The sequence below is a fragment of the Poecilia latipinna genome, unplaced genomic scaffold (assembly GCF_001443285.1).
Source record: "Poecilia latipinna isolate Pla-1442-1.1 unplaced genomic scaffold, P_latipinna-1.0 Scaffold580, whole genome shotgun sequence".
NCBI lineage: Eukaryota > Metazoa > Chordata > Actinopteri > Cyprinodontiformes > Poeciliidae > Poecilia > Poecilia latipinna.
In genome coordinates this window covers 122,324-191,443 of record NW_015113196.1, presented here as the reverse complement: position 1 = coordinate 191,443, position 69,120 = coordinate 122,324, and the positions used below count along the sequence as shown (strand labels likewise).

The 69,120-nt window shown below is 38.8% G+C and overlaps 7 protein-coding genes across 10 annotated transcripts in view; 4 read left to right on the top strand and 3 right to left on the bottom strand.

Annotated features, from left to right (window-relative positions):
- Positions 1-3,594, top strand: part of ssbp2a (single stranded DNA binding protein 2a) — a 63,479-nt gene extending 59,885 nt beyond the window's left edge. For 2 of the 3 annotated variants that reach the window (XM_015042187.1, XM_015042185.1), the window contains exons 12-17: positions 83-137; positions 216-286; positions 401-479; positions 587-615; positions 697-795; positions 1,707-3,594. In XM_015042187.1, the coding sequence (XP_014897673.1) occupies positions 83-137; positions 216-286; positions 401-479; positions 587-615; positions 697-795; positions 1,707-1,739 (366 nt within the window). In that variant the 3' untranslated portion in view covers positions 1,740-3,594. The remainder of the gene's footprint in view (positions 1-82; positions 138-215; positions 287-400; positions 480-586; positions 616-696; positions 796-1,706) is intronic. The other variant, XM_015042186.1, reaches the window with a different exon arrangement.
- Positions 3,595-4,555: 961 nt separating this feature from the next.
- On the top strand, positions 4,556-8,936 carry LOC106953429 (uncharacterized). The gene is made up of 6 exons (XM_015042191.1): positions 4,556-4,720; positions 7,878-8,020; positions 8,120-8,184; positions 8,276-8,410; positions 8,536-8,634; positions 8,716-8,936. The coding sequence occupies exons 1-6, from the start codon at positions 4,616-4,618 to the stop codon at positions 8,778-8,780; spliced, it is 612 nt and encodes a 203-aa protein (XP_014897677.1). The 5' UTR covers positions 4,556-4,615; the 3' UTR covers positions 8,781-8,936.
- A 1,779-nt stretch (positions 8,937-10,715) lies between these two features.
- Positions 10,716-13,011, top strand: LOC106953428 (uncharacterized). The gene is made up of 6 exons (XM_015042190.1): positions 10,716-10,948; positions 11,882-12,024; positions 12,156-12,223; positions 12,354-12,482; positions 12,578-12,673; positions 12,780-13,011. Exons 1-6 carry the CDS (start codon positions 10,835-10,837, stop codon positions 12,869-12,871), a joined length of 642 nt encoding a protein of 213 aa, XP_014897676.1. The 5' UTR covers positions 10,716-10,834; the 3' UTR covers positions 12,872-13,011.
- Positions 13,012-16,588: 3,577 nt separating this feature from the next.
- f2r (coagulation factor II (thrombin) receptor) lies at positions 16,589-21,101 on the bottom strand. The gene is made up of 2 exons (XM_015042184.1): positions 20,757-21,101; positions 16,589-18,131 (listed from the first exon to the last, which is right to left on the bottom strand). The coding sequence occupies exons 1-2, from the start codon at positions 20,836-20,838 to the stop codon at positions 16,936-16,938; spliced, it is 1,278 nt and encodes a 425-aa protein (XP_014897670.1). The 5' UTR covers positions 20,839-21,101; the 3' UTR covers positions 16,589-16,935.
- Positions 21,102-21,271: 170 nt separating this feature from the next.
- iqgap2 (IQ motif containing GTPase activating protein 2) lies at positions 21,272-56,898 on the bottom strand. The gene is made up of 38 exons (XM_015042183.1): positions 56,522-56,898; positions 52,653-52,752; positions 44,519-44,675; positions 44,171-44,248; positions 43,069-43,145; positions 41,044-41,111; positions 40,038-40,151; positions 39,769-39,947; positions 38,807-38,894; positions 38,453-38,616; positions 37,422-37,509; positions 37,065-37,228; positions 36,779-36,939; positions 36,414-36,538; positions 36,089-36,252; positions 32,711-32,801; positions 32,147-32,314; positions 31,270-31,412; positions 30,961-31,131; positions 29,832-29,915; positions 29,555-29,626; positions 29,399-29,468; positions 28,748-28,956; positions 28,508-28,660; positions 28,240-28,403; positions 27,678-27,902; positions 27,327-27,467; positions 26,590-26,674; positions 26,278-26,510; positions 25,598-25,730; positions 24,979-25,081; positions 24,754-24,895; positions 23,821-23,908; positions 23,482-23,694; positions 23,235-23,395; positions 22,996-23,139; positions 22,031-22,139; positions 21,272-21,772 (listed from the first exon to the last, which is right to left on the bottom strand). Exons 1-38 carry the CDS (start codon positions 56,565-56,567, stop codon positions 21,659-21,661), a joined length of 4,989 nt encoding a protein of 1,662 aa, XP_014897669.1. The 5' UTR covers positions 56,568-56,898; the 3' UTR covers positions 21,272-21,658.
- Positions 32,812-35,954, top strand: f2rl2 (coagulation factor II (thrombin) receptor-like 2). 2 transcript variants are annotated; one of them, XM_015042189.1, is made up of 3 exons: positions 32,812-34,289; positions 34,573-35,288; positions 35,411-35,548. In XM_015042189.1, the coding sequence occupies exons 1-3, from the start codon at positions 34,226-34,228 to the stop codon at positions 35,459-35,461; spliced, it is 831 nt and encodes a 276-aa protein (XP_014897675.1). In that variant the 5' UTR covers positions 32,812-34,225; the 3' UTR covers positions 35,462-35,548. The 2 variants fall into 2 exon arrangements, with proteins under 2 accessions (XP_014897675.1, XP_014897674.1); XM_015042188.1 differs by having other exon boundaries at positions 34,573-35,954.
- A 2,300-nt stretch (positions 56,899-59,198) lies between the features above and the next one.
- The window catches only part of sv2ca (synaptic vesicle glycoprotein 2Ca), a 35,211-nt gene continuing 25,289 nt past the window's right edge, over positions 59,199-69,120 (bottom strand). The window contains exons 5-13 of the mRNA XM_015042182.1: positions 67,994-68,127; positions 67,517-67,606; positions 66,241-66,351; positions 66,053-66,141; positions 65,538-65,702; positions 65,243-65,376; positions 64,590-64,796; positions 63,697-63,856; positions 59,199-63,576 (exon numbers count right to left, since the gene is read on the bottom strand). Coding sequence (XP_014897668.1) covers positions 63,393-63,576; positions 63,697-63,856; positions 64,590-64,796; positions 65,243-65,376; positions 65,538-65,702; positions 66,053-66,141; positions 66,241-66,351; positions 67,517-67,606; positions 67,994-68,127 — 1,274 coding nt within the window. The 3' untranslated portion in view covers positions 59,199-63,392. The remainder of the gene's footprint in view (positions 63,577-63,696; positions 63,857-64,589; positions 64,797-65,242; positions 65,377-65,537; positions 65,703-66,052; positions 66,142-66,240; positions 66,352-67,516; positions 67,607-67,993; positions 68,128-69,120) is intronic.

The window sequence follows — 69,120 nt, the reverse complement described above, 5'->3', positions numbered from 1 at the left end:
ACAGATATAAGACTGTGTTGCACTCTTTGTGTGGCCCGCTGCTTGGTAATTTGCACAATAAAAACCAAACTTTTAATTCCAGGGACCTCCAGGAGGAGGGGGTGCACCTGGAACCCCAATAATGCCGAGTCCAGCAGGTGAGCCTTGCATCCATCTTTTCACGTCTGTATGTTGAAGATCTTTCCCTTTACGATTTTTGTTCTTTGTTGTGTTAGATTCAACCAACTCTGGTGACAACATGTACACCATGATAAACACAGTCCCTCCTGGTGGAAGCCGGCCGAATGTGAGACCTTTTCATCTCTTTGCTCTGCAGTATGTGACCTGTTAAAGGATGAGGTCAGATCTTGATGTGTGTGTGTTTTGTTGCTTCTGTCTCTCCTGCATACATGCGGCTCAGTTCCCAATGGGAGGCGGGAGCGACGGACCACTGGGGGGAATGGCAGGGATGGAGCCGCATCACATGAATGGATCTTTAGGTAAAAGGACGAGCAGTTTGTATATTTTGCACTTTTGTGATCGTGTTTGTTCCTGACGCGTCACATAAAATCCATGCCGGGTTATGATAGACTGCTCTGTGTTTCAGGGTCCAGCGACATGGACAGTCTCTCCAAGGTTAGTAAAGCACATCGAGGTGTTTCCTTCTTCTAGCTCGTGAAATTGCCGTTTTCTTTCAACATGTTTTACTCCTCCCAGAACTCTCCTGGTAACCTAAGTATGAGCAACCAACCAGGGACGCCCAGAGAGGACGGAGAGATGGGGGGAAACTTCCTTAATCCATTTCAGAATGAAAGTGTAAGTTATTTATTGTTCAGGAGGTTTTCTTCGTATGTTTCAGAAAAGTTGGGAGTAACTTTTTTCTTTTCCCAGAAAAAACTCCATCAGTTTTCACAGATGTTGTTTTTACTTGCTCCTCTTCGGCTACAAACAGTGAATTTTTGTACGATCTATTGCTGGCTGCCTAGCAGTCTCACGGCGATGGCAATGATCCACAAAGTAACTTTGAATCACAAACACGATGTGGCACTTTGATTTGCTGACATCAGTATCGATAGAAACAAACCTTCTATTTTTGCCAAGCTCAGCAGCTCCTGACTTTAGCTTTTAGGTTGCCATAGAGAAAGTTTGCTCTGGAAGAGAAACAGTTCAAGCCTCCTGAACGCCTCACATTTTCTGATGCTACTTGAAAAGTTTGAGTTTTATTTATTTCTACATGATAAACCAACACAAGGCTGTGCGTAATTCTAAAGTGGAAGAAATAAATGGTTTAATTTTGGTGTGTGCGTGGCCTTTACATTATGAAAGGTCACATTCTTGCCCTTCCTTAGTCTCCAACGTTCTCCATTAAACCTATGAGGCCTTCAAAGGTGCATGTATATTAATATTTACTTAATGAGGTAGGTTCTATATAGTTATGTATATTTGTTTACACCTGATTTCTTTTTTGATTACCAGAAAAGGGCTCTGGTATTTCTTTTCTTTCTTTTTTGGTTTTAATAAAACCAAGTATTCTTTTATTACGTGCTACTTTGCATTGACCAGTCAGGTACAATTCATACATACCACAAGTTTGCAATTGTAAAATGCTACAATGTGAAAATGGTTATGAATACTTTTTTGCAAGGCAGCTGCAAATCCTGACGGGCTTCTTGTTACCCATAAATGCAACAATCACACTTCTGTTCTCTGTCCTCGTCTCCTTTCAGCAGTATTCTCCGAACATGACGATGAGCGTGTGAAGACTCAGAAAGCAGGTTTTTCTCAGTCGCTCACAAACCTGTCTTTGGGGAAATCCAGATGATGAAGCAGAGAGACACGATTTGACATCCTTAGGCCAGTGACTCATCGTTCTCCCACCTCCCGACCTCCAGGCGCCCCGTTACCCCAAACCCTGTGTGGTTTCTGCCCGTGTCTCTTCTTTTCCGTTTCTTCAAAGTGATGACTCTGCATTCATCAGTTCTTCCTCTTACAACTACGAGGCTGTACAAAGGAAACCAACTGAATGGAGCAAGAGGGAGAACTCTTTGTATATTTACATCCGATGTGTCTGGAGCAGCATATGCACATCCAACAAGTGACTGATAGAATACATTCTACTGAAGATCATTGAAAACAAACCACAGTATCCAGAATGTTGTTTCCATTTTAATTTATCTAACTGTTAAACATTTTTTCAGCTTTTTTTTTTTTTCTATGATAAATTCTGTTTTGTATTACAGCATAAATGCAAACCCACTGCAGTCACAAGCCTCTTAGCCTTATTTCAGTCTTTTTGTGTCTATTTATTTGTGCTTTGAAGAAATGCGTTTGGATATTTTCTGAACTCGACCACAAATATGGCACGCATCCTTCGGTTCGTCTCACCGAAACAGGTCAAATGAGAGAAGATTACAATCAGCAATGATCCAAATTTTCATTTCAACACACTCTCTGAATATAATTTTCTAACGACAACTATCAGTCACTATGGAAACGAAAGACTGCCACCTTTACTTTCTATTCCCTTTTTTTATATATATCCACTTGACCTCTATGTAATGGATCATGTTATGCTTTGATTAATTCATTTGTAAAGGAAAAAATAGTAATTTGGAAGAGCAGCAAAGATAATTGATCATAGTTTTGAGGCAATACTACTGTGCAGTCAGAAAGTTGTCACTTGCTTTCCAAGCGAGGGGATTTGGCCTCTTTCTGTATTTAACTGAAAATCATTGTTGTGATGTAACTCATGAGCTGAATCCTCAAAGTGTCGGGCTGTGGGCTCTGTTCACCTGCAATACAACATTTGAACAAGAGTTGGTAAAAACCTATACTGTCTTTTCTTCAGTGAAAGCAACTAGACCTTGCATATATATATACATATATTTTTGTGGATTCTCTGACCTCTCCTGCTTTGAATATTTTGCTTCACAGTATTCCTGCATCTACATCCTGGAACCACAGAATGCACAGTGGGTCTAATTCTCTGTATTCAGCTAAGACACGGATGAATGGCAAATGTCGATCTCAGAACGCACTGACTACTCCTGAATAATTGTCATCCGGTTAAACTGTGATTTTAATATGATTTTAAAATGTGATTTGGTACAGAAAGCTAAAAGCTTGTTTTGACTCATTTAAAAAAATAAATAAATACTTTCCAGTGCCCATGATTCCCACTATGTACAAAGGTCAATATTTGTGTGAACATGCTCCTTTCCATGCTTCAACATGTACAGGTCACAAATGTAGCTCCTCTCTCTTGTATGTGTATTTGATGTAATTATTATTTGAATGTTACTCTGCAGAGAATCACTGAAGTGGGAGGAATGGACTGATAAGCCACCATCACAGCTGAAAAGAGACATTTTAATCTTTTTTTTTTTTTGCGTGTGTGTGTGTGTATGCGTGCGTGTGTTAGACTGAAGCCATAAAGTGGGAGTACAAGAAGATAAGTTTGTAAATTAAATTGCATTTCTGTTTTGTGACGCTACATGGGACTTCATTTGTGATGTGTTCATTTTTCTCTTTTTTATTCTTGTATTATGTTTTTGTAAATAAGCGGAGAAGTTTCATGGGTTTCGAATTTGCTGGTATAAAGCTTCTCTTCCCTTAGTCATTTGTGTCGTTTTTTTAATCAGTGCATTGATGTGGCTGTAAGTGAATGTTTGCAGTTTGTTAGCAGAAATTATGTTCCTTCCAAATTGTGTCATCAAGCAGCCAATCAATCAAGTTTATTTGTGTAGCACATTCCAGCATCAAGGCAGTTCAAGGTGCTTTACATCATCATCATCATGTCTTATGGTTGCTAAAACCTGAAAACACCTTAAAGGATAATTTGTGTCGTCACAGATTTGCTGCTTGGCCCCTGAGAGCAGTGATGTTTGACACAGCAGTAAGCTGACATGCAGTAGAATATCAGTGAAACCTAACTTTGAAATAATAAACCTGGTCAGGTAAACTGATGATGCTACCACTTTTAAAATACAGGTTGATGGTGACGATTAATTTTGGTTACAAACCTTGTTTCTAAATGACCCCCGAAACAGATCTTGATTTGTAAAACATAACTTAATTTTATGGGTTTAAACACTAATGAAATGTGCAAACAAATACAGATTTCACAGCACAGTGTACAGATGGTTTAATGAGATACAAACTGAGCAGAAAAGAAAACAATTTGAGAAAAAGAAAAAAGCTTTCTGGCTCCTATTATAGAACTTTTAAAACCCTCAGCTGAATCAAACAAAGTAAAACTCAGTTTTAAAACCAGCGTGGTCTATTTTGATTATGGTCTCCACAAATTTTGCAGACTACAAAGGAAAGTCCCATGAATGTCCATCCAACAGGCCAGTTGCAAAGAACTCCTCGTGACTGCCCTGCAAATTGTGAGCAGATATTAAACATTATCCTCTGCACACAAATGTCAGCTAAAAGAAAGAAAAAAAAAAACGACCTAAATAAATGGGCATCTGAGTCACTGATGTGATTATGTAACACAAAGACCTCCTCCCACTGCCAACTCCCATTTCTCTCTCTGTTACATAAGATATTGTCTCCCAGTCTTTGTTCAAACCCTCTTGAAAGAGCTCAGTTGTCCTGTCCGTCCAGCGCCGTCCACTTTCAGCTTCCCACCATGTTTGTTCAGTTTTGCTTCGCTCTGCTGGCTCTCTCCTCTCTGACCGCCGCATCCGATCCAGGCTGCGATGAACTGATAAAGCCTCTGGAGGACCGGAGCAAGGTAAGCGGTGCTTTGCACTGACCGTGTGAAGCAGAATTTAGCTGCATTTTGTCCAACAGGCCCCATTGATCGTTCAGTTCCTGTTCTGTCCAACGACATCGATTTATTTCAGTTCAGTGGGTCTGTGGTTCCATGCATTCACACACAACAAACAACTGATCGGGGTGAAGTGTTGAAATATTCAAAGATAATCTGAGTAAACAGAAGAAATTTCAGAATTTTCTGAACTCACAGACTGACGCATTTCTTGTTAAAATAATCTGGTTTGAAAAGAAAATTATGGTTGTACTGCATTTTTAAACTAGATTATTTTTTTTTTTTATGTGGAAGCTTTCCTGAAAAATCACTTTTCCCTATTTACATGCAGGTTTATGGAAAATGGATTTTCTATGCTGCAACGTCTGACAATGAAGAAGAGCTGAATTCGTACAAAATCACCAGCAGCTCCTGGTCTAAAGTCTCACCCATACCCGATAGTGACGAATTCATTATGCACTACGTGGACAAAATGTAAGCTGTGGTCCTTTGAAAATTACTACAATTATTATAATTAGTTGATTAAACAGTGACTTAACTTTGAAATAATAAACCTGGTTCGGTAAACTCACCCAAAGAGTATCATCTTACATCTTTAATGTTTATCCTATTTCTACTTAACAGTGACGGAAACTGTGTTTATGGTAGTGCTAACTCCAGCACTTCAGGAAACTCCACCAAGGTGGTCTGTAAGTAGACAGTAGCGCTCTTCAGGTCACAACCAGCAAGTACTAGAGCTGCCATGAAGAAAGTTTGACCGTCTGCTCTGTCTTTTACAGTCCACTTTAACTCCACTGCTTTTGTGCATGTTGGGAACTATCTGGAGACGTGCGCCGAATGTGTCCTCTGGTCAGACGAGGCTTCGACGGAGATTAACGGGGCCGTTAGAAAAAGCAGGAACCTCTACTTCTTCAGTGAGTTTCCCGCTTTACTATTATTTTACTGCTTGAAATGATTTATTAAAAAAAAGAAAAGGCCACTTTTTTTTTGTTCTAGATATTGAAATGATGTCCATTTTCTCCTTTCGTAACCTTCAGCAAAGACAGGAAAACTGGATCCGTCCGATCTAGAGACTTTGAAGAAACAGGCCAAGTGTCTCAACCTCCTTCCAGATTTCTATTTTCCAGGAACTACAAGTAAAATTGCTTCTTTGTCTCTTTGTACCAAAACCGTCTGTGTTTTCTAGTATGTAATGAGTCCTGATTTCCTTTCTGTTTCAGATCTGTGTCCTGAAGAAAGTGAGCCCACTGCTGCCTCAGCAAACGCAAACGCTGAAGAACAATAAAGTTATCACCTTCATTCCCTTCACTGTTGCTGTTTCTGAAGCCTGAATTAAATCTGCTCAGATCCACGTTCATAGTTAGACTCCTGATGCATAATTGCTTCTAGTTATGCAGAAATCTCTTGTCAGGTGCAAATCCAATATTACGTTCTCGATGTGTTCTGTTGATTTCCTTATGCTGCAAATGTCTAGAATGACAATATTGTTTTGGCTTTACTGTTAGAAACATCTAGAGGATATTTCAAGCATATGATTTTCGTCTCTTGGAATAAGTCAGGCGATTCTTTCACCCTGCATAATTAATTTTACTTTAAAGCATGGTCTTTAATGTGATTAAAAGTTTATCTCATTTTTTCCTGAAAACAACCTGCGTCCTAGTAATTCGTTTCTGCCTTCTTTCAGTGTACATGTTGAATTTATTTTCACCTTCCAAGTATTTATGAAAGAAAAAAAAAAGGTTATAAAAATGGAAACATTGCAAATGAACATGATTAGCTTTGAATGGAAAACCCTGAAAGGGCCAAATTATGTGAAGCTCTCCATGACATAGCACGTTATTCACAACTTTGTGTTGTTTACATGTAAGCAATGCATTGGTTACATCTTTTTCTTTAAGATCCTCTGAATTGAGGGTCTGATCTGCAGTGAGTGCATTCAGTTCATCTTAATGACTTAATCAGTATTCATTTAAATGTTATGTAAGCTGAAATGTCACTCATGATCATTTATCCCAGACTTAATTCGTCGCATTAGAAACTTTAATATGACTTTCAGGCCAAAAGATGCTTCTGTTTCCACAGCTCAACAAAGGTAGGATGTAATTAAAGCCCATATTAGAGGCGTAGTATTGTTTTATTTTATTATCACTAGTGTTATTTAGCCTCCTTTACACCAACTACAAATGTGTGAATTTTAAATGGGTTTCTTAAAAAGAAATATGAGAACAACAGGTGACATGTCTAGATATCGGTGTCAATTTGGAAATATTAAAGCGGTTGCAGAAGCTCAGATTAAGGATTTGTTGTTTGGATCCATAACTGCGGAAACTGTCAGTAGAAAATACCAGAGCGTCTTCTTTGTTTCAGCGCAGCCAGTTTGAGTTAAAGCGACTCAGACTGACTGAATGCACAGTTCAATAAAGTCGTGGAATTGGTGCTCGGGTTAAAACATCGCTGACTTATTGGTAATGTGTTTATGCAACGTTTAACCACATGAAATCTCATAAAATGCAGCTTTCAAACGGGTAGTGGATCTATACATTTCTGAGATTGGTATAAAAATGTTGTTCCTTTTGCAGAAAGACAAAATTCAACATTTTACTATGTGACGTTTTTCAAGAACAAATGAGAAGAATGCAACATGGACTAAGGCTCCAGAAGCACCTGGCATTAGCTCTGGTCTCTGGCGTAAACTTTAAATGATTATATCACATTGTCCCATTTCTGTACAGCCCGCCCACATCAAACCTCTCCCTCTCTCTCTGTTACGTGATTATTGTCTCCTAGTCTTAATCCAGGCCCTCCCAAAAGAGCTCAGTTGTCCTGTCCTTGCAACCGCATCCACTTGACTTCCATTCAGCTTCCCACCATGTTTGTTCAGTTTTGCTTCGCTCTGCTGGCTCTCTCCTCTCTGACTGCTGCGTCTGATCCAGGCTGTGATGAACTGATTAAACCTCTGGAGGACCGGAGCAAGGTAAGCAGGGCAGCAGCTGCAGCTCAGATTCAACAAATCATTATATCAACAACGAGATGATTTTTTTTTTTTTACCATTGGGGTGGGGGGTTTCTTGTGTGTCTTCCTGAAAAGTAACTTCAACAACTTGTTCCTTCATCTGAACAGATTTATGGAAAATGGGTTTTACATGCTGGAGCATCAGACAGCGAACAGAACCTGAATGCAAAAAAGATTGTGAACAGCTCCTGGGTTAAACTCGCCACCATACCTGACAGCGACGAATTCAGTTTGCACTACATGGACAAAATGTATATGTTCACTTGGAAATTACTATCACGTCATTTTAATAACAATGCTTTACCGGGGTAACATTTTAAAGTGTGAGTTATCTTAATTCCCTTTGGCAGTGAAGGAAAATGTGTTTGTGGGGCCCTTAACTCCAGCACTTCGGGAAACGCGACCAAGGTGATCTGTAAGTAACATCCCTGCTTTAATGCGTTGCACCACCAACTCTCGTAGCAAAAGAACTCAACATGTTAATTGTTCTGTTTCATCTGGTCCAGTTTACTATAACTCCACCACATACGAGCATATCGGGCGCTTTTTGGAGACGTGCGCCGACTGCGTCCTGTGGGTGGACGACGCGGTGGCTGAGGTGAACGGGGAGACGAGAAAAAGCAAAAACCTCTACATCTTCAGTTAGTTCCAGATTTATTTGTTCAACAATTAAAATCCAAGAAAAAACAACAACAAAACCCCCAACAGATTCAGTAGTTATTTTTAAATTGTATTAATGTTCAACTTCTCCTTTCACAAATATCAGCAAAGACGGGGAAACTGGACGGCTCCGACCTCGAGGTTTTCAAGAAACAGGCCAAGTGTCTGAACCTCTTACCTGATTTCTATTTTCTGGAGACCACTGGTAAGATTCGGTCTTTCTGTCTGCACTTGGCTGTCTGCGGTATGTAGCACTTAACACAACTTGCCTTCCTTTGTGTTTCAGACCTTTGTCTTGAGGAAAGGGAACCTACTACTGCACCCACAGAGGGAAACACGGAAGAACAATAGAAGAACACAAGTAACCGTCTGCTTTCCGCCCTCGCGCCTGCTGTTCCTGAACTCTCTGGATCTAGTCACTATTCACATGTGATTTCCTAGCTGACTCTCTGAAGCATAACTTGTTTTAATTGTTTGGAAATAAACTATGTAGTCTGCTGCAAACCATTCGCTGCTGTCTGTTTACTGTACTTCAAGATAAACCTTGGCGATGCATGTAAAGCAGAAATTATTATGCTGATATATTTTCTTTCGTGGTAAAGAAGCTGTGAGTGGTGCCTTATAGGTAGCTTATCTCTCCTATGGGGAAGATTATTTTGTCAGTAGAGCTTCTGCGCAATCTGGAAATGTCTTAAATTTGATTGGACAATTCCGTAGATCTGGTATGGACAAAGAAATTTAGTGAGGAGAGATTTATGTTTCTGGACAGTATCCATCCATCCATCCATCCATCCATCCATCCATCCATCCATCCATCTGCTGATTGCGCAAACCTATGCACAAGTATCGGCTGGAAATAACTTAGGTTTTGCATTTACAGTTTTAAATTGGCTAAAAGTGTTAGATTCGAGTGAGAAAGAGAATGGATTTTTTGACATGAGAAGCGTGAGCCTGTTTGTAACAAACTACGCTTCAAACTCTACGGTTCTGTCTGACTAAGCATGAAAGGAAGTGGCATTGTATGATACTTTGTGACAAAAGCCTTACTTCAAGTTTTGTCTTTTCTGTGAGCGAGGGGTTTCACAACAAGTCTTTTAAGTTCAATAAGCAGATTTAAAGACCTGCATCTTCTGTTGTGAGAAAAGAGATAAAAGAGAAAAAAAACAACATGTAATCTCTCCACTGACTTCCCATTCACCGTGGGGCTTTTCGTAAAAATGTTTTTCAGTATCTTTATCCTTCCAGCTTTTGCCTTCCTTTCACACTCCACTTAGCCAGATATGCCAAGATGTGCACAAATAATCTCCTTTTGATGACAGAACTGCAACTTGTTGGACAATTTATTCATACAAGTTTAGTCAGCAAGACAGAGTTGTGCACTACAAAAAAAAAAAATAAAGTAAGAAAGAACTGTCAAAGCAGCAGTTTGTGCTTTACAAGATATAATGCTCACAAATAGAGCTTTGTAGTAAGGTTAGAGTTTAAATTTCAAAGCAGATTCTCATTGTTGGCACGAACAAGAGTCCTGAGATGCAGAAAACAGCAGAAATATAATATTCTAAGATAACAAAGCCGTCACAAGATCAGAAAACGTCTCCATCTTGGTTCTAATATTAAGGATCGTGGCCTGAATGCAAAGCAGAGTTTGTTGTTCCGTTTTTGCTTTCCCTCTCTCCCCGTGCCAAGCCAGCCGTGTCGACCCTTTCAGAAATGAAAAGCGCTTCGCATCGAGAAAATTCTGCTCATCTGCACTGTGCTTTGTTTTTGCGTCTCATCAGAAACAGAATAATAAAGAATAAATCAGAAAAGTTGGTCAGTTTTTCTTTCATTTTTATAACAGTTTAAAAGATTTTTTTATTTTTTTTGCTAGGAACAGAAGAGATGAAACCAGAGTGGGAGGGCGGAAAATTTCCATGCGCTTGTGTCTCTGTGTATGTGAAAGTGCCTGACACTTTGTGCGACATTCTGTTCACACACTGAGACATGAGGGGGGTCCTGCTATTCACACTTTGCCAGCTGCTTGTTATGTAACAAGATAAATAGGTCTCAAACTCCCGCTGAGTGGAGGCGAAAAATTAAACATTTGTTTCCCACAGAGACCAAAGCACGTGTATTCAGCTGTGCATCTGTGTGACGGGAACAGCATTTGTTTTATTATTATTTTTATTAAGAAGTTAAAACAGACAACAGCTCTTCTCATGGGATCTTGGGGTGAATAAGGACAAGCAAAAAAACAAAAAAGGGGGGGGGAAGGAAAAGAACATCTTTGTGTACAAAGCTCCCATCTTGTGTGTGTGGCCCAGCCCCCTGTTAGAAGGCGTCCCTCGGTTCCTTTGAGGGGTCTGTAGCTGGCAGCAGGATCCCTGACATCAGTGTTGCTCCCCGGCTGCCTGCTGTCTCCAACCATGGCCGCACAGCTGGTTGTAGCTCTGCTGGCTTTCACCTCCCTGAGCGCCGCCGCGTCCGAGTCGGACTGCAAGGAGCTGGTGAAGCCTCTGGTGCTGGACAGCCACAGCCCTGTGAGTATGTCTGACATGGCTTGCTAGGAGATCATGACATGAGAGAAGAGCCTCCAAACAACCGACTGCTGACCGTTCGCTCTGATTAAAGGACTTGGAAATTTATTGGGAGATTTATTGGGGAGGTTACAGCCAGCACACAGAGAGAAAGAGGGTTTTCAATAATTCATTAGAATCGAGAGTGATTTTTATTGAAGATAGTAGCATGCAACATTGTGCTTCACATTCTGCTATAAAAGCAGACATTACAAATAATGTAGCTGCTTCAAGCAAAATGTGGCTTAAAGTTTCTGACTGTTAAATTCTACCACAGATACAGTTTTACATTATCCTGCATCACGGCATCTTGTACTATTTACTTTTCCAAGGAAGGATAATTATGATGTTGAAAAACTTTTAATCTCTTTTTTATATATATATTTTTTTACTTAATCTTTTATTCTGTTATTCTCAATGGAAACTTCAGTTTCAAGGACATATGTAAGACCACTGTTTTAAACTTTCCACTTCTTTTGTTGATTTTTTTTCCCTCTCCTTTTTTCTTTCTTTACTTTTATTGTGATTTCCCAGGTCACAGTGTGTTGTTTGGTGTTTAAAGTAACAGAAATTATTGCTTTTGCACCTGTAAAGCCCAACAGGTATTGCAGACATACCGACTACAGTAGCACTGTGAAACAAAGCCTGGAATATTAGGGGGAAAAAACACTATCAATAGGCAACACAGTCAGGTGGGTGAATAAGATAAGTGAGTTAAGAAAGAAATACAATAAATAAAATTATTATACGAGAGTAATCACACTGTTAGAATTTAGTTAGTCGGTAAAGGAGGCTGCAATCAAACCTCTTCAAAAATCACAGCAATAACTCGCTTTTTAAAGAATAAAGAAAGTGGGTTAGAACTGAGTCAAATGTGCAGTGGCTGTATGTGTGCAGATCTATGGAAAGTGGGTGCTCCACGTCGGCTCCTGGGACAAGCACGACCTGAAGACCGACCTGCTGTCGGTGCACAGCTCCTGGGTGGAGCTGTCCCCCACCTCCGACAGCGGAGTCATCTCCCTGTACTGGGCCGACCGTCTGTAAGAGCTCTGCTGAACGTCGATGGCCTTATCGGATAGTTATACGCGTTACTCATGGTTTATGATCTCCTGTGTGATTTTTATTTTTTTTTTTTATTTATTTATTTTTTTTTTGTCGTTTTTCATCACAGTAGCGAAGAGAAGTGCCTTCAGGGTGCAGCAAATGTCTCCATATCGGGAATAACAAGCCACACCACTTGTATGTATTTTTGAAACGTTGTCTTACTGACTCGCTTGTGTGCGGGTGTGTCGTGCTCACGAATCACATTTAAAAGGTCTAGGTGGACTTTACAAGCTAACGTACGAACAATTTCTCCCGTGTTTCACAGTTATAATCAACGGCCACACTTCCTATCACGATGGGAAGTATTACGAGACGTGCAGCGACTGCCTCCTGTCTGAGGACACCACCCTGCTGCCTGACGGGAAATCAAAAGGCCGATACCTGTTTCTGTTCAGTGAGACACTTTACTTATCCTCTCTGCCAAGCCGTTGAACAGAAACGCAGCGTGTTTTTTGGGGTTACAATGCGACACGTCTCCTTTCTTTAAAGCGCGGACCGGAGCTCTGGAGCCGTCCGAGCTGGAAACCTTCAAAAAGCAAGCAGAATGCCTGGGATTTCTCCCACAGTATCACTTCGTAAGCACAGGTCAGCCATTTCCCCCCACGTGACCTCAAACTAGGATGAGACTCGGAGGAAACAGTTAAATATTTTGTGATTATTTTCTCCTTGTTTTTCTTTCTTTCTTTTTCAGATCTGTGTCCAGACGACAGGGGGGAGAGCACATCACCTGCTGATAGGAAAACAGAGACGGATCAAGCCGAGAATCAGCCAGCTGAGGATTAAAGCCCGGAGTCGTCCCGGCTCTGCGGGGAGCCTCCATGGATCCAGTTTAACATGCACTAAACTGCGTTATCATGTTGCAGTAGATCAACTCGTTGTAGTTTAAACTGAACAATTAAATCCCATTAAAACTGATTTAATTTGTGTTATGATCTTTTTTTTCCTGGTTGATGTATTTGCCGGTGAATAAAAGCAGTTTTTAATCCTCCTGAATTTTGTTCTGGCAAATTATTATTATTTTTTTTCCCCATTCTTCACAGCCTGGTCATTTTGTGCAGAGTTCCCTACTCAATAAAACTAATGCGGCTCCAAAAAGCGACACGGACCGTCGCTGGGGTAACACCCAGCAGGAGAGAGAAAGATGCCCCAGCAAGACAAATGCCTTTTCCTCTGCTGATGGAAAACTCAGTCTGATCCTTTATTTGGACATTTGAAAGGTTGTGGCTCTCTGCCGGAGCTCATTCAGGAGCCGAGGCCTTTGCAACAGAAGACCATTGAGCAGTTCTTTCAGAGCCGTCCAAAAGAAATCTGCATGTTTCTGAGTGGTTCTTGCACAGGGTTTGCAGGAGCGTCTGAGCTTACAAACCCTCCTCCCTCCTCCCTTGTTTTTAGCACTTACACAACTTTTTTTTTTTTTTTTTTTGTCTGAAAGCCTGGAGGGAAAATGAGTCTGCATCAGAAGATTTCTTTTGCAGGATCAGTAACATCTGCTGTCTGACCATGGCTCTGTCTGTCGTCGGCTTTCTGCTGACCCTCGTTTGCCTGAGCGCAGCGTCTGCTCCGGACTGCCGGGAGCTGGTCCAGCCTTACATGCCAGAGGAGCCAGAACAGGTGAGTCCTGCTCATTTTTTTATCTCCTCTCCAAATTATTATTATTATTATTATTATTATTATTATTATTGATTCTTTTTAGACAGTTTCAGAGAATCATTTAGCTCGTGTGTGTTTCTTTCACACTTTTGGTTAAAGTTATTTGGAAAATGGATTTATGTGATGGGAGCGGGCGATCCAGTCACATACCACAAAGCGCTGGAGTACATGAAAAGTTCCTGGATTGAGCTGCAGCCCACCTCTGACAACCTGACTGTGACCCTGCGATGGGGGGACTACTGCTTGTGAGTCTAGTTACTAACTTTTATCAAGTTTCTTGGGATTTTATGTACACCAAATTTACCTTGCAATTGTTAAGTGGAAATAAATAAATATATATATATATTTTTTTTTTGTAGTGTACTTGTGTATTCAACACATCTGATTCAAAGTGGTCATGTAAACATCTTTTACTGCAGATACAGCTGTTGCTCTTCTGGAGTATCTCCCCTCGATTTTTGTTTTTCACTTTTGACGTCTTCCCAAGTATTTTTGCAAATTGTGGTTTAAATTAAAAGCTAGGTGGCTCAAACACATAAATATACTTTATCTAAACCATTCCACTCAAGTTTGAAACAACTTGTCCTGTTTTTTGTTTGTTTTGTTTTTTTTACCTCCATTGTTGACCTGCATTTAGCTTCATCCATTTTCCCGTTATCTCTGACCAGCCTCCCTGTCCCTGTCAAAGAACAGCATTATGCTGCCGCTACCACATTTTAGTGAGGATGGAGAATTCATTGTGATGCGCCAAAAGGTTCAGATTTGATCTCATCAGATGATAAAAGTATCTTCCACATGTTTGCATAACTGCTAATAAGACTTTCAAAGGCTTTCTGACTCTTTTATGCAGAGTCCTAATAGACAGAACTTCACGCCAATCGTTTAAAATATATATATTTTTTGCATTTACATACTACTGTTGGCCAATCGCAAAATATCCTAAAAAAAAATTCTATTCATTTTATGATTGTAACATGACAAAATGTTCTGGCAGCATGAAAATGTTGCAATGTTTGCAGTGTTGTGCATAAGTAAGGTTGATTTAAGCCTCATAAAACTTGTCATATTGTTTTTCAGTCACCGTTGCATCTTTGGGAAAGTAAATGCAACCGTCTCTGGACTCACGGCCACATTTCGCAGTATGTCAACCACAAACATCAGTCCTCCATCTTATCTCCAAAACAAAAAAAAAAAGCATCTGCCTCCAACAGATTACGGCCTTTCATAATAAGTTCGACTTTTTTCTGCACTTTCAGAAAACCTGTCGGACCACAAAGGACACCTCCTGCAGACCTGTTCCGACTGCCTGCTGTGGACGGACACTTTTCGTAATGTGGACGTCACAGGCAGATACATCATGCAGTTTAGTAAGAGCTGCTGTCCTCTGCATATCTCTGTAAAATATTGAAATATACATGCATATTTTATATTTATTCCTTTTTTCGCAGCAAGGACGGGAAAAATACATCCCACAGATGTAGAACATTTTAGGAAGCAAGCAGAGTGTCTGAACTTCCCAGAGAACTATCACAGCTACGACACCACAGCAGGTCAGTGCAGAAACCACCACAAGGTGGAGGCCTTATACCTGGAAGTTAAGAATTCAGACACGAGTGCTGTTGGTTCTTAAATGCATTGTTTATTCGATGAAGCATTGTTCTTCTCTTCTTTTGTCTTACAGAATTGTGTCCCGACAAAGAAACGAAAAGTTGAGCAGCAATAAAAGAAAATGCAGAGTCACAGAGGCGAAACCCAAATATACAGTTTTATCTTTGACTCAGTCGCTGTCTTTCATTAGAGATCTTCAAACTGAGAGGTGGACGTCCACAAGCAAGTTCATTCACAGTTTAGTGAAGCTCTCTCCTAACATTATTTTTCCATTAATTATCTAAAGGTGATAAAGTTACAACATTAAACTATTCGTAGAAACTCTGAAGGTTTGTCAAAATCCAAGAATTTACTAATTCGCCTCTCAGAAGAGAAATTTTTACTCTATTTGAGGTTTGAATATGCTTGTGATATTATCTGACCAAATTATGTCAGTGTCATCTGACATAATCTGAAAAGGAGGAAAAAAAAAAAAAAAAAAAAAAAAAAAAAAAAAAAACAGGCCTGGAGCGTTACTCTTCTGATGCAGAGCCTATAATCTACAACCAAAAAAAATTAAATGACTCAAATGACATTTTTGTTTGTTTTTACTTACATAGTTCCTGTACATAATTACACATTGTCAAAAAAAAAATCACAAAATATTACATTATGTTTGCAACTTGTAATTTGTATGATACTGAAACAGACACTGATGGTTTGATTCCCTGCTAGAGTAGACAAGGAAAGCAAAATCAGTGGTAAGTCAGGAGGGAGTTACTGAGAGCTGCAGATCCACAGCTCAGATGGAAAGAAAATGCTGGTTATTTGTCATGTGCTCTGAAACCTTTGCCTCAAGAAGAAAAAAAAAAAACATTGTAGAACAAAGGCTAAAGAAGTCCTGCTTAAAGTTTGCTACAAGTCATGCAGGGAAACAATGAGCATGCCGTCATATAAAGGAACTTTTTTTTCGTTTACAAAGCGTACAGTGCAAACATCATCCCCAGGGTGTGAACAGGGTGGCAGCATCATTCTGCAGGGAGGCTTTTCATCATAAGGGCCAGAGAAGCTAAACAGTGTTGATGAGAAAGAAGATGGATGAAGTCAAATACAGGTTAACCCTGAAATCCAGCCATAGATATAATAGACAGGTTTGTATGAATGCAGGGAGATAAGACTAAATGGCCCAGTCAAAGTCTAGACCTGAGGATTGGGGAGAGGTAACCTGCACACATTTTCTCCATCCAAGGTTTTTTTTTGTTCTTTTTTTTTTTGAGCTTGAGCTGGTTTGCAAAGAAGAATGGGCAAAAGTTTCAGCCTCTAGATAAACAAAGCCAGTGGACACATACTCTCTTTCAGATTTGATGTGTTTCCAGACTTTTGGCTCTGAGAAGCTGGAAAGAAATGCATGTTTCACTTTACAGCTTCATCAATTTTACTGAAACCACACATCCTTTTCCTTCCAGTTCCAAGTTATGCACCACTTTGCGTTACACGAAACTCCCAGAATGACACATTAAATACTGCTGGAACGTGACGAAATGTTAAAAAGTTAAAAAGGCTATGAAAACGTCTGTGAAAGTTTGCATTATTTCTCAGAAACGGGCTCCTTAAGCCACCAGCTTGTTATACTGGCCACTGTACACGCCCTCCATCTTGCAGGATCTGCTGCTCGACCCACTCGTTTGCGTGCTGCGCGTGTCCATGCTGCTCCCTGCTGGTGCCAGTGGCGAGCACCTGAGCAATGCAGCCACCTGCTTCTGGCACTGAGAGGAGCCGTAGTAGTAGAGGAGAGGATCCAGACAGCAGCTGAGGCTGCCTATGCACACCGAGAGCAGGTACGCCTGGTAGGAACCGTCACTGGACGCATGGCTGATCTGAACATAGTGAATCATCAGGATGATGTTTGTGGGAGCGAAGCAGACCACGAACACCAGCAGCACCACCACAGTCATCACGATTGCCCGCGTCTTCTTGGAGCGGTTCTCCAAGTTGGCTGCTGCCAGAGCCTGAACGATTCGAACATAGCAGACGGTAGTGAAGACGAAAGGCACGAAGAAGAAGACGGAGGAGTATATGGGGAAGAAGTAGAGATAGTAGGATTGCAGGGTTTCCACATCCTGCACGTCATGGCAGGTGGTAATCCCAAGGTCTGATAAATACAGCGTCTGTTCTGAGGTCAGGAGGGGGCACACTCCTCCCAGGGAGAGGAGCCACATGGCTCCACAGACGGCTGCAGCAGTCTGAGGGCTCCGCCACGTCAGGGAGTTCATGGGGTAAACCACGGCCAGGAACCGGTCCACGCTGATGCACATGACGAGCAGCACGGAGCAGTACATGTTGCAGTGGAAAGCCGCCGTCACCGCCCTGCACATGAAGGACCCGTAGATCCAGTTGTTGCCATTGTAATGGTAGGCAATTTTAAAGGGGAGGAGCAGGCCAAACAGAAGGTCGGCACAAGCCAAATTCAGCATGTAGATCACCGCAGGCTTTCTGGGACGGATTCGGTGGACGAACATCACCACGGCCAGGAGGTTGAGAGGCACGCTAATGATGAAGACCAGGACGTAAACGGTGGGGATGAACGCCGTCGCGAGGTGACCCTGGAGGAACTCTTTGGCTTCCTCAGACACGACGAGGCGCCTTTGCAAGCGATCGTGCTGGTCGTGTTTCTTAAACAGTTTCTGGTCCGTCTCAGAACCTGAGCCGTTATCGTCATCATCATCGCTCAAAGCAGACAGGTCAATGGGTTCGTCGGTCACCAGGACAAAGCGGCCCGATAAAGTCCGAGGGAGCAACAAGGAGCCTTTAGAGAGACACAAAGCGACAATGACAAAACCGTCGACCTGTTTCAGGCATTCAAGTATAAATACATCACTGTCACTTGAGTGCAATTTGGCTAGCATAAACAACTTTGAAATACTCTCTGAATTGCATCATATTGAAAGTCTGGTTTGGTTGGGATCGGGTGAAATGGTTACATTATAAATGCTAAAAATAAATTTCATATCTAATGGTTGTTGTAATGGTACCTTACTTCCACTTAAAGTCTTAAAGTCACCTGTATTATGCTACCGTCACTGTACTCAGATGATCTCCCACTCACTGCGAGTCTTCTAGCGCCACCTGGCTGGACCTCTGTTGAATTAGGTCAGTGGTTCTTAACCTTTTTTGAGGTACCGAACCCCCCAGTTTCATACGCGCATTCACCGAACCCTTCTTATTCCTCCCCCCTTTGAGGTATTCTGATTTAGTAATGTAATTATATTAGCTGCGTTACCACCCCCACGCCACTACAGGCAGTAGCAACCCCGAAAAAAAAACTGAGCTTTGCTGAAGCAATTAAAGACACAAATTGAAATCCATGCTGAGAATGGAACGGACTCTTTGCACCTCAGCTTCCGCATTTGGGGAAAAGCGGCTCGATTGTTTCCGATCTATTGAAAATGGCCTTTTACATTAGGTGCTTGCAGTGCTTGGCCAAGGTTTTTACATCGACCCGAAGCCCCAACAAGTCAGCTGGAGAAAGGTTTTAAGATGTTCGCCTCGTTATAGAAGGTGAGTTTTACTTAAACTTTGTGGCTAACATTAACCTAAGCCTATGCTAGTGGGCAATATTCTCGGACATTGTTCTTGTAAAAATGTGCTATTTAAGTATCTAAACATTCTAACGGACAATTTTTTTACCTAATTTTCAAGTATACTGTGTGTTTATTGTCGTTAGTGTCACAGACTAATGGGGTTCGGTTACGGTTCGGACTTTTTACTTCCGAAGCCTGACGGAGCTCAACAAGCCTCATAGCTTGACAGTAGCGCAGCTCTGGTGTCAGAGATCTGGTTCAGCTGTTCAGGTTCAAAGTTGCTGCTTATGTCTCCGTATTATTTCGTTTTATTACCTTTGCATGTTTCTTGTGAAGAGCTCAGATAGGACGGTGTTTACAGCAGGCGGATCAGTTGCTCGGCTGTCTGGCTCTGGTCTGCTCTCTGGTTCCCATAAACTCGCTCTTTCAGGCTGAATACAGAAGTGATTCCATGGAAATAACTCAGGGAGGCTCCTTTATTTACCATCCGTATCCCTGGTATTTTTAGGCTGATCCGGAGTGAAGTGAAGGCTGCAAACTTTGTGTTGTGCAGCGTTAGCTTTAACTGGTAATGACAAATACTTACAAGCCACCATCTTCTTAATTCAGGATCGCTTGGAAATTAATTAAAACTTAAAAGCTCATTATATTAGGAAGACAACAACGTTCATAGTATTGCGTTTTTTTGCATCTGAAATACGACTTAGTCTTTTCTACCAGTCATGATAACTCAAAGCGGAAACAAGTGAGCCGCATTAGCTCTTGGAGATGTGACGTCAACGCCGTAGGTGCAAAGAGCCCACCTTCAGTCACTGCTCCTCCGCAGCGCTGATTGGCTAAGCAATGTAACGTGATCCTCTGCAGCAAGTGATGGCAAAGCGGGGCGTCATCACGACTTTACACGGTGTCTCTTTACCTCTGCGGCAGAGGCTCCGCCGAACCCCTGAGACCGATTCACCGAACCCCTGGGGTTCGATCGAACCCAGGTTAAGAACCACTGAATTAGGTCAATCTCTTTAAAGGAGGTAAACTTTTTTATTTATTTAAACATTATCATTTTCCATAAATCAGTTTTCATTTTGACATTAACGTTTTTGTTTTTGCAAAATTTGTCAAATAACCCAAATGTTGTTGACTTATTTGACAAAGGGGTGAATACTTTCTACTGGTACTGCAGTAGTGGACATCTGATGCTTTTCCACATATAATTTTTAATCTCAATTTGGCAAAAACGGTTCACGATGGTAGAACAGAAACAGATTTGCTCTCGTCACTCCTATTCAACCTGCTTGTGTCATTCATTTAAAAATGAGATTTAAAGAAACAGTAAGACGACTACAAGTGAACACGCCCAAGACTAAATGAAAATGGATCTCCATGTCCCATCACATTTATACCCCACATAAACAGATGGACATGGTTCATACAAAATACAATAAGGGAATTAGTGGACTTTGGCTGAAAGTTTGAATTATGCTATTCAAGTTTTTTTTTTTTTCCCCAACTATACAGAATGATACGGTTCTGTAGAATAATTCAAAATGGATTCTTTCACCAGAAAGTTACTTGCAATCCAGCAGTACATTATATAAAATGTGCTGTTTTTTCTTGAATTCACCTTCATTTTCAGTCCAAATTGACCAATATGGACCACAGTAGTGAATGGAAACTTGCATTTGAGGTACATAGTATTCATTTTATGGCAATGCTATTTTACAAAGATAAATGCCATTTTGGTCAACTTAACTCATTTTAAAGGATCGCTCTATACACAAAGAATGAAAGTTTGAATGTTAAATTTGCACACATTATGCTCTCATCATGTCAGGTGTTTTAAAAGAAGTACTCACCATTTTCTGAGTGTGCCGAGCTTTGACTTAAAGACAAGACCAGCAAAGCGAACGCTAGAGGAAACATGCTGTTGCTGTACATCCTCCAAATAACCAGTGAACTGAAATTATCCGTTTCCCAGATGAGTTTCTAAAGTGCGTTTGTCGGTGAGCATTTAGCAAATTAGTCATGAGGATCCTCCTCCTTCTCAACTCCATAGAGCTCCTCCCCTAACAAAGGAAGCATCAAGCTGAAACCAGAAATATTTTTCTCCTGAAATGGCAAAGTCTTTAAAATGCACCATTTCCTCAATTCTTTATTATTGCAATGCCTTTATAATAAGCCAACCTTGAATTAACTTTGGAAACTTAAATTCCACTTTAGATATTTGGGTCTCTTTAATCTCAACTGGATTCTCCTGGTGAAATAAAGGTTGATAAATAAAAATTCTTCACAAATGTAATTTATTCTGGATATCAGTCAAAGATTGAGAAATAATTATAAAGTAATAGCAATAGATCTTCTGCAGCTTTAATGTTGAATTAAAACATTTTATTTAGACATTTTGAAAGGCACTAATAAATTGTAGAATTACGTATTTTTATGTCTCAACATCACTTTTCACCTGATGGCGCTGCAGCTTTGTCCCATAATGTTCATAAAACCCCGACCGTTTCCTCAAAATGCAAAGGTTTCTGGAAGGCGTGTCTTTTACATATAAAACATGAATATTATTACAATTTCATTTTTAAAAGTACATTACATTTACAATCAAGACATAGAAAAAAAAAACTGGACAGACAATAAATTGACATTTCATTTGGATGTGATGCATTAAATTAAAAGCAGACGAAACGACGAGATGTTTTGTGAAGGCACAAGTAGTTTCCTCCCAACAGTTCTCCTGCTTTCTCTTCCACGTTTATTTTCCATAAAACTTCTTGTTGAGAAGGAAGATGAGTAAATTAACATTTACTTTGGCCTTGTCAAACATCTTCATGACAGCCACGCCCTCGTACTGCAGCTGAAGAAGGTCCTGGACACAAAGTAGAAAACTCATGAATGATTTAAAGAGGTTTGGCTCATAAACTAAATTAAAGCAGTTCTTTTTCTTTACCCATTTTTACTGCTTCATGAGGAGAGTAAAAAAAGAAAGCTATGCCTTCATTTCCACGCACTTCCTGCCATCATGCCCCGACAGAAACAGGAAACTGGTCCGATTGTCATTCTGCTCTAGCTATGTCTTTTTTTGGCTATTCTTCATGGAACTCAGACACACTTGGGAAATAATTACCTGGAAGTGAAGCTGGACCTTTTCCATTTCAACCCCCATAAATTTGGCCTTCACCTCAAAATCTCCAACTTCTTCCGTGGGGGAAATATCAAACATGACATTTTTGAACCTTTGGAGGTGAGAAAGACGAGATGAAAACTCAGAAAATGATACGAGGAAAACAGCATGTTTGATGGCAAAATCTCAAATTTTAATAGAAACATAGAATATAGCGCCAATATGTATTGGTTTTATCTGGTATAAACGGTAAAGAACATTTAAGATTTTAACAGTGGATATGTAATTTCTCTCCATTTCCTTTCTGGTGACGCCTGAATAAACAGTGATTTTGCAGTGAGAATAAAAGGTGGGGGAGGTTATCCTAAAAACTTTCTTTCCACAAAATGGAAAAAAAGAGCTGATGAGACAAATCACTATCATTTTAATTCAGTTTCACACCTTTGCCTTTGGTTCAGGGAAAAGCATGAAAGTAGGTCAAGGTTCGACTATACTTATAAAAACCTAACTTTCAGTTTTAAATAATTTACACTAGATCTATTTAGCAAAAAAAACAAAAAACTGAAGTGTTTTCTCATTCCACATGCACCTGTTCTTAGATGTAACAGCATGTTTTTGTTCAATTTTGAAAGGCAATGCATTTTAACATATTGCAAACACATTCATAAACTTGTTCACAAATTGTCACTTCAAAACAAAAACTTCACTATAGTTTGTTGGAATTTCACATGATGGCAATGAAAGGTGGTTCATTTATATATAGCACAAACTCAGACCACACTTTGATTTCAATTTATAAAAATTATAAAAACCATGAATCATTCTCATAAATTTGCACTACTTTGTGTTGTGTTACGGCATAAAGCCAAACCCAAGGTTTGCAGTTGTAACATGACAAAATCTAGCTGTACGAACACTTTTGCAAAGCACTGTAGATTTGATTATGTCACCATAAGAAGGTAACTTACTGGTTTGTCTGAAGGCCTTCTATCTCCAGAATGACTCCCTTCTCATGCAGCCTGGCCGCCGTGTACTTCAGAGACTGTGGCTTCCACTTCTTACTGCCCTTTTCTTCCCCTTTGCTGTCCAGTTTTATGGATCTGCGTGTATTCCTGAAGACAAAACAGCCAGAAATATAACAATCCAGCAAAAATAATACACCAAAAACACAAAACAAATGTTTTCATTTTTGGAAATCCACACTGACTTCCGGTTGAGATTATCCAGGCAGGTCTTGATGTAGGTGTCATAATAGTTCATCTGCTCCTGGAAGAAGTCAGTTTTTGAGTTGAGCGCCGTCAGCGTCTGCTGAAGCTTCGTCAGCTCTGCCTTTCTCCTTTGTCTGTAGCGTCTCTGGTAGCGAATGTCCTGTCGATCAGAGATTTAGACTTCACTTAGATTCTGATACGGCTTTGTGTTATTTTCAGACAAAAAAGGATTAAGTGCTTTTAAACCTTCGCTATGTCGTTTATAAGGTCCTGGTATTTGTTACTGGCGGTGACGAGTCCAGCCTGCTCAAGATTACGGAGATTCCTCAAGATTTTTCTCTTCTTCTGCTCGAGAGGCAGCTGACTGTCCTCCAACACGGCTGGACTGCTTTTCAGTCCCTCTGGTGTCTGAGCATCCTGGTCTGCCCTGCGCTGCACAATCTTTGTATGCTCTGACTCCTTCAGAAACAAAGGTTCAAAAAAAGTTATCGCACTATGCTGCAAGAGAGAATGAACAATGCAAACTGCATAAAATGTTTCCGTTTGGTAAACAATATTTGGAGTTTAAATAAGAAAACATATGACCTGTGGTGCAGTAGCTGGGGTCTCAAGAATTTCTGGTAACGTCTCTCCATGCTGAATCCGAACCACATCAACTATCAGCTTCTTTGTCCTGAGAAACAAAAAAGAAGCAACTTTAGATTGAACAAAATGCTAGCTTGAATTGTATGTCAGACAGGAACTGTATTAAGTCTCACTTTTATTTTTCAGGCCTAATTATTATAAAGTTAATGTTTAAAACTGTTTCATGTCTCTTATGCGTTTATCTTTTTGGTCTGGGCTTTTCCTGGTTGTTGGTTGTCCAGTGCAGCATTTGTATCAGCCTTAAAGTACTTCATATTTTAAGCGTTACTGTAGTGATATCTTGTCACTAGTCCATTGCTCTGCATCATGCTTAGCTTTATTTTACTTTTTTATTGATTGTATTTTAGTTACCATTTTTTCCAAGGTAAACAAAAACAAGGCTGATGACAAGTTGCTACTTTGTTAAAGTTAATGCTTTGTTTTGCATTCTACATGGTAAGATAGCCTTTTTTTTGTTTTTTTTTTTAAAAGGTATGTGTATTCAGTCAGAAAAAGCAATATTTTAATACCGCTGGGAAAACAAGGAAAAGAGCGACACTGCAGTGGATTTTTTCAGAAAGCAGTCCAAACGGATGCAGGTTTACAGGGTAGATAGTCCTAACCTTGTTACTCCTTCCTCTGTGACAGGACATGATAGAGGAGCAGGAAAGACAACAAAGATATGTGACTGAGTGACAACCACAAAGACGCACTAACTGTGCTAATATAGTCAGCGGATCACAGAATATTAACAGAGTAGCGCTGACTAAGTGTGATTCATGGCAACGGTTCTATAACCACGTCTGAAGTCTCAGAATGAAATAATTTCAAGTGCAACATACTTAAAAAATTATTATGCTCAGTTTTTTAGCACAGTTCCAACAATAAATTTACTTTGTCATGAGAGTCTTCAAGTCTTTGTCGTCTCCCTCTAGCAGCTCAAACTTGTTGGTTAATGTTAGAGAAATCTCAGTCTTTGCCAGCTGGCTCAGAGTCGCTTCTCTGTTTGGGTCATCTGGGTCTACGGCGCCTTCACCTGAAAATAAAGCAGCATGTTAGTGAATCCAGGAAAAATGTGGACAAACTGGGATTAAATAAAATCGTAATTTGTTACAATACCGAGCAAAGTCTCTACATCAGGCACATCTCCCAGGTCCTGCAGCAGCTCGTGCAACAAGTCATTTTGGTCTGGAGAGATGGCCTCCAGGTGTTCCAGAAGCAGCTGTGTAAAAACAGATATGGGGTTTTATTTATCTACATGCTTGCAGTTAGCTACTTGAACAACAGAGAAACCACAAAGAACCAGGTAAATAAACAGAGTGCTCCCAAGGTTGCTGGAATTCAAAATCAAGATGTTAACATGGATGTAAACTACTTCACATTGTAATAGTTTAGCAATGAATGTTAAAGCAATGGATAAACAGGGAATACATGCTTCCACTCAAATTTATTTGTTCCCTAAATATTATAGTGAATGGATATTTTATGAAGTTGTCCTAATGTGAAAACCCCCCCATCAGTTTTAACAATTATCTCAATGTAGTTCCTGTGTAGAGCAAATCTTATGACAAAGAACACAGCTAGCTTTATCCCAAATTTTTAATCGTTTTCCAAGGAAAACTTGAGGAAATCTAACAAAGGAAGTAGAGTACTGATGCAGTAAACACTGCATCAGCACTCTGTAATTTCCAGGAATTTTTTATTCTTTGAAGGATCGATGCGTTTTGTCAGGGTTTACCGAATGAGTGTTGATGATTTCCTCTATTGAGATGTAGATGACTGGTTTGCTCAGAGTCACCATGTCTGAATATTCGTCAACATTAAACTTCTCCTCTGGTTCAGGAACATCGCATGCAGCCTGGAAAAATAACCTGATGGAGAGGATCAATAGTTAGGTTGCCATAGACACCAACATATTGTAGAGTTAAAGTAAACAGCATTACACTAGAATAAAAAAAAACAATCAACTAAACATCTGTTAATCTATTTTCCAGACAGGGTGAATAGTTCAAACTGAAAGATTCCCAGAAAATTTAATCGAAAGTGAATTTCCAGTAAAGATGAGTCAGTTACTTTTACAAAGTGGGGGAAAGGGCAGCACACATACACACACATGCGCGTGCGCACACACACTCACATTGTTCCCTTTCCCATCTGGAAGTGAAGTTAATGTTGACAGATGACTCCCTAAAATCTGCTGAAACGGCACGTAGCTATTTCTGTTGTCAGGGTTACCTCTGCATCCACTGTGTCACATTGTTTTTTTTTATTATTCCTGACCTTGTTTTTGTAGGAAGGTCAATTCTTTTTTGCAACTTATGTTTTTCCTCCAACAGGATTTTTTGGAATACGGCCATAAAGTCGCACAAATCTCTCCCAGTACAGCAAGTTTAGGCACATTCATCTAATCCGCCTTACCTAAACTTCTCATACGTCTGAGATATGTAGTTGTTCATTGGCGTCATATGTTCGTTCTCGCCCTCAAACAGCTTGTTTGCAGCAGCGTGCTGCAGCATCTTCGCAATGGATCCCAAGTTGCGTCGCTGGTCGACGTGAAGCTGGCCTCCTGCTGACATGTCGATGATGTCAAAGCCATCCGGTGCCACGATGGCTGGGTTCATGTAGCGGTAGTACAGCAGGTTTCCCACAATCTAATACAGAAAATGGGTCACAAATCAAGCATCAACACTATTTTTCTGTGATTTGATTTCAACATTTTAATGCTTCTACCTTCAGCAGCTCATCCTCTGAGGCTTCTGGAAACTTTTCATGGAGGCTGTTCTTCAAAACCTTTGCTATGTATCTCATGCCATAACTGCATGCAAAACAAAAAAAGCATCGGTAGGACGTCAAACACAAAACAGCATGCAGTTTCATGCAATAAGGCAAATGGTGAAACAAGCCCAGCAAGAGGGAAACTGAGGAGGTATATGGCCCTTTAAAACTACAATTAGCTCTTCAAGTATGTGAAGGGTTTCAGTGTTTTCTCCTTCTACTCTGCCATTAGTGAAACAGCACCACCTGGTGGTAAAGTTTAGAGAACAGACAATGCAGAGTCCTTAACTCTGCATTGTCCAGAACCAATAATTTCCCTAAAGGTTTGGTCAGACCTTAGCAACAAGTGCAAAAATATTTGCAGTTATAAAAAAAAATGTGTCAAAATAACATCAAAGGCTAAGAAAAAATATGTCAAATGCTTAGCAAGATGACACGTTTTTAAACTTTAAATGGAAAAGGAGGAAAATAGTGTTTATTTTTATCTTAACTTTATTTAACAAGGCAAATTTGACCTGGCAAAAAGCAGAGCCTTCTGAACAAAAGGAAGATAAGGGGCTACAAAAGCAGAAATAAAATTAAGTCAAAGACAGACATACTACAGCAGATAATGGAGATTCACAGTCACAAACATGCAGATTTGTCACACAAAAAAGGTTAAAAGATGACAATTACCAGATCTTGAAACTTACGGGATATTATCCAGCGAGGACACAATGGAGTTCAACATCTTATCTGTTGCAGACCGCAGAACCACGCTGGAGGCCTGCAGCCTGTTGCGCACTTCTTCATGGGACATGGCCTGCTCAGGAGTCACCTCATATGGCAGCTTGCTAAAGGGTAGCAATGAAAAGCAGGTTTAAGAACTGTTTGAGCATTAAAAATGGTTTATTATCTTTTTTTTTTTTTTTAGAATCTAATTGGTTAAAAACAATGGCTGCCTGCTAAGCATTAATAGGACATTCTATATATTCAAAGAACAAACAAAGACAACTTGCGCCCAATCAAAGCTAAGCATTTTCACCCGTCATCTTTGCTCCTACCTGGCCTCTCCGGTCGCCGTCTCCAGCTGGTTGACCCAGGCTTTGTACACATCCACAGGATTGGTGTTGATTCCTAAACTCTTGTCATCAATGATTTCTTTGACTACTGGAGCCAGCAGCTGCCTGAGGGTGTTGTGACCTCGTGCCCCTCTGTTGAAGCTCACGACCATCTTGATGACTGTAGGATTCCCCGTCACTATGTCCTGGATCTGATCCACCTTAGAACTGAGACAAACAAACACAAAATGACCCTCGATAGAAACTGTGCTTCAGAAACAAGAATTAAAGGATTTGTGTGAATTTAGTGGCTAATCAGAAGGTATGACAAAATGGATGTTGATACTTGTTCACAGTTTCATGCGCCCAACCCACACAAATTTTGTGACTCCAATAAATGATAGCTGTTATGTGGGATGCAGCTTTTCACACAACGTCTCTGCAGATATTGCTTAATATCTAGTTGTGTTGGTATAAAACTACTTTAGTACACACATTCAATAAATGAGGATCATTAGCTGCAAATTTGAAATTATGATCTCTAGGCCAGAGTTAAAGTTCTCACTTTATCTCTTCTTCCAGTGCAGTCTTGAAGAGCTTGAGCAGCAGGTACTCCTCTCTTTGGTTGGAAGCATAGTTATACAAAGTGAAGATCACTGTGTCCATGAATTTTGTCGATTTGTTTTGAGGCATTTGGAAGATCAGTTTAGCCAGGTAGGAGGGAATCGTCTGAAACAGAGTGGTGGATTAAAAAAATAAGTTTGTTTGAATAGAGAAAAGGTAAGCTTTTTCATAATTCAAATTAATTTGTTTAAGCTGCAGAGCCACCATACCTGCAGCAGATAAAAGAGATGTTGGTAAGCTTCTAGTTTCCTTCTTTTGCCTTTATTGAGACCTTTAATCCCAAGCCCGTCTCCAGCCGTCTGGTCGTCTTTGCTTGTTTTATTTTTCTTGTTCTTCATTTTCTTATTATGTGAAATGACATCCTGTATAATAAATACATTAAATTAATACATGTTGTACTTCAGTACATAAGTCTAATTATCCAAACAGTTTCATTAAAAGTTCTCAACCTGTAAGGTGATCCTGTTCTTCACCAGCAGTCCGATCTTAATGTCCATCAGATTCAAGTCTTTCTCCATCTGTTGGTTGGAGCGGATTTTTGTGACGACTTCTTCCCTGAGCTGAGTCACTTCTTGTTCCTCCTGCAGGTCCAGGGGGCTCTGCTCCAACAAGTGGACAAACTTTCGGACCACCGACAGCGGAGGATCACTGGCTCCAGCTAAAATGTTTAAAACAAGAACCGCGGTTCCCTTTTAGTGGTTCTACTGTTATTAATGTTTCACATACAAAGAATTACAAGTGTAAGAAAACATTAGAACATACTTGATCATTTAATTTGAGTAATTGATCCCATGTGTTAGATCTTAAAGCTCCAATTCTACCATGTGAATCTCCCAAAAATAAAAACCTTGAATAGGTTTTGCTTCACAGTTACTCAAGATGTTTTATATAGCTGTATATTAAATACTTTAGTATCTACAACATCATCCAGAACCACTTGGGATTTCTTTTATATTCATGTTTATTTAGTTAGACCAAGAAAATACGAATGTAACTAAGAACCTTGACAAAAATAAAGTATTTCTAACATCACAAACAGCTCTGCTGCAGTGGCAAACAAGGTGCCGTGATTAAAAAGTATAAATGTATTATTGACTCACTTAGGGTTCTGTAGTCATCTCTTGCTTTGTTTGCCTTTAGGAAAGCCTGGATTTTCACAATTTCTTTTTCCTATACACAGAGAGAGCAGAGTGATATTAACAGAAGGAAAAATGTACGGAAATTCAAAAACACATCTGTGAACTATGATCGCTCACGTGCTCTCTGAAGAATTGCAGCCTCTGATTATACTTGCGTTTTGCTTTCCACATTTTCACTATTGATTGAATCTGAAAACAGTAAAATATGTCGTCAGGTTTATTGGAAAATTATTTATTTAAGTACACTTTTATTAAGTCATAAGTATCTGATGCCATACAGATATTGCTGGTATAGTTTTTTTTTTTTTTGCTTTATTTTAGCAATTGCATAGTTAATTACGGATGTATTTTAAAAATAAAAAATTAAGCCAATATTATTAAAAGTAAAAATTACCTTGACCACAGATGCAACACTTTTCTGAAGCAAATTGATCCTAGCTATGTAGATTTTTCTCTGTCTATAACCTCTGAAGCAAGCCTAAAAATAGAAAAAAGATGCATTAAAATAAAAGAAACAATTATTTAATAAATGGCATCACATGATCAGCTGGCGAAGGTGGAAAGGGACAAACACTCCTAATGTTATAGGTCTTTTTTAAACCTATATAAAGCCAACGCAATTTATCAAATCTGTTTAAAATGCAACGAATATAAAATGTATATGTGGTGAAATGGTCAGCAAATGTATGAGGATTTACAAGTTTCGGAGATGGCAACTCAACTGTATCAGAAAAGGGTTTACATGCACTCGTTATGGGTCAAATGTTTTTCAGGGTGAAATGGTCAATAAATATACTTGAATCAATTTTAATTTATTGTACACAATAATTTTAGATGGGTATTTGGATGACAACTCTTCTAAACAGAAGTGGTAGGGTTGTTTTAAGGTTGTTTGCACAGATTCAACTTTGAAGCAAAGTTCATAAATTACGATCAATCATCAAGGTCAGGGCTTTTCCAGAAACTAATGTCAATCGGCCTTTATGCATTCGAATTATGGATCAGGAAATAACTCTAGCTGATAGTAAAATAGGAGAATATGGAACATCAGTATCACTTTCCACAGGAAGGACAGTTTTACATCACCACGGATCTGAAAGGCTGAAGATCAAAACATAATATTTTGGTCTAAAATGGAGAGATTTAAGCATGACCTAAATTTGCAGCTGCCCACAGAACAAACCAAACACCTCATGTGTTTTTATAGTCGGAGACAAAAATGCCATGAGACAGCAATACAATCTACCTCCAAAAAACATTGTTGAAGCGTATGCCTAAAGGTATAAAATTCATGCCCATGTAAGTGTTTGCAAGCTTTTCACTGCCACTGCATGTAATAGTTTTGAATAGCAGACGTATTGCCTTCTATACAATAATACAAATACATTCTTATTATATCATCCCCTACAACAAACCGAACATAAGCTGAAATGTGAGCTTCATCAGCTGGTCCATGAACACTTTACTATATTAAAAGATAAAAGTAAAAATAGTCCATGCTCTACCTTCTGAAATTTCATTACCTGGATTTTAACTACATGAGGTTCTTGTTGGCGTAGATACTCCATTCTCTGCAAATACTTTTTTCTGGCCAGGTGACCTCTGATCCTCGCCTGTAGCTGGGTGACGAAGGATTCATTTGCCAACCATAGCTGCTCCCGGTTATATTCTGCAGTCACAGAGTTGACTACACTCTGACAGAAAGGAGGAAAACAAGTTTTGTCAGTGCCAGAAGTAGCAGCCTCACTCCTGAATCTTAGTGAATACAACAATTAAGTGTCCTTACTTGGTTGTGTGAAATGTTATTGGTTGCTAAAACCATAGAATTGTACCTGAATCTCTTCTTTGCTGAGTTGATCTGCCTTCTGTTCAAATCCTTCAGGCTCCTCCCAGCTGCCCTGCCCTGTCTCCAGATTGTAGAAGTAGTCGTACCTGTCCTTGATGCTGTGTTTGACCCAAACTCCATCACTGCTGCCTGGAGCAAAGTAGATAATTCAATATTTCACAAATTTCTACTGCTTCTGGATCAGTTTATCCAACAATCAGCATCTTTCATGGTGATACAGTAAAGGTTATAACAACATGGCCCAACATAGTGTCCAAACAAATCTAGGTAACATGAAACTGATGATACTTAAAGCACAGAGTAAAATTTGTAATAATACGTTCTGGGAGAATTTAAAAAAATCATGATCTAGCAGGTTTTATGAACATTTTCCCAGACTTTAGCTTTGATATTTAAGCCTTTGTTTGCATTTCGAATGATTGTTGATTTGATTTTGGATTTTTCTTTTTACACTCTACTGCTCTCAACCAGAGCTATGAAAAAATACATTGAGTTTTGATGAAATATTAATTTAAACTGAATATAAAATATAATTACAGGCAGAGCAATTCATCTCCTTTGAATCCATCGATTTAGTATAAAACATAAGAATGTAGAACTATCAACATGCAATTACTCAAATTTCATTTTTTCACCGTTTACTTTGCTAGTTTATTTTGCCCTGTTTATTCAGGGTTAGATTGATGCTTTCTCTTAAACTGTGTCTCTTTTACATGAACATTTTTATTGCAGGAAGTAGAAAACATGGCATAGACTGACGGTTACGTTTTGCTTAGCACAGATCACCTCTTTTGTAAGGTTCAGTTAAACTTAGCGGAAATTTTAATTTATTTTCTTCTACTACATGACGCCTGCTTCTTTACCTTTACTAGCATTTGCTGTTTGTCTCTGAGCCAGTTCAGCCTGGTATGCGTCTGCGCAGTCGGGATGCACCGCTCTCAGTCCTGCACTGGGGATCTGCAAAGCTTGCAAGGTCTTCTGGGAGTCTCCCTCCTCCACAGTCGTGTTAATATGAGCAACAGCTCCAGCCACTAGAAACATACAAGATCAGGTAGATCAGGTTGAGGAAGGATGTCAACTGAATAAGAACCAATTCACTGCAGGAAACAGGGTTGGGTATGTTAAAGGTGAAGCAACACAAGCTAAGTCGTGAACACAAAAGGTTTAAAACGACAAATGTTTAGCCAATGTGTAGAAAAGTTTAGGATAAAACATTTAATTTTATGCCAGAATTTGAAGCAGTTGTGTAAGCTGTTAACTGTTGTAGAGATTCAAAAACTCAATAAAATATGCTGGTTATTTTATCAAAACCAAACTGAAATAAACTTAAGTGTACACATTCGGGTGTGACTGGCACACAGAAAACAACTAGCCATCAATTAACTAGTTTAGATGTTCATGAGGGACCCAAAACTGCTGATATGTACTTGTGAGGGCTTCTTCTTCATCCTGATTGGCTGTTAGGACAGCTTCTTGGATTTGGTCCAACCAGAGCACTGCCGATTCATCTCCAGAACTCTACAATAAGAAAAAAGCTCAAAGGTCACTTCAGTTTTCAAACGGCACCAAGTTCATTAAAAATATACAAGGTTTTAAGTCAAATAAACTTCAAACTCTAAATTAATTTTCTGTTCAGGTTAGAAATGCAAATCGGACCATTTCCAGCTCAACTGGCCTTCACTGGTGATCAGCTGGTTGGAAACTCAAATATCCAAACTTGTTTTCAGTCTGTGCACCATCTGAGCACAATCTAGTTGTATTGACAGAAGCATCTTGACATAGTTACTGAGTAAAGACGACTCAGATTTAGCCTCATTCTGAGTCAGAGGAAATGTCAGAAGCCATTTAAAAAACTATTTTCTAACATGTCAAGGCATCTCTGCTGTGTATTCAGAAAGAGAGAGAGAGCAATAGAGTACAAGACTTTAAGCAGGCCACTAGAAAGCTATTCAGTTTCATCATTTTTGAGCTCACTACCGGTATGCTAGTAAAATAATATAAATTCTTTTTTAGCTCGTTTTTAAACAGCAATCTGCTAAAATTGGTATTGGCAAGTCAAAACTTTACAAAAACCAGAGATCAGAAATCGGTGACAAAATTCTGATCTGTGGTATGGCATTTTAATGCACAAAGCAGATTATATTTTACTGCATAAATAATATACATCAAAGTAACTACATGATAATCAGCTAAGGGATCTCAAAAACGAGAAAATATGACTCCTCGTTGATCCCCTCCAGTACAAACTTTGTTTACACAGCTTAGAGGCCGTTTCCTTTCAGGCTAATTTTAGAGACCCCTGTTTGAGTCAAAGATTATTCCTTGACCACAGATTCCTGAGAAAGGAAGTTACTGCTATAAAACAGCAAGACAGCCAACAGATGCCGTTTGTTTGTCTGAATTTAACAAACTCAACAGTGAGACTAAAGCTGAGAGATCAGCAAGTATCCAAATTCACCGGTCAAAATTGTGTTGCTTTCCATTGGAAAATTTTAAATCTTTCACAAAAAAAAGGATCATATTATTCTATAGTCCAGAAACAATAATAAACAGCAAAAATGAAAATGAAAATTTTTAAAACAACCCAAACCTTATAAAAAAAAATGCTGAAAGAAATTGTCATTTGCTTATTGTTCACAGTTGTTGATAGGCAGGCACAAAGCCACTCCACACCCTTTGTGAGTCAGAGGGAAGTTCCTGACACAGGCAGAAGGGAATTCAGTTTTCAGGCCAGAGCAGGAAAAGCGTTCACAACATCACGCACCAGTAAGCAAGCCACACAGACAAACGGAGAGCTGAACTGGAGAACAAACAACGATTGATTCAACTTTTTGAGCTGCAGAGATGTAGAAGAGCAAATTTCACCAGTGGAGAACTGCTGAAGGGAACCATCATCAAAAACAAGAGCTTTGAGAAGCGTGGGAAATCAGTCTGAAAGCGTTATGGCTAACCTTCTGAGGGGACTCCTGTTATGTTTAATGGTGGCTCAGACCAGTCAGGTCAATGGTAAGTAATTACATTTGTAAAAATATATATATACATTTCTTTCACATGGTTTACTGTTTTCTGAGAGATGTATTTCCTACAGAAACAAATTTAGTTAAAAACAACTTTACAACTAAAGCTGCTGGGGGTAGGAATGATGTGCATAACTTTAAGGTATCTATGATTTAAAAAGACCATAAACGGCATGAAATTACAAAGACTAAAACAACAATTTCAAGTTCAGGATTGTTTTCATAAAACTTAAACTAAACTATTGATATGTTTTTTTTTTCTTTCAATATAGGGAAAGGGAGAAAGACTGCTCCACCAAAGAGTTTTAAGGGATTCTTCGATAAATCTAACGACACAATGCAGAAGCTTGACCTTTTCCGCTCTAGCATCGTCCCTCACCTGGATGTGGAGCCCGAGGGCCCTGCGGCAGCATACACCACTGGGGCCATCAGTACTTGGATCATACCTTCATCATACATCCTAACGATCCTCGTGGGAATCCCATCCAACACCTACATTCTGGCGTTCCTCAGAGTCAGACTCACTTCAAAGACTTTATCCACAGTGGTCCTGTACCTGAACCTGGCCCTGTCGGACCTGCTGCTCGTCCTGTCTCTTGCTCTGCGAGTTCACTACCACCTAAGCGGAAACAACTGGATATTTGGTGAAATCTCCTGTCGGCTTATTACGGCTTTATTTTTTGGAAACGTTTACTGCTCGGCTCAGACCATCGCTTGCATCAGTTTGAAGCGCTATCTGGCCGTGGTCAAGCCATTTCTGTACAGAAGGATGGCTAAAACCAGCCTGGCAGTGTGGATGTGCGTGGTCGTATGGTTTCTGTATGGAGCAGCCATTGTGCCTGAGCTGCTGGTCACGCAGAGCTACCACATCAGAAGGCTGGAGATCACGACGTGCCATGATGTACTTCCTCTAGAAGAACCCTCCCATTCGCCGCTGGTGCTGTGCAAACTGATCCTAGTTTTTCTAGGCTTCTTACTGCCGTTCATGGTTTGTATTTACACCCACGTCGCAGTGATTTACCACCTGGAGAAAAGTTCCTGCGACTGGAAACTGTTCACCAGAGTGAGCACTCTGGTTTTTATCATCTTCCTGGTGTGTTTTCTCCCCAGTGGCGTTCTGCATGCTGCCCACTACATCCGCCTGTTTTCCAGTGGGGATGACACACTGTATGGATACTATAGATTAGCAGTTTGTCTCTGCTGTTTCCACAGTTGCCTGGATCCCTTCCTGTGCATGCTCCTTTCCTTGACAGGAGACTCAGAGATACAATTCATCTCTTGTAATAGGATACTACGGAGGCCAGCAGTTATAGCATGACACTGGACATTTCTGTCTAACAGGATGGAAGAAAGACTGTTTGCTTGAGTACTGTAGATAAGAGAGAAGAGGAAAACCACTCTACAGTTCAAACATATCAATCATTGTGACAAAAAAATATGTAAAGTTTCATTTTGCCAGTAATACAGCCATATTAAATGAATTTCAATAATACAAAAAAGTGTATTAAATTAAGTAACTCAATTCCAGTGGGGACGCCTGGGATTGAGTAAAAACATTATGTAGATTAAATACACACAGACGGATGTTTTCCAGCTTTCTGTTGACGATGATTTTCTGGTAACAGCTAATAAAAACACAATGTGTTTCATGCAGTAAGTTATGTGGATGAAGTTTTAAAAACCTGCATGCTTAAGCTACACCAAGCTAAATCTTTCATATGAACTTCAAGGCCTCAAAAGCCAGTTTCCAAATAACAAATATTTTGATCAAGGTGGTTGTGATGTTACCTGGCAGAGAAGATGTTTAGAATAATGAAGGACATCATGGTAGTGCTTCGATGTGGCCGGGTTTACTCCTGTCAGCTTGGCTGTAGGGAGAAGCAGAGCTGCAAGAGTCTGCCGATGATCCCCCGAGTTGAGGGCCTCATTAATCTCTGCAATAGCTATTATACCTGAAAGTTTAAAGAAAAAAAACAACAATCAAAGTCTATTCTCTTTTAAATATCCCTGGATGCTTAAAAACAATCTTAACACAGGGTTACAAGGGTTAATTATTAAAAGAAAAAAAACATGCTCCGTTTTGTGACAAGGACCAAAAATGAGTATTTCTTACGTTCATGCTCCTCTTGGACCTGAATGTTAACCATGTCGATGCATTTCTGAACATCATTCCAAGTGAGAAACTCTTGGCTCCTGGAAAGCGTCTCAGCTCGCTCTTCAATTAGCATGTCAGCATACCTACGAAGAAGAGTTATGTAGAATTTAAAATAGATTCCACAGAGGAATCATAAATTATATTTGGATCCTTGTAAAGGTTCCAAAACATTTTTCATAAAATAATTCCTCCCTCTTCTAAAATCCACTCATTTCCACTATAACCAGGGGTTGGCAAACTTCTACTGATCTCCAAAATAACACCCTCGGAGAAATCTTCCTGACAAAACAAACTTCACAGTAATTTACTCCCGTCCATCGTACCTGTTGAGGTTGTCATGCTCTATATTTGTGAAGCCCAGAGGAGAGTCTGTCAGCTGTTCAATAACGGCCTGCGGGTCTTTGGTGTCCAGCACCTCGTTTAGGACCGCGACGGCCGACAGCATCTCCACAGCGACGCTGAGCTCCTCATGACTCAGTCCAGACTGTTAAGACACAAACGACAGGTCATCATTGAAAAACACTCTGCCTTTTATTAAAAACGAAAGAAAAGCTATTAAAACGCAACAGTGTTTTAGCACTTGAGCTGCAGTATTAAACTCAAACTCACCCGTCCTCCTTGTAGCTGCAAACTGAACAGTTCAGCCTGATAGAGGTTAGCAGCACTCTGGTAGACGATTGGCAGCTGCGCCTCAGGGTGCAGCAGCTCCTCCACCGTCTCTACAGCACTGCCCAGACGAATGGCTGTGTTGATGCGTGCAACTGCCTCAAGTTCTGTTCAGCAAATTGTTGCAGAAAGATAAATTTTTAATAAAAGGACTTGGACCTATTCTTGTAGTGTGAACATTAAATCTCACATAGAAACACAGAAAGGAATCAAATCCGTTTCTGTATTTAGCAATTATTGAGAAAATCTTTAAGTTTTATCACCAGGAAATAAAGTGGGTAAGTTGTGAACTGGACTCACTTCGTTTTTCTGCTTCAGCAAAATCATTGCAGGTACTGATAATTCTGTGAATCTCTTCTTTGTCTAGGACGACCGACCTCCCTCCATTCTGTGGTTCAAACATATTAGTAAGACAATTCAATCAATTATTCAGCATTTGTTAAATCAGCAAGAGAAGGTCTGTCCCCCTCTTGCATCTAGCATTTTAATCTTCATGTCACCTGACAAACTGTTTATCTCACAGACGCACAAGAGTTTAACAAACTTTAGAAATGTACACTTGTGCTAGTGGAGCAGAATATTTTTTTTCTTGATAAAAATGTAAAGATGTGAAGACAACTTCTAATGGTTACTATGGAGACTTGGGGATGATATGATGCCTCTCTTTGCTTAAGCTTTCAAATGCAGAGCTCCCCATCATCCCTCCCATCTTATGCGATGGCAGAATAAACATGGATCCTCATCCAGCCTAGCAGGCGGCAGATGAAAGTGATGTGCCTCTGTTTGTGGTTGTATTTATACCCCAGTCAGACAAAGTCATTGGTTAAATTAAAGGTTTCTAAAAACTTGGATTAAAATAATAAAGGAAGGTATAATCTAAAAAATCTGAAGTAGTTATGTTTAACTTAAAGTGTTAGGGGTACCAGTAACCCTTTTTTGTATCCACACTAAAAAAAATGCAGCCAATCAATGAAGCAGGTAAAGAAATGGATAGACGTATAATTTATTGTTTTCACCGTGATATTATGCTTCTGCAATAAAAAAATGTTTTATGCTATGAATTGTTCACACTTTCACCCTAGAGTTAATGATTTCTGCAAATCAGTGGTATTTATTCAATGAAATTGATAAAAGTGTGTCATTTTTTTCCCCATAGATCTTAACAATAACTTAATTAACCAAATGACAGTACTCAGGGTCATAGTGAACAACTTCCATCAACTATTTTATTGCAGTGTCTTTAAAAACTGCAATTAAAAAAATAAAAATCAGACAAAGACGACTTCTGAAAAATGCAATAATTTCAGCAAATGACTCAAAAATAATTGTACCTTTGACTTTTGCTGGATGTAAGTCGTAAAATGTTCCAGATACCAGCCACCGTTTGCATCCTGGACCCCCAGCAGGGACAGGGCTTCAAGTCTGAGAGCAGCCAGCAGAGCAGCTTCATCCTGGAGCAACACGGCTTCATTCACGTTCTGCACTGCTGCCTGGGCTGGAGACAAAACTTAGTTATGCACAAAAACTTTTCATTCAACATTTACATAACAAAAAAAAAAAATCATCCAATTAAATTTTCTTGTGTTTCACTTAAAAGTAGATCAATTTTATACATGGGAATAATGTCTTCTTGCAAAGACGAATGCTTTGGGAAGCATAAGCATGTCATGTGTGCACAGCCTTACTGTTGACACGATCAATGCAAGTCTGGATTTCCTGCTGAGTCAGCAGCTCCTCATAAACATCTCTTTCTTCTGTGGCAACTGAGGATCGCTAACACAGAAAATAAAAATATATACTGGTTAACATTTATTATACATTTGTTCCATAAACTGTAGTTCACATGTAGTTGCAGTGGCTTTCATATTTCACATATCACATCTGAAGTCATGTGAAGAAAATGCAAAGTTCCTGTTTGTACAGTATTTGTAAAGAGAGTGGGAGGAGAGACGGGAGGCACAGTGGAGGTCTAAAGTCTGGTAAATACAGCTGACACTGCAGAGACTGGAATGTGCTAGCAGAGGATGTGGAGTGAAGAACTACTTCAGTTAAATTATGCGATCCCTCATATAATTCATTTAAAAAAAAAATCACTTATTTGGCCTAAAACAGTGAATTTTGTCTAGTTTTTATTTTGTGACTTGACTTTAGAGTAAAATATCTAGAGGTATATATGTTTGTATAGTAAGATTATTAGCACTCAGTCCATGGAAAGCAGACATAATGTCAACTGTTAAGAAAGAAGTACGGTAATTGTATTTTGTGTATTTTCAGATGGATTTGCTTTACTATTTAACTAATCGGTTCCATAAAGCATAAACTGACAAGATTTATGAGAAAAATGTTTATAACATTAACCTTTTTAGAACTAGTCAGTAAACATTCAAAGGGCTATGTTGGAGAAAAATTGAGCTGACACAGCAGGACAAACACTCTACTTCTACTGGTAAGCCAAAATAATTACAGGTTTCCTCTTAAATGTTCAGATTCATATACTTTAGAGTTTAATTCGAATTTAGTTCATTTCTGATAAGCACTGCTATTTCTAAACAAGAAGTTACACACCTACACTTTCTATCTTTTACAGCAAGACCTACAATGCTACGAAACAAAACAATGAAATCAGGTAAAAGGTTTGTCTTCTCACCCTTCCTGATGACTGATCCCGCTTCCGAGCCTTATCCTGCTTCAGTGTATCCTGGTAGCCTTGAGCCAGGACTTCCTGCGTGTTCCTCAGCATTGCGTTGGGATTTTGTAGCGCTCCCATTGTCACCGATGCATGGTCTCTCTCGACTGCCTCATTGATGGCAATCACAGCAGCATGTACTGCAGCAGAAGTGTATTTAAAGTAATTAGTCTTAGTCGCATAGATAATTTATTATGACATTAAATTCTTAAAAAGCAACAATGACTCACAAGCAGCTTCATCCACAGAAAGCTCATTGGCCAGAATACCTCCAATTTTACTGAAAGCTGGCATCTGAATACCATACTTATCCAGTTCACTTCTCATGTTACTGATCTCCTCCTCTACAAGACAGAAAGTCACAATATGAATATTAAATGCTGCAATAGGTTATATGAAGGGTTATTTATTTTACTTTTACAGTTTGTCTGAGGGACTTAACATGTCTCTTGAAATATTAGGCTCCATTTTAAACTTCCCTTAAACAGGTGTGTGTGGTCAAAGCTCTTATTCAAAAACTTTAAATGCATCATTTTCAAAATTGTTTCATTAAACTACCAGATACTTTCACCAGCCACTTTGTACCAGGTTGGGCCCCCCGTTTATTTGTTTATTCAAAGAGTTTATTACAAATTTTCAGAATAGGACACAGAGGGGAAAACCAGTCATTTGTCATTGAGAACATTTTTTTAAGTTAATTACAGCCAATAGTGACAAGCTGTTTAAATATGTGCACCCTCTCACACAAAGTATGCTTGAAAGCACCTGTGATTTATGTTTTTAAAATAAATTTAAAAACGAAGAAAACTAGAACGAAAAGACAACCGTCCTCTAGCATGGCAATAGTTTATGATGGCTTCTGTTAGGGGTGAGCATTTATCATATTGTGTATCATTTATCGTAATAAAATCATGATAAGAATTTAGATTTATCGTATTCACAATAAATCCCGAAAACTGTCTGTATTATTGGTATAGTTTCCGTATTTTTTCACTGTTTATTCAATGAGGGCATCATTATGTATCAATAAATGTGAAAACATGAGCTGTTTAATTAAACAAATCAGACTTCTTTATGTGATTGTTGTCGTAAAGACACATATTACAAACGGGTGTAATGCAGTCAGAGCAAAAGAGTGACCTAAAAAGGTAGTAATAAATAGTTCACTTTTGTCATTAAGAAAAATTTTTTAATATATATATTTTATGTGACGTTTATGTTTTCAACAGCTCTTACCTGTAAAGGCGACTTTCCCCAGCAGGTCCTGGATCTGTGGTGCAATCCCCAGTTTGTACAAGTACAAGCTGAGACAAATCGTGACAGACACAAAACACTTGGGTTAAAAGCAATCAGAAGCCTCAACAATAAGGAGCACTGACACAAAGTTGAACAACCCATGTTTGTTTTTCTATCATGCTAGTTGCCATTGAGGCCCACCTGCCTTACACCACTGGAGGGTAGCATTGGATCGTGTTACACAGTGCACTACCTGAGGACAGCCACCAGACTCCATACAAAGCTGTGAAATCAACAGGCAGGTGACTGGAAACCGCATTAAACTTTCATCTTCTCTCAGGTATCTGATAAATGGTGATGAATTATAGATATCTGTGGAGGTTTGGCATCAGGACAGCTCTAAACAGAGGGGTTGTAGGTCAGCAGCTTGTAACTATCCTGCCCTTTGGTCACTTTGTGCGTGTCTGAGTAAACATACGCTGCACTCTGTCCTTGGAACATGGGGGGGTTCAAACACCCATTTAAAATGTGCTTATACAAAGGGTTGTGTTTTGACACTCAGGCAGCTGATTTAGGTTCAGACGTCGATGCTAACAGCTGACTCAGGGTAATGAAGGCAGCACTAACAATTACCTGACAGGGCTTGGAGCGACAGCCTCTCCCCAGTCTGTTTTTTTTTTATTATTATTTTCCATTAGTGCCCAGAGTAGAGGTTCAAAATGCACCATGTTTCTCAAGTGAATTTTAGTTTCACTTCAATTTTTAACAACAGTCCACGTGTGAAACGCCTACTGCTTTTACTTTGTCTCTCTGCTTTGCAGGACTTTTGTTGGACATGCAGGAAGGAAATGCACGTGTGTGAATATGGAGGGAAGGAAACCAATTCTCCCAGGACCTGACCGAAACACTACGACACAGAAAACAATCCAGGAAGCTCACGAACCCACTCCCTAAAACACAGTTTGGATGAGCACATGGATAAAAGACTAAAACAGATCCTGTAATTAATTTGGTTTTCACAAATCAAAAGGATACATTTGTTTACAACAGTAAGAATTATTTTTGACCCTGAACGCATTCCTAAACACCAAAAAGGAAACCAAGTAATGAAACTATAAGAAGAACTGTTCTGCAGCTTAAACAATAAACTGTACAAATTTAAATTTATAAAGAATAAGGTTTTTTTTTTTAAATAAAATAAAAAAATAAAATCAGCTGGACAACTTAATTTATTGTTCATAATGTTTAACTTAGAAAATGGATGTGAAACAGAAAATTGTATTACAATTTAACTCTGTTTCCATATTATGTCATGTATGAGTTACATTCATTTGCCGCAAACTGTAAAATGTCTGTTGGACAGGAAGTGGACCCATTGCGTTATCAGAGCAGAAATACAGTTTTTTTCAGTTTCCGTTTCATTTCCCTTCCCAGCACCATTTCTGCTTTTAAAATAACATTAAATGGATCCTGGAGGATGCTTATTAGGTTTGTATTTTTAAACTGTATCTTTATTTACCTTTGGGTTATCTTACCGTTTATCTTTATATGGGTAAAGGTATTTCTAACTAATCTTATCTCCTGATCCATGATTCCATCAGACTTTACAATGCTGCAGTCTGATCCGTATGTCTACACACGCTCAGTGAGCCAATTTGTAGAAGGTTTTGCCTAATTTTGTAGGTCCTCCTTGCAAAACTTTATCCTAGGTCATTTTGTGAGCTGTATTTTAAAGCAAAGACAAAAACTCAGCATTGGAACATGGCTACACTTAAATTTCTTGTCTTTTTTTTTTTTTTTTTTTTGAAAAAAAAATTTTTTTAAGCCCCCAAAAATTTTTTTTTCACAGCAACAAAAGAGTAAAGGTAACATAATCTCATTTAGACCAAGTGTCACTGCCAAGAACATAAAAAACAAACAGCTGCACAAAATAAACTACTTTTTATTTGAATCTACTTAGTAACTAATTTCCATTTTATCTGAAAGAACAAAGAAATGCATAAAAGGAATCTGTTTCCATCTTACCTCAGTGCATGTATGCAGTACACCACCTTGGGCATGTTTTTGCGGTCATACACATCTGTGGTTTCTGGATAAAATATCTGAAATAAGAAACGATAATTGGTATTATAAACTAATATACTGCCACAGGGGAACTCTGTTCATCACATCTTTCCAGAAAGAGCAGAACAACAAATGTTTCAGTAGGTTTTATAGACCAAAATTAGCTAGTCTTTAAATAAAAAGGTAAAAATACAAGAACAACAAATACAAGATCTCTGCCATGGGAATGCTCAGATGCAATATTCAGGAAGGAGACGGGTTATCACGCCGTTTTTCTATCTCAGATTCCATCCATCTATTATCTTCTGGTTAATCAGGGGTTGGGTCGCGGGGGCAGCAGCCCAGACTGCTCTCCCAAGCCACTTGGGCCAGTTCTTCTGGGAAAATCCCAAGGTGCTCCCAGTCCTTCCAACTTGTCCTGAGTTTTCCTCAAGGTGGGACGTGTCCAGAGCACATCACCAGGGAGGCGTCTGTATGTTTATGGGCCAAGGGCTGTCATAATCTGATCAAAAAATCATATTATAAATAGTTGTATTTTGACCGCAACAGCCATTTGGTGGATTTTCTTGAAAGACACTGGGTTGATCCAATGAAATCTCATCTCCAGCGTTTCTTCCACTTTCCAGATGGGGAATTGTGACACTGTAGCCAACTCTCCTAAGATGAAAGTGTCTGAGTAGAGAAAGAGTGTATACATTTTTTAATATGGTTACACTCTTCCTTGAAGACTGCTACACTTTATTTTTGATCTTTGAAACAACACAGCTATGCTCTGCACGTTGTACACCTTTGCATATCGTAACTACTCATGGCCATAAAGTCCAGCTCTGCTCATGACCATAGGTGAGGGCAGGAATGTGGATCAACTAGTAAGTAAATCGAGAGTTTCACGTTTCACCTCGGCTATCTCTTCACCACGACAGACTGGTACAGTCCTTATATCACGGCACACACTTCATCAGTCCGTCTGTAAATCTTCTGTTCCAATTTCCCCAAATTTTTTAACAAAACTAACTGGAGCTACTTGAAAGCTTATGTTGCTAAAAAGAGACCATTTATTTACCTTAGGAAGGCCCACTGACTCCATGGCTCTGAGCCACTGCACTGTGTTGTCAGTGTGTCTGAAATGTAGCCCTTTGCTCTGAGGACAAAAAAAGAAATGGTGAAGGACTAGAAATAAAGCATGTGCTCAACTAGTCTTCAATCTGAGACAGCTAAAAGCAACAGCCTATTAGACGACATAAAAGCTATGCAATGTGTACATTAAAAAAAAAAAAAAAAAAAGTTCCCAGCATAAAAGCTGCATATTTCAGTTCGGCTGAATCCTGTCAGGAAGTGTAAAACGAATGTGAAACCAAGCAGTCTATAATCTGATTAGATGAAGCAGATTAAGAGAAGTTGAACGATTTACCTTATAACGAGCCTGATCTCTGTCGTAGATCTTTTTTGCAGACACCAGTTTAGGGGCAAAAAAATTAGCAAGTTTTCCTAGATAAACTCCATTCCTGAGTCCCTCCTCCAGTTCGGTGGTGGGGGGCAAGCCCTCATCTAAGCAGGCCTCCATCCACCTGCAGAGAAAAACGCCAATGCAAAAGGTTTTAAGAGACATCGCTTTCAACCCAAGCAAATTCAGCGTGAATCTGCTTTGAACTCATTACTGTAAACTCTTGACATGAAAAACGACCGCATCATAAAATAATTCCTCCACAGGATAAGAAAAGCCCAGTTAGTTTATGTAAAGCAGGTACATAACTTTCCTAAAGCATTCACACACCTTGAACATTTAACATTTTCAAAGTCACAGTGTGTTTCATTTAGATTTAATGTGACGCACTGTAATAATATCCCCAGACATATCCCCCAAAAAACTTAGCTGGAATTTCAAAAGAGGTGACAAATCAGATAAATTTTACCAATTTTTTTTTCAAACCTGTGAAAAAACAAAACAAAAAAAAAATTCCCTAAATTTTCTTAGGGATAAAAAAAGAAAAATGTGAAAATTAAAAATTTTTTTTTTCTGTGCTCTTCATAATTGCGCATTACTTTGTTTTTCTTTTCTCATAAAATCCAAGTAAAATACACTGAAGTTTGTAGCTCGAGTTCAAACTGATGTGAACTTTTTCTACTTCTTTCCAAGCAGTGCTTCAGCTACTATTCTGTTTTTACACAACCATCTGAAATCCACACATTCCAGCTCACAGACGATTGGCGGTCGAATGCCTCCATGTCGTCAACGAGTCAATATTGGATTTTCCTGCACCTGCTGCCCTGCATGTTCCAACAAAACTGGAAAATTTTTCGCTGTGAGAGTCCAAAACTAAATCACAAAGTATATCTAAACTCTGATGGTAACATAATGTCAAAGAATTTGTGCAGAGCCAAATAAATTCTAAATCAAAATGTTTGCACAATTTCTTAAGTTTGTCCTTTGAATTGAGCAAGTAAAAAAAAAAACAACTTAGAACACCCATTAAAAGGTAATTTCCAGATCTGAAAGGGCCATAATGATTCATTCTCTATAAAATTAAACACTGTGTTGAAGCACCAGTGTAGAGGAAAAGGGCATTGTTGGAGACAACACCCCCACACAGAGTCCTGCATGCTTTGGAAAGGAGGCTGCAGACACTTTTACAGTCACTCCTTTGAGCTTTCTGCATTTGAATGACAAAAATGCAAAAAGTGAATTTTATTACAACAAAATGATCAACAACATTTGTTCAAACTGAAAACTAAATGTTGAGCAGATGTACCAGTGTTTTGTATTTGCTCCTGTCACTTTAAATTGATGTAATTTCCTTTAAAAGATTAACAGCTGCTTCATGGACACAGTTTCTACCAGATTATCTCCAGTGAAATCAGCAGGGGGGAAAAAAAAAAAAAATCATTCCAAAAACTAGTGAATGATTTGTGAGCGTGGTGAGTCATTGTGGTACGAGCATGTTACACGTCATCTTTCAGCTTGGAAGTGATATTATTTATTACAATGCTTTTACCTAGATCCTAATAACTTTAACAGTAAATCTTGCCAAGGTATTACTTTGATGCTCGTTACCCCGAGGCTGCAAGGACACAGCAGTTCACGGTGACTTAACTTGCTTATGTTGCATTTATGGGTTTAATTCATGCCAGATAATCAAACCTCCTTTCACTTTTAGCCGTCTCTCCCACATGCACGCACAGGGCGCCTTGTTTAGATTCATTAAGGCTGTGCAGGTGCTCAGAGGCAATTTACCAAAATATGTGTCAGCATTTCAAGGTGCACGGTGTACTTTCAAATCAAAGCCAATGAAGTATGTGCATCAGGCTCCCCGAGGAATAATGTGTTCAAATAGTCTGATGGTAATGACCAGTGGTTCAGATGACTCAGAAAGCACAGCTGAACTACACACTGAAATGGAAAGTCTGCTTTAATTTTCTACATCCAACATGGATGTTTTTGTATTAATAACTTACCATGAAATATATCCAGCAATTACTTTTACTTTCTGACTCCTGTCAAAGGCTAATAGTTGGAAAGGAAAAGGTGACTTTAGAGTTTTGGCTCCCATTTAAATTCTCACAAGATGTTTTTCATCACTATAAATTGCCTTTCAAAACTATTTAATAATTTTGAACTCTTTCAACTTGTGATGACATGACAGCCACAAGCCGCTATGCGTCTTATTGGGATTTTGAATAACAGACCAACACAAGGAACTACCTCATAAGGTAGTCATTATGAGGTGGGAGGAAATGGATGATGATGGCTTTTAAAGCTTTTTACAAACTCTTAAAAATGTGCTGTATTTATGCTTAATCCACCTGATTGAATACTTTTCTGATCCTGATTTTATTGCAATTATCACTACATCTCTATTTGGGTGCGTCTCTATAAAAACAAATAAACTGGAATGCTCCCCAAAGTCGAAATTTAAGTTTCCCAAGTCGTACCTCCAGTTACGACTTGGGCAACTTTTTGTTTCAATATGGCTGCTCCACACATCCACAGTAGCAAGTTCTGGTGGAAACATTTTCATTGTACAATACAAACATTTAAGAATGAATCTAAAGAATGTGCCTAAAATTCCAGTAACGGGTATAAAAAAGAAATATAAAATTTCCATATAAAAAAAAAAAAATCGAGTACCAGATAAGAACTCTAAAAGCATAAAAGAATGATGAGAAGAAATAATCAGCAGCTAATTCAAACATCTAGTTTAATTTCACCTTTACAGAAGACAAATTTAATAAAATAAATAATGGTGATAGTCAAAAACACAAAGAAAAAAGGAGCCGACTAAAGCGTGACAGTACATCTTAGGAACATCCTGCATGGGTTAAACATTTCTCCAGCTAAACTTCACTTCCTGTACTTAAAACAAAGAATGACTTGTCTCCTGAAGCAGGACAGGCTTGCTGTTGTGTTTACAACAGCCCCAAAAAACAGGCCTTCCTGTCATTGTCTAAGCTGCGATCCAAAATGGAAAACAAGACACCGCCTTCTGGAGAGTCCAGGTATTTCCAAATGTTGGCACCTTATTAGTAAATGACGCTCATTTGCTTTTAGCAGCAGTATTTCTGTTCAGAGGGAAATTTATGAAAGCCTGCGTCACATAGCTTCATCATGCTGGTCATGAGTTGTGTGTACGCCTCGGGGTGATCCATCTGAAGTCCTTGTATCAAGTGACAATGTTAATTAGCTGTTTTATCTGCCTTTGAGATCAATTTCCCAGGCTGAAGTATTAAAAAAGAAACTGTTTATGAACGTCTTTCCTTCTGCACTTGAACCAAGCATAACCTGAATGGTTGCGGCAAGATCAGAACAAAGTTCAGAGGATCAGCCATGTCTAGTAAACAAAGGCAAAATTTATTTTTGACCAGTTGCAGAAGCCTATTTGGCACCCAAATAAAAGAGCAAGCAATCCAACATATGGACAAAAAAAAGAGCCCAATAGTTGAAAATATGGATCACAATTTCCTGCAAGAAATTCCAAAATAAAATCAGCAGAGTAAAAAGAGGAAGCTTTGAATAAAAGTGTCAGATAATACAGAGCAAAACAACTTATCGAAACGCATAAGCTCAACCAAATCCATCAGGAAGACTGCACTTGTGCAGTATAACTGATCCAGATGATTCAAACATGTGAGGATCATGAGAAATACTCAGCACATGTTGCAAAGTGGGCATGTCTTTAAGTTGACATGGGTGGATCTGTATGACCAAGTCATAAAGGTTCACAGCCAACAAAACACGCTACAAGCGTAAATCATCTCTTGTTTACTCTCCAGTGAGGGTACAAAGTCTCTCGTTAGAAACCGGAGCATGTGTGGTCCCTAGGGGTGTGTCTTTAAACCAACAACTCTTCAATGAAGTTATAGATCCAAGACATTAAACAATAAAAGTAATCTTCTAACAAGATCCGCACAACCTTAATATGCAACTTTGTGTTCTCCTACGCATTCTTCCGACAAAGTAGCCACCAATAAGAACAACCAGCTCTATGCCTTCACGTCTGTCCAGATTGTTTGAAAATAAAAACATCCCATTCATCTTGGAGCTATTATTACCTGAAGCTTGATGTCATTTCAAATGTTTGCAAAATCCAGCCGGAGATTTTCCTGGAATACTAAGTTGCACATAATTGTCCCGACCATGCCAAGAAAAGTTATTAAACTTAACTTAAAAAGAGATTGTTGTGGCAAGTCAAACTGGGTTAATATCCAGTCTCTGCTGGCTCTGTCTGTAGCTGACTGATTAACAATGTTATTTCTGCACACAGAGAACTTCACAAGTTTGGTTGACAGTTCAAAAAGGTCAGAAAAATGCAGGTTATTATGACTTCTGTTAAAAGTCTCAGCTGAATCATTCATCATTTAAATGAAATTCTCAATCCTCAAATTTTTTTTTAATACTTGCACAATGTACATACACATTATGTGATGCAACAGTGACCTCAGTCTGACTCGCAGAGTATCAGTTGAGGAGAAACGCCTGCCATCAGCTGCATTCTCTTCCTCTTTCGTTATCTGGGCGTTACTGTTTGCAGAAGCCCCTTTAATGTTGTGGACATCAACAACTTCAGAAGTAGCAGTTCAAGATGGATTTGGTAAGAAAAAAACTTCAATGAATACGCTTCAAACATCTGCTGTGCATCAGCGTCAGTTTGGCACCAAATACCCTCTCAGCACTGAACTAATTTAGCAGAATGATTGTTGCTCGATCCTGAAATTATAGCTGCATAATGAAGCCACTAGTTACAGGAAAACTAACAAGTCATGTTTGTATTTTTACATGCATTGCAGATTTTATATTACAGCAGAAAGCATAGAAAGACCTATTTCAAACACTTTTTATTAATAGCTTTTACTGAAAAATTCCAATCTGCTAAATGTTGGTTTTGGCAGATCTCTGATCAGTGCATCTCTGTGTTTTGAGTTTAATCTTCTCCTCATTTGCTTCATTAGTCTTCATCAAACACCAGATTGTTCCACATGTTCCTAACAAAGCATTTTGCTCTCAGACAGCAGGTTTGCTGATGGCTCCCAGAGGACTTGACAGTAGAACGGGAGGCAGAGCTTTTAATCATCAGGCTCCTCTCCTGTGGAACCAGCTCCGAGTTCTAGTCTGAGAAGCAGATACTCCATCTACCTTTCAGACTAGAAATTAAAGCATTTCTTTTTGTTAAAGTTTTTTGGTTAGAGTAGCTTGAGCTTTCTCTGTGGTTTTTCCAAATCTTCTCCATTTGTGCAGTGATTGCCAACCATAACTTCACATTCTCTGTGTTTTTCTCTCCATGGAAGCTATACAGCAGGCAGAGTGTTTCTGAATGTATTTGTCACCTTTGGGCACCAATGATCTACTGGACAGTACAAGATTTGGACAACACTAAGAATATGGTTGGGACAGACTCTTAATGTTGGGTTTAAAAACAGTATATAGGATGAACCGTCTCTCCTAAGATGTCTTATTTACAGTTGCTCTCTTTGTGGCAACAAAACAGAAATCAAGAAACAAAATCCCTTGAACAATTTGACTGGTCAGCAGAAGCAACTATAACAAAATTGCTGTTCCAACTATAAATCTTATTTTAAAGAACAGACTTGCGAGCCCAGAGCTTAATCCCCTGCTCCCTGTGGTTGAGGGCTGTTTAAATCCCAATTCAACTTGGCACGCATCAGAGTGAACAAGGTCCACGCTACAGTTTATAAAGACGACATAAAGTCAGTGCAGTTGAGATTAAATTCAATAAGCAGGTGAATGAAAGTGACACCACTGAATATGGTTTCTTTGGTTAGCCTTGGTATTTCATCATACAGCTTTCCGTTTTGAGCAAATTCTGTTACAGCTCACCTATATACCACCTATAAAAAGTGTCGTAATCTATGATGGATGTCTGAATCTGCTCAGTTTATCTCTTGTAAACCTTCACTTTCCAGTGACATAAGCAGATTATCCAGGTTAGCCAGACTGCGCAGGGTGTCAATGTACGTTCAGATGTCTGTGAGCAAAGGTAGAGAGAAAGAAGCCGCCACTAGACAGCAAAGAGATGCAACGAAGCTGAGGGGGGATCTGTCTAAAACGGAGTGCCACGATGGCAGAAGAGGCACAAGCAGGCTGCCTGTTTCTTCCTGTGCAGTAGGATGCTTTTGAATAGAAGGCAGGAAGTGGTTTTGTTTAAACTTTGTTCAGGCGTCCCTGTAAGACTCACAAGACTTATGATGACTTGAAACCGGAGAGGCATGCCCAATTATTAAAAAAAAAAATCAAAGTTTGTGGTGTAATCAGTGCTGCTGTTATACAGTTTGACAACTTTTTCCATCAGGTTCACACCTCACTGACTTCACTAGTGTGCTCCTGAAAGCTTGCAGCTCTACATTTTGAATGGGCATAAAGATTTTTAAAATACACAAAAAAAAAAGAAAAAAAAGACAACTTTTATTCCCAACTGTCTGACATTAAACCAGACTACACTTTTTATGATTTGGAGCTCTGTGAAGATTACCAAAATTATTAAAATTTCCTAAATACTGGGATAAAGAGGGAATATTTTGGAAACATTTCAATTTCTTAAAATTTAAAAAGATACATACATATGGAGTATTTGGTAAGATTTAATTTTAAACTGAAGGACTTGGGTCAAATATTTTGGTATAGCTTCATATGCTTCCAACAATAGTTTTCTTTAATTTTAGCTCATTCCTCCAGACAGACCTGACATAGCTGAGTCAGGTTTGTAGGCCGCCTCGCTCCCATACGTTTCTTTAGATCTGCCTGCAAATTCTGTGAAGGCCTCAGATCAGGGCTTTGTGATGTCCACGCCTAAACATCAACTTTGCTGTCCTTAACCAACTTTATGAACAACATTGTGGGATGCTGAGGGGTTATTCTTCACTTGAAAAACTTATCTTTTCTAGAACTTCCACTTTCTATCTGACATTTTGAGATACTGCTTTAATATTGCTATACAATCTTCTTTGTCATTTTGTGAAGGCTGAAGACGACATAAATATCTTTCAGAAAAAAAGTCTATACACCTTCCATTTGAACACTTGGGAAGAGGGACAAATATCACACGTTACCACCTTTGTGCTTCACACTTGGTATGGTGTTGTTAGACTTTAAAAAAAAAATCCCCTTTTTCTCTTAAAAGCAAGTCATTTTCTGCAAATTCTATGGTTTTTGTTTCAAACCACACAATATTTCTCCCAAAACAAAGATCTTGGTCCCTGGATGTACACTGCTCAAAAAAATAAAGGGAACACTCAAATAACACATCCTAGATCTGAATGAATGAAATATTCTCATTGAATACTTTGTTCTGTACAAAGTTGAATGTGCTGACAACAAAATCACACAAAAATCATCAATGGAAATCAAATTTATTAACCAATGGAGGCCTGGATTTGGAGCCACACACAAAATTAAAGTGAAATGTTCCCTTTATTTTTTTGAGCAGTATATTTACAAACTATAACTGGGCTTCTTTGTGGTGCTGTAGAAGTAATGGATTCTTCATCTCCGAGTGCCTTCTCAGCCCATGTCAATATGGAGCTAATTTCACTATAGACAGAGACTCATCCAACAGCTTCAGTAAGCCTCTTTATGCGTTTTGATTCTGTTCCAACCTTGACACACACATGTTCCAATCTCCTTCCCTTAATGGTGGGGTTCAAGCATCAGCTATCCCTCCCAATCAAGGCACAATGCACACTTGCTTTTACATGATTCCCAGTCAACACAGTCTTGCGTTTTATTAACTTTATATTCCAACCCTGTATTTAAAAGTAGTTCAACCTCTCCGTCTGTCCACACAAATTAATATCCTGGCGCCATGTTTAATTCCCAACAGGAAGTTAGGAATTATGATTGGACGACATAGGTTTTAGCTTTGCTCTATACTGAAAACCTTTCTTAAACGAATCAAGTGTGTATTATTTTATAGAAACGAATATCTCTGCTACGTTGTTTTAAAAAGACCTGCGGACCAGGCCTCACACAGATCTGTTGAACTTTCAGGCATCTGAAAATTGTAGGATGAACCAGGGCTAAAGGGATGACATCATACCGTTTGGCCTCCTCTAGGTGACACAGGTACTCATAGGCAATGTTTTGTCGCCTCCTCTCATCCATCTGCTCTGCTGACAGCCTCTCATCGTCCTCAATCGCTGGAAAAAAAAACAAAAAAACAAGCAGATTAAAATTTTAAAAAATTACAGGCCTATTCTTTGGCAGGTCAGCTTTATTTGTTTCACATTCACACTATAATACGTCACAACTAGATTTTTAACAATAATCTGAAAACCTACGAACAATTTCAATGGATATATTGTTGCTTTTAGCAGCAACATTTTTAAAACTGCAGTCAAACAATAAAACAAGTTTAACAGTGAAATTGTCAGGACTGGCCAAAGACTTTTTGGAGCTTTAGCAAATTTTAACTTGGGGCCCCCACATATCAACATGTTAACACCAGATATTTTATCATTCCTTAGCTTTGCTATGTGTGTAATATACCTGCTATTATTAGTGTCATTTGTAATTAGCTTATGCCATACTGGTGCTATCACGGATATCTATTTTAACCTTGCAGTAGAAGCAAGCAAGCAAAGATGCTCTAATTAATTTGCATTTTCAAATGCACAACAGTATTTAAGTGTGGGATATTAATTTAAATATTTTGAAAGTAACATCTGCAGACAAACACTATTGTTGGTAAATTTGAAACAGGTGTAAAATGTGAAAACCTTGATGCATCACTACAAATGCATCAAGGGGGCCTGATGGTGTTGGGGCCTAAGCAGCCCTTTAACTCGCATTATCTTGGACCGGCTCTAGAAATGGTGATTGAATCACAAATTCCTTTTGCATGACAGCTTCAGTCAGAAATTTATTGATGCTCCATTTTATTTTTTTGTTTAGTTGATCACTAAAACTGGTTTGTTTTAGTGATCAACCAGATCACTAAAACTATGGAAGCATTTCCTGTAAAAGTGGGTTTGCAGCTTTAAATTAGAAGTTGTAATGAAAAACTGTGTGACAAATAGTTATGGCTTGGGTAGGGACCCAGGTGACTTCTGCTGGGAGTTGACCGATACCTGCAGCTTAATGAGATCCCCTCCCCCCCACCCACGCACTTCACCTCAACTCTAATCCAATTAAATCCTTTTACTTCTGACTGAGTGCACATACAATCTCAGATCCAGGGGCTAAAAGGGTTTTCTTAGTCTGTCAATAAAGGACTTTGCACAAACCATCTCAGCTGCAAGCTCCTTTAAGAGAAGTAAATCTGGAAAGAGTATTGAAAATGATGTTTTCTGCTTTCTGCTCATACACAAATAGAGGTAGGTCAGTATACCAGCCGGTCAAGGCACTCAGGAAGATTTGCTGCTCGGCTCAGCTAATTTGAGCATACTACTGTATGGCAAAAGTATTCGTACACCCATACACTGTACCATATTTATGACAATCAAAGCTACAAACATATGTCAGTTCACTTCAAATAGTGGGTGCGTTAACCAGTAAAACAGCAACCAGTTCATGTTAACTCTGGAGGAGCTGCAGAGAGCCACAGCTCATACGGAATAATCAGCCGACACGAAAACCTGTCAGGCAACTGTTGGATCCAACATTTGGGCCTCTGTGCAAAAGAATGTGTGTGTCAGGAAACTAAACTTCACATCATCGTCCTGGGTGCACCATGCTAAAGATGACCCATGATGGCAACATCATGCTGTGGAGATGCTTCTATTGAGTAGGTACATGAATGGCTGATGGGAAAAACATGGAGCTAAATGGAGCAACCCTGAAAGAAAACCTGTTTAAAGGCTGTGGAAGGTTTAAGACCTGTGTGCAGATTCATGGCCTAGCAGGAAAACTATAAAAAATAAAACAGGAACAAAAAGAGAATGGTTTAAATATCTGCAACCTATGGCTCCAAAGATCTTTAGATATTTAGCCAATTGCGACATAAAAGGATCAATTATTTTACATAAAGACAAATTTTTAAAGGTTTTCCATGCGAATGTTTGGTAACACTTCATTTGAAGGGGGGGTAAATAAGACTGTCATGACACTGTCATAAACATGACATAACACATGTCATGAACATGAATAAGCCTTCATGAATATTTATGACTGTTGTCATAAAGCGTCATTCGGTAAATTATGACACTTTTAATACAAAGTTGACATTATTCAAAATATCTTTGTTATGACAACTTGACATTAACCAATAAATCATTACTGATATAAATTTGTTATGAAAGTATTACTGATTGCATTTTAAAAATTAGGTAACTTTATGTTATTAGAGGTAAAGTTTAAACAGTAATGATTTCTTGGTTAATGTCAAGTTGTCATAAAGACATTTTGAATAATGTCAACTTTGTATTAAAAGTGTCGTAATTTACCGAATTACGCTTTATGACAACAGTCATAAATATTCATGAAGACTTATTCATGTTCATGACAGGTGTTATGTCATGTTTATGACAGTGTCATGACAGTCTTATGAAGAACACTCAATTTCTGTGACAATGCTCCAAAATATACAGGATCCATTTCAAAAATTGGTCATTGGTGTACCTCAACAACGACAGAAAAAAAAAACTATAAATGAAAATAAAGTAAATAAAATTGAGCAGATGATGCATTTTATATTACATTCTTGCCTGGTATGTGGTTGTTGCATCTTTAACTATGATGTGGAAATTAAAACATTCTCAAAGCTGAGAAAGTAAACTAAACTCTGTTTGAGGTCAGTCTGAATCTTTTAAACCTCTCTAGGTTCACTCCGTAAAATTCTGGCAGCCACCTGCAGAGTCATCCATTTGCCAAGTCTTAGCAGAGGCTTGACATACAATCCTCACGTGTTAGGAGAGACGCAAAGCCACGCATGTGCAGGGCTGCCTCCGCCACTTGGCTGAAAGCTCCAACACGGAAATCAACATATTATTTGCCTGTGCTAGCCAACCCAGCTGTGCAGATGACATGGGTGAAAAAAAATGTGTGCGAGCGCTCACTGCTGAGGCAGTGGCAGCAGCCATTATAAACAGCCTATAGTGACTCAGTCACACACTTCCTGGAAGAGCCTGTCTGCACTGAGCGTTATATTTAACTATCAGGATGGGTTCAATGCTTTTGTATGTCAAAAGGATCACAGGGAGATGTCATTATGACTAATAAGTTTTTTTGGCAACATGGGTTCCCTTTAATCTTTTTTTTTTTTTTTCCTGGAAAAGATGGGGATGCTGAAAAGAAACTCATAAACTACAGGTTATGACATCACCACCTAGGAGTGACTTGTCCCAAAACGATGCTGTAAAGTTAAAACACATGACAAAAGTAACTTTGGTTTGTTTGTTTTTTTCCCCCTTTTTATTCTGAAAATGAAAAACGCAACTAACTCTGTGTCACAAGATTCCCATCAGGGGGGAAAAAGTATTGATGGTCATTGATCAGTGTCACAATGCTGTACTTTGTTGCTTTCAAAAAATCTTATCAGTTCACCTGCATTCTTGAGAGTCAGCTGCAGAATTCAATAAAGCAGCAGAAGTCTAAAGTTAATGGCTAACCTATGAGAAAAAGCCTGCTGCGTGGAAATGCTGATTTACTGGGTGTTGTCACATGCCAAATACACAGGTAAAAATGATTGTGGTGCATTCAGGGACACCGTGTGGGAAGAAAAGAAATTAAATGTGAATGTTATATCGTTTTTATGGCCAATAATTAAGTTTCTTCGTACGTTTTCCTATGAAATAAAAGCTAATGAGGGAAGTACTGTAAAAGCGTCCAGCTGCTAAGTGCCGACAGGTATAGGTGAACCACCTGCTGCTCATCATATCCCCATATCATTAGCCTGCATTTATGCCTCATTGCAAAGTTCCCAGTCAACGCGTTTCAACGCCAAAACCCGATAGAAAACATGCAACTTACTTCCATAGCGTGGCCTCTGCAACATTGTGGTTTCTTCATGGTACATCCTGCCTCGCTTCCTCCACTCGTAAACTCGTCTGAACTGGAAACAACTTCAGCCAAGAAGCTAACGTTTCAGCCAGACAACCAGCAGAGAGCCGCGCCTCTCTCAGGATGTACTGATGAGATGAATAAGAAACTGCTGGGACGGCGGCGCGTGGACGAGGAATACGCCGGAAACAAGACTAAAAAGTTTTATAAAGTGCCTGCTACGACCTCCTGTGGTTAAACCCCCATGGTTTGCACCACTTTTGTCTGAGTTCTGTCCAAAGTGCTCCTGGTTGCGTTATCTGTCCTCCACTACGAGCTGACAAGAGATGATTGACGGGACAGTGAGTGTAACCTTTGCAACACCTGGTGGCCAAAAGGTGTGATAACACTTCAAAGAAAGAAACTCCATGCAGGAATCATTACAGTTTCGCTCAAGATTTTTCTTTCTTTTTGCTTTTAATCAGCTGTTGGGTTGAAAAATGTCGTTCTAAATATATAGTTGTTTTTCATGCTTATTCGGCTATCTTACATGCAAGTCTTTATTTCATGTACTGCATGCCAGCCCTACAAATATTTTTGTATTTTCCAATCCATGAATTAACCATGGCACCCATGATGAACTAATCTGAAAAATATTACTAATACAAAAAATATTGTCATGTTCACAATAATTGTAAGTTAACAGTCTAACAATAAAAGCATGTTTGTTTATTTTAATAGCTGCACCTGTTCATATTAATGACCTCCCAGTGGATCAGACGCTAAATTTGTACGTTTCTGAAAACCATAGTATGAGAATCAGTGCTCTTTGTAATTACATTAATACTTTACTGATAAACATATACAAATAGAGCATATTTTTATGGTCAGTAAATATCTAATAATGAAAAACCTCATATTGCATTTAGCAGCACTTACTTTTGACTTCAGGAAGACAAACAACTTAAATGTAATGTGATATATAAAGGAATGAACTTCTTTGTTCATTCCTTTGTTTTGCTCACCAAAACCTAAATATAAACCAACTGAGAATTTTGTTCTGCTCTGTGACTGTTTTGAAAGGAAAAATTGAGAAAATTTCAGTCTCTAAGTTCTGAAAAGTGGTAAAGTTATACTTAAGACTTGCAGCTGGGACTGAAGCTGAATTCAAGATTCAAGAGTTATGTGCTTTACCTGTATTTACAAGATAGTGCAAGGGATTTGTTTCTGAACACTGCACATGAATGGAAAACACTGAATATATTTCCAGGTGTACTATATGAATCCTGCCGCAATTAACTGTATTTAATTACTCGACTTTTATCCAGTAGGTGGCAGCATAATTCAAGCTTAATGAACGCTACGACAGAAAACATAACACTTTAAAATTTCTCTTCCCTCCGTCATCTGGCAGTTTACATATGAGAGTTCCTAAATTTAATGTACGAGTTTGATATAACTTTCAGATCTGAATGCTTATTTTAAAATCAGGCTTTTATGAGGAAGTCTTTCAACAAACCTCCCTCAAATTTCACTTTTTAAAAAAATTACAGAAAATGGTTCTCTACATGTTTGCATGTGCAAAACCAATCAGTAGATGAAGAAAGGAACTGTATTCGTGAGCTAAATTGTGTATTTTCTGCAAACTACAAACAGAACTCCATACTGGTGAAAAATGTAAGCGGCTAAGTGAAGTAAAATACAATAAATATCAAAACAAATATTATGTCGTCATACGATTTACCAAGTTAAGGTAGTAAAATGAAAGCACAACATGGTTTGGAAGAGAACATAACTTTTATTATACTGCATATGTTCAAAAGCAGCCCAGACAGCAGCCTCTGTCTTTCCAGTGTCTCATATCGTACACAGCGAGTCATTTGGCAAATCTTTATTCACATTTCTTTTCTTTTTTTTTACACTTTTCAACACCTGAACACACATCTCAGTCATCCTCTGGCTGCCTTTGCAATATTATTGACGGCTTTATTCTCCACATACGTTTGACTACCTTCAAAAAAAAAAAAAAAAAAAAGAATAAAAAACTAAAAAAAAAAAAAAATTCAATTTTTTCCTCAGCAAACTCAAAATGTTGCCATCACTTTCTGCCAGGAAAATTTACAGCAACAACACAAAGGTAAAAAGAAATGAACCCTGGAGCTGGTCCTACAAACATGCAAGTTTGCTCACGCACACACAGAGCAATAGCAGGTGAAAGGCAAAGACACACACACACGCACACACACATAGATGTACAACAGAGATACATGACAATAAAGGGACTATCACCAGGAGACAAATGATTCTGAGGAAGCTTGCACACATTTAACTCAGAAATTCACATATATTAGCTTTGATATGTACAGAATATTTACATTCATTCATCCATATAGACACACACACACACACACAAACACACACACAGTTTGCTCAGTTTCTGTCTTTTTTAGAATACAGTCATCCATGTACACACACACTCACACACGCACACACACAAATACAGTACATGTAGCTTTTATACCAAATCCTTCAGTCCTGACAGGTAACAGCCTGATCTGGCACTGAGCCTTTAATATATCCACAACCAGGCAGATCACTCTGTCTCACACTTATGCTACAGATAGCAGTCAGCAGTGCTGGGTATTAATGATTGCATTGTATTTATATGTTTGTTGACTGCAATGCTCTTGGTTCAAGAATAGTTAAACCAGGATTGGCTGAGCAACAGCGCAATACTTCAGTATATATTTTCCAACCCATTTTGCAAAATAGAGATAAATGTGAAGCTTACACAAACAATAGTGGGGCCTAGAGGGGGTTCTTTGTTTTTTAAGTGGCCCTATGTAAGAAGGCTTCAGTGAAGGGTATCCTACATACAACTACAGTCGACATACCACAAAGACAAAGAAATGTGGGGAAATAGAGAAATACAGAAAACAGAGATCACAGGCACAAACTAAACAAACAAGAATGAAAGAATGAGAATCTCAGTTTACCCATTCAAACAAAAGGAGAAACAATATGTGAGAAAATACAATTTTGGAGTTATGTAACTATGGAAATAGCAACATGACGTTAACATAGTTTTATTCCTTTTCAATGTGTTACCTCTTCTCATATTTTCTCTTCAACAGTGTATTGGGGGTCTCAGTATTGAGGAAACAGAACAAAATATTGCAACACAGTGAGTCTCACAAGTGTGTCACTTTTTTAGAAGCACATTATAGGAAACTGTCACAATGATCTACTTCAAATGAACAACTTTTGTTTTGAAAGTGCAAACATTCACATAGCACACACAGTACCTTGTGAAAATATTCATCCTTGCAATATTTTTACATTTTGTTACATCAAAAACACAAACCTCATTGGATTGTATTGGGATTTTATGTGATAAACCAACATAAAATCTTGAATAACTGAAGAGGAGGAGAAATCAGCATGAGAGTTTTTACAACGTTTTTACAAAAAATATTTTGAAGTGTGCCATACATGTGTATTCAGCCCTCTTTACTCTGGTACCAATAAATCACAGTAAAACCCACGCCCTTAAGAAATTACCTGAATTTGGCAATTTGAAATTAGTCAAGCTGTGTGTGTAATTTAGGGTGTTTTCTCACCTGTAATTCAAATATTTCTAGTTCAAATTCATCGACTTTATTTGTAATTATTTTGTGGTTTAGTTTCTTTTTTTCACAAAATCCAAGCAAAGCAAAACAAAAATTGGCAGTACAAACAAGGCAAAAATGTTGAGTCTGTTTATACCTATTCTCAAATGTACTTTAAGAATACACCCTAAAGTTGAATGGGGGTCTATGCTCTAAGAAAAACTCATGCAGCAGACTGGCATTTTGCTCAGGCTTGTAGTAAATGCCTAGGTGGCAGCTGTGTCGACTTGGGGTCAGGTCACATTCACAAACCAAGACCGTCTTGGTACAGTCTTGGAACCGTACCAAGACCGTCTGGCAGAGGAGGAATTGTGTACAAAAAAATAAAAATAAATGCACCAGGGGAGAAACAAACCAGAGCTAAATGATAATGTAGCCTTTTGACCTACAGGTAAAATACTAAGGGTAACAAAAAATGTACAGTTTGAGTAAACGACGCCCACAGTAAAAATAGTGGTGGTAGCGTCATTGTTTGGGGAGGTTTTTCCTCAGCAGGGATATAAAAGCCAGTAAGAGTTGATGGGAGAATGGATGGAGCTAAAGCTGGAAGAGCCGTGTCAATAAAGATTGGCAAGTTATAAAGTATTGATCCAGATGGCTAAATATACATGAAAGTCACACTTTTCGAATTTTTTTAAAACAAACTAAAGGAAGTCATTTGTTAATTTCTATCTACTTCGAAATTATGCAATTCTTGCCATTGGTCTATCACAGAGTACAAACACTTTGGCAAATCACTGGAAATTGAATAATCCAAGACAGAGTGGGACTAAATAAATAAATAAATAAACCATTAATTTCAGTATGTCCATTTACACTCAGGTTTATTTCTCTCATTTTCCTATAACCTTTGGAAAGTGCAAGACTATGGGCAGACTGATCCTGTCAAGGAGAGGCACATCCTAAAAAAGGCCATTCAGTATTTATAATTTATTTTATTTTATTTTTTAAGAAAATGGCAGGAACAGTCACAGAGACAGGATTCAACACAAAACTTACATCAGAAAACAAATTCTGAAACAGAATGGCAAATATCTATATCTGGAGTAAAACTACTACCTTTTCAGCTTTCACAGTCACACACCGGGTAACAAAGGTGTCATCCTCATATTTAACATCACATACATTTAACGGTACAAGAAAATATAATCTATACTATGGCCTTTTCAATTCAAGGTTGAGATTATGCAAATGGCTTGGTTCCCTGAATAAATGATCTACTCTCAAACGTTGGTCTAGTCTGAGCAAAATACTCAAAAAAAAATTAAGTGGTGCAGGTTTAGAGATTAATAAAAGTGTGTCAATATGTCAGAAGTTTACTCATCTCACACTATTTACGTATCTAGCAACTTTCTGCAACAAATGTTCGTTGCTCAGAGTGCGAGTCCTGCAGGTGAGCCAGGTGTCAATGAGTCCTCTCTGTCTGATCAGGAGCTCCCACGCTGTCGCACAACAGCTTGGTTGTGCTCATTACAGCTTGTTTTTCACTTTTCTCCCCATCTGGCCCGTCTTAATAAGACTGTATCAATATTAAAAGCCTCAAGCTTCCGTCATAAGGTGTCTCTATGTAAGGTTGTGACTGGAGCTGGAGGATGCAATCAGTCAAAAAAAAAAAAAAAAAAAAAAACTGAGCAGATGTTAACCTGCTCAGTCTTATGGAGCAGGTTAACATCTGGGTTTGTGAAGATGTGATTTACTAGTGAGTGGATTTAGCAGAAGTACAGCAGATTGCTAAAGTATAAAAAAAAAAACCGTGGACATTTTCAAATTTTGTCACGTTACGACTGCCAACTTTTCCAGGACTTGACGTAGGGGATGCATTTTGTTTCTCCTTGTGTCTGGAATAGACTTTCTAAAAACCTGAGACGTCCAGCAAGTGTCACTTCTTTCAAATCATGACCAAAAAAAAAAAAAAAAAACATTTTAATAATGCAGCTTTCAACTCAAAAATCTGACTCATGAACTATTTTCTTGATCATTCAAAATTAAACTTGAATTCAAATTAATTTGGATTTAAATCTGCATTTTAATAGTTGTTTCTTCTCTGTGCTTGACAAATTAAGCTCTATTTTACCAGGGAGGTTTTTTTTTTTTTTCTTTTTGTTTAGTAAAGCATTTTTTACTGCTTTATGTTGTAATGATGTGTAGCTATTTGGACTTTTAGCTTCATTTGTGTTTTCAGTTTTAATCATTAATAGTTACTTAGATCTGGTCTTCCTTATTCTGTGTGTTTTACATCTTGGTTTATTATTATTATTTGAGTATTAGATCAGTTTTCCTTTTGTTGCTGTTGTTAATTTTGAAAACAGCTTTGTTTCTCATTTAGTTAGATTTTCTCCCTTACTTATGCTCCTCCTTCCCTTGACTTGTCTCTCACCTCAGCTCATTTCTCCTAATTTTCCTCTCTTCCCCACTCATGACTACCTCTTCTGGTGGTCATATTATTCTGCACTCCTTCCTCAGTACATATCGGGTCTCCACTGGATCCTTTTGTTGCACTCTGCGATATTCTGCGATTCCTTTCGCAAGCTCTCTGGTCGGCTCCCTGCCGGCTTCTCGTGCCTCGCTGGAAGTCTTCTTTGGATTTAGCAATAAAGCTTCTGCACTCCACCTGCTGCCTCCTGTTATCTGCACTTTGCTCCTACCTAGAACCAAACATTACAACATGGTGCTTCATTTCCACTCACTCTGCCTTACAAACGTCAATGCTTGTTTGTTTTTTGTTTTGTTTGTGATAGACCAACACAAAGTAGAATATAGTCAAAATAAAAGACTAAATTATGGATGATTTTTCTAAATTTTCAAAAATTCTGAGAAGTACAGAGTTCCTTTTCGTTGATCCTCGTTAATACAATCCAGAGCAATCAGCTGACTGCAGACACTGCTAAATAAAGTCCACCTGTGTGTAAATTAATCTCCATATAAATGCACCTGCTCTGTTTTGCCCTTTAAGAACATTAGCAAACAAACATCATCACGAAGACCACAATTTTCAGATTTTCTCTTTGTGTTAGTCTGTCACGTAAGTTCCAATTAGTAAAATAAAGTTTGTTATAATATGACAGTATGTGGAAAAAAATCCAAATTTTTTCTTAAAATTAACACACTCAGGGCAAACCAAGCCACTTGCACTCCCTATGGAAAGCTCTTTTGGCCTTCTTGAGAACTCACAGGACTCATCCAAGTTGATGGAGTTACATAAGGACATTTGACCGAGTGTCGGGCAGCCGCAGCCCCACCAGCCCCCCTCCAACGAGCACCGACGAGGCCATGAGGATGGGGACGGCCTTGGTGATGCCAACAAGTGAGCCAAAGATCAGGTTCCCCAGCACAGCAGCAAGCTTGCACAAGGCGTTACAGAAACCGAAGCCTGTTCCTCTGCAGGGAGAAACGTCAGGAACAAAATGAGAGTTAATGGAAACAAAGGTAAAAAAAAGAAAATCATTAATGTCAGTCGATCAAAAAGACATCTTTGATTAATCTGCCTGTCCTCCTCACCTTCTGACAGTGGGGAAAGACTCCGTAGTGACCACATCCAGGGAGTTCCAGGCCGAAATGCTCAGACCGTTGTAAAGGCACAACATGAAAATCATCATGGACTCACTGGTGCCAAACCACAAGAAGAAACAGCTGATACCAGACAGGATCATGGAGCCACCTGATGGAAGTGACCAGATAAAAGCACTTTATTTCATCTCAGCCAGTTTAGTATTTAACTGTCAATATCTAAAGATAAGAACAAGTTAGATCAGAGATATATGTGATTAAATCAAATTAACTTATCCTGTTTTAGACCCATTGGTATTATAAGTTAATGATCCAGAAAAAAAGGCCACTCCAAGAGAAAGACATCATTACTCCAAAAATGAGATGAAAAGCCAAAGTATAATAAGCAAATGCACTCAGGGACAAATACCTTCAATTTTCTGATGAAACTTAGTTTTTTGAAACTACAAGCCATTAATTAAAAAAAAAAAAAAAAAAAGACGTAGCTTGCAAGCTTGAAAATAATATAGCTGTAAAGTTCAGTGTTTGCAGCATCATGGAAAGAGCAAGATCTGAAAAAAAAACAAAAAAAAATAAAAACAGCCAAGACATCATCCAGAGGGTTCAACTTTGGGCAAACAGACAATTTTTCTGTTTGGAAAAATAATCTTTTTTCCAAACGGGAAAACTGAATTAGTTACAAAGTGACCTAAGGACATCAAAGACTGTAATTTGGCATGGACATCACAAAGATTCGATTTTAGTACCATAGAAAAATTTGGGCTGATTTACACCAGAGTGAAAACATTTTTTTTGCCTTATTATTAGTGTATGTAAATATCGGGTTTCAACTGTGCTAAAAAAAAAAAAGGCTAATCAGGGACACATTCAACCCGTTACCGTACCTAACATGGACAAACGCCCGATTTTGTCCATCAGAAGAGCAGACACAATGTTGCCAGGAAGAACAGCCAGTGTTCCCAGAAAGTTGATGAAGTAAACCCAGTAGGCACTGTAGTCATCAACAAATGTCATCTGGCACCCAGTCTTGTTGTGGGTGAAAGTGCTGTTAATCACCTCTGTGCCCTCGACCAGCTTGGATTCATCAATATCTGCAGAAAGAACGAAGCAAAGCAAATCTTAAGGATTCTTAGTAATCTGACCAGCAATGACGATAAAACACGAAACTCATTTTTGTGCAAATCCTAATTTTAGTGCACTTTTCTTATCATTAGCAGGAATATTGCAGATGAAGCAAATCAAACATGTTTCTGTGTTAAAAACTGAGTCCTCATCTGAATTTGATTCCAGCAAAGCCTTTTTGAAGAACCAATGTTTCTGCGACGCATGGAAAAGAAAACATTTTGGACTTGTTTTATCGAGACATGCACAATGTTTCCTGAAAGATGCAACTTCTTAAATCAGGATAGACTTTTTTTTTTTAGAAATGTGGTCGTGTCAGTCATGAGTTTTATGACATGAGGTGCATGTAACGCGAAGTTTTATCTTATTTTGACACGACCTCTACAGCATTTTATGATTAAAGGAAAGTTCTCACCTGTGTTGAAGAAGAAAGTGTCAATAAACGTACAGTTCTTGAACAAGGAACCCACCGACGTCACATCGTCAAAGGTGCAGTAACGAAACGTGGAGTCAATAAAGGTGACGGATTTCAGCTTCATGTTGACGAACCTAAATGAGAACCATTATATCCTGAATAAATTAATCGGCGTTGGTACAGCGGTTAACATATAATTAAATTTACAGTCGACATACAGTATGGTTATACTTAAATATAGATACTTCTTAAAGATATTGCATCTACTACTCATGTAGTTGAGCAGACGTCTTACTGGTCGTGAATAAATGTCCCATTTCTGTGTATCTGGTTCTCCAGGGTGAAGTTGAAGGTGAAGCCTTCAATGCGTTCGTTAATGTGGATCTGCACTTTGGAAGCATATTCATCCGCCTGAAGGTGCTTGATGACATCAGGGAACCAAACAGACAGACCATAATACCTGCAAAGATAAAAGACAATAGTCTTGCTCCACATCAAATAGCAGGTAAAACCAAATATTGTTGGGGTTAAGCTATGGTCTGATAAAAAACAAACAGGTAGTGGAAGACCAGTGGACACCATTTTTCAAAAAGTGATTTCATGGTTTTTATTTGTACGTCTTTCCGCCTCTCCAGTGGATCCTTATCGACACACGGGGTTTGATTCATGTCTGGACTGCCCAACGTTTGAACAGCAGAGAGATCAAGATGACAGAACTGTGATGTGGTCCTGAAGCTATTATCTGACCAAAAAGAAACCCCCCCCTTTTTTTTTATCTATACCAAAGATTGGATCAGGAGAACATCTCACCCGAAGGACAGCGTGAACCACACTATGGCCAGTCGCATCGTGTTTTCCTGCATAGGATACTTGAAGCACTTCATGAGGTTTAGATAGATCTAAAAACAAAAGAGAGAGAAAAAAATCAGATTATATTTCACATTCATATTGTGATAACGCCAATAGAGTAGAGGAGGGTGAACAGCAAATATATTTACCCCATGTATTTCAGCTTTAATCCTGAAGAAAAATTTGGAAACCGGGTTTCCAGTTCCTGATTCCATTTCAACCAACTCATCCAGTTGTCTAGGGATTTTTATCCTGTTTACCTGTTGAATTAGTAATAAAACAAAGTAGCATAAATATTCACAGTACAATAGTTAAGTTCAGGTTTGTGTTTTTATATTTTTCACGTGCATGAATGTCTTAGAATATATTTCAATAATTGGTGCACAGCAATTAGACATTAAAGTATTACAAGAACAACTATTTCAATGTGGTCCGATACTATAACGTTAAATCAATAAATAAATACAAAAATAAATAAATACAAATGTTGACTAATGTGCTTAAAATAAATGTTGAACTACTAAGCAAAAAGAAATATCTGAATAATCAATAAAAGTTGCAGTATAACCACACACACAACTGCTTAACTCAAGTTAAAAGCCACTGAAAATGAATGTTGTTCTAGCAGACTTAAATTGATCTGCAGTTTGCGAAGCTCTGATTTTCAAAGTCCACCATAGAAAAAGTTTTGCAACATCTGCTGATTAGCCTTGTTGAGTGGGGGCCACTGAAAGCAAGAGTTGATCCAAGTGTGCTGGCTGGATTGTGAGAGTGAAGCAGATCAGATAAATAATGTGGTGCCATTAAGGCGTCTAAAAGTTAACATGTAGTGAAATTTGAATCTGAATTGGTTGAACTGGGTTTTATTTTGGGTTTTGGGAGTAAAGGGGGGTAAAGCCAACTCAACACCACCCATTTAAATTATCCTACTTCCATAGTTATGCACGCCTTTTTAGTTTATCCCAGAAAACCCCAACAAATAGATCATATTATATGGTTGCAAATTGTTTTTTTGTGAAGCATTTTACATTTCTCCCAATTTCTAATGTACTAATTAGACAGCAGAGCGCCGGATAGCACTATTGTACCGAATTAGACAATTTGTGAGCTTATTATGTAGCATGGTTTCCTCTTTCCATGTGACTCAATGTGAAATATCAGTGAAGTCAAAATTATGCATTTGCAGTGCAGAATTAATTCAAGAAACTTGTCTTGACTAAGCAGCTTTCCCAAAGTGCAGCCCAAGCAGCAAATAAGTCTGAATGACAAGAAACGGCTCTTAGACCCCGTCGTAATTCAGACATGATCCTGCCTAGTGAAAGAATCCAAACCTGTCCCTGTGGTGGCAGAAAATAAGCCTCTTTGCTTCCTTAAGCATAGGAAAAACCCAGCCGAGACTGCGAAACGTCCGTCGCAAACACTCACAGTGAAGACTTTCTCCGGCTGCCCACGTGCTCTCATGTTGGTGTCGTGGATCTGCTTGAGGATCATCCAGCCCTCGTCGTGCTTCCCAACCTGTCAGGAAGGAGAGAGAAACGGGTGACGGCGAAGACGAGACACATTCACCGGACGCGTCTTCCAGCAACAACTTCACGTCAGCAATTACTGTGCGCGAAGTCGGTCCTTTGATATGTCGGCGGTGATTCACGACAGAGGATGACGATCCGCCAGCAGAACAGCCAGCTGTTAGAGATCTCGATGCTTTTGTTTTCCAAACATGCAGGAGGCCAGTTGTGCATGACTCACACCGTTTTAGACTGATCAAATCCATGAATTTGTAAAAATCCGTACTCTTAAACAGTTGTGGACAACATTTTTTTTTTTTTTTTTGTAGAAATGACTAACAAAGCACACGCAGCTGAGCAATAATAGGTTTCTAGTTATTCAGAAAGGGCTCATTACCTCAAGGTAGTATCTGGGGCTCTCCGGCATGAAGGTAAGAGCCACCACAGCGCACACACACGGCAGGGCGCAAACGACGACAAAAACCCTCCAGCTGTGAAACTGGTATGCTGACCCCATGCTGAAGCTCCAACCTGCAGTTTGTGGAAAACAGTCATTTTCAAAATCATTTTATTTACATCCAATCTCATCAAATCTTATCAATAAAGAACCTTAGCTTCCCTCAGTGGGCAGCAGCGCTGAACAGAAAAAAAAAAAAACATAATGTATGAATGGGTCTTTCTGTCACATATTTAGGAGCAATTATTTTGCCACTGATCCAGAACGCTGCTGCTCGTGTTCTCACTAAAACCAGGAAGATAGAGCACATAACACCAGTTTTAAAGTCCCTACACTGGCTCCCTGTAGCTCAAAGAACAGACTTTAAAATACTGTTAGTTTATAAATCGCTGAACGGTTTAGCACCACAATACCTTAAAGATCTGTTATTGTTGTACCAACCGTCTAGACCCCTCAGATCTTCTGGTTCTGGTCTGCTCTGCATCCCCAGAACCAGAACCAAACGAGGAGAAGCAACATTCAGTTTCTATGCACCACAAATTTGGAACAAACTTCCAGAAAACTGTAAAACAGCTGAAACACTGGGCGCCTTTAAATCTCAACTTAAAACCCACCTGTTTAGAGTTGCTATGGCTAAATTAGGATTAGAGTGTGGGTTTTGATGTCTTTGATGTTTTTGATGTTTTTAATGTTTTTATCTTTACTTTTTCTCTTTGTTTTTTATCTCTTTATGTAAAGAAGTTTTAAAGGTTTGAGTCCTTGTCAAATGGCGGTTTGACTAAAGTCCTACAGAAGGAAAGGCTTGTAGAGCCTCTTATTTTGGAGGAGACCCCACAAGGGCAAGTCCTCATGTGGATAATGTTTTTAATTTTTATTTTATTTTATTTTTTATTAAATCTCTTTATCTTTACTTTAATTTCTTTTTATTTCTCTTTCTCACTGTTTCTTTTTCTTAAAATCTCTCTCTTTCTCTGTTTTTATTTTAATTATGTAAAGCACTTTGAAATGCCTTGCTGCTGAAATGTGCTATACAAATAAAATTTGATTGATTGATTGATAAAATATTT

Bases quoted from the DNA above. Each gene is read 5' to 3' on its own strand.
- iqgap2 (XM_015042183.1), bottom strand. From the start codon at position 56,567: ATGTACCATGAAGAAACCACAATGTTGCAGAGGCCACGCTATGGAA. The intron at 44,249-44,518 runs GTAAATCGTTCA...TTTTGTCCTCAG, and splicing joins GAGATCAGGCTCGTTATAAG to AGCAAAGGGCTACATTTCAG. The intron at 36,539-36,778 runs GTACGATGGACG...TCTTCTTCGTAG, and splicing joins GAGCATGACAACCTCAACAG to GTATGCTGACATGCTAATTG.
- LOC106953429 (XM_015042191.1), top strand. From the start codon at position 4,616: ATGTTTGTTCAGTTTTGCTTCGCTCTGCTGGCTCTCTCCTCTCTGACC. The intron at 8,185-8,275 runs GTAAGTAACATC...CATCTGGTCCAG, and splicing joins AAACGCGACCAAGGTGATCT to TTTACTATAACTCCACCACA. The intron at 8,411-8,535 runs GTTAGTTCCAGA...CACAAATATCAG, and splicing joins CAAAAACCTCTACATCTTCA to CAAAGACGGGGAAACTGGAC.
- f2r (XM_015042184.1), bottom strand. From the start codon at position 20,838: ATGTACAGCAACAGCATGTTTCCTCTAGCGTTCGCTTTGCTGGTCTTG. The intron at 18,132-20,756 runs GTGAGTACTTCT...GTCTCTCTAAAG, and splicing joins CTCGGCACACTCAGAAAATG to GCTCCTTGTTGCTCCCTCGG.
- LOC106953428 (XM_015042190.1), top strand. From the start codon at position 10,835: ATGGCCGCACAGCTGGTTGTAGCTCTGCTGGCTTTCACCTCCCTGAGC. The intron at 10,949-11,881 runs GTGAGTATGTCT...GTATGTGTGCAG, and splicing joins TGCTGGACAGCCACAGCCCT to ATCTATGGAAAGTGGGTGCT. The intron at 12,483-12,577 runs GTGAGACACTTT...CTTTCTTTAAAG, and splicing joins CCGATACCTGTTTCTGTTCA to CGCGGACCGGAGCTCTGGAG.
- f2rl2 (XM_015042188.1), top strand. From the start codon at position 34,226: ATGGCTAACCTTCTGAGGGGACTCCTGTTATGTTTAATGGTGGCTCAG. The intron at 34,290-34,572 runs GTAAGTAATTAC...CTTTCAATATAG, and splicing joins TCAGACCAGTCAGGTCAATG to GGAAAGGGAGAAAGACTGCT.